General features: G+C 38.3%; 1 protein-coding gene and 1 long non-coding RNA gene across 3 annotated transcripts; one reads left to right on the top strand and one right to left on the bottom strand.

The window, feature by feature from the left end:
- Positions 1 to 1,642: 1,642 nt before the first annotated feature.
- ccnd3 (cyclin D3) lies at positions 1,643 to 37,793 on the bottom strand. The gene is made up of 5 exons (XM_043716554.1): positions 37,372 to 37,793; positions 36,042 to 36,257; positions 23,530 to 23,689; positions 21,926 to 22,068; positions 1,643 to 12,151 (listed from the first exon to the last, which is right to left on the bottom strand). Exons 1-5 carry the CDS (start codon positions 37,567 to 37,569, stop codon positions 11,996 to 11,998), a joined length of 873 nt encoding a protein of 290 aa, XP_043572489.1. The 5' UTR covers positions 37,570 to 37,793; the 3' UTR covers positions 1,643 to 11,995.
- On the top strand, positions 23,212 to 27,690 carry LOC122563113. 2 transcript variants are annotated; one of them, XR_006315484.1, is made up of 3 exons: positions 23,212 to 23,274; positions 25,910 to 26,050; positions 27,586 to 27,690. It is a non-coding gene; the product is annotated as an uncharacterized LOC122563113 (long non-coding RNA). The 2 variants fall into 2 exon arrangements; XR_006315485.1 differs by having other exon boundaries at positions 25,910 to 26,026.
- Positions 37,794 to 72,089: the final 34,296 nt, after the last annotated feature.

Raw genomic sequence — 72,089 nt, forward strand, 5'->3', positions numbered from 1 at the left:
TAGGACATTATAACTTAATGCACAGGAAATGCGATAGAAAAATAGGTATGAGGCTGCATCTGGAATTTAGATCTCCTTATTTTAAAACAGGCTTTTGCACTCATTTTGACAAATAGCAACACCACAATGCTTTAGTCAGTAAAATTTTAGCTTAATTGCATGGTTCCAGTGTAAAACTTAAAAATCTTGGATTGACATTGAACACATTACACTGTTTTGCAGTTAGGCAAAAGTGAGGACTGCAGATGCTGGAAACCAGAGTCTAGATTAGAGTGGTGCTGGAAATGCACAGCAGGTCAGGCAGCATCAGACGAGCAGGAAAATCAACGTTTCGGGCAAAAGCCCTTCATCAGGGAAATGTCGATTTTCCTGCTCCTGGGATGCTGCCTGACCTGCTGTACATTTCCAGCACCACTCTAATCTAGACACTGTTTTCCAGTTGCTGTCTCACTTTGGGGTTAAGAGGACTTTTGAAGTCTCATGAAACCCCTGAATGACAAAGTTGGTTCAGCACAAACTTCAATTACTCACTGGAGATACTAAAATCACTAATAGCTCAAGTAATAGCTGACCCAGAGTCAGTAGTGAATACATTTTGACATCAATGCATCAGGCCAGCTTAGAAATAGATATCATTTCAAATACACTGATCCGAGTTCACAGATCTTCATTGCCATGTCATTAGGAGGCAATTTCCCACACCAGAAGACAGTGGGTAAGATATTGGTATGAGTGTTGTGAACAATAGTTATGATGATCTGGAAGTGGCTTTCCAGCTTGATCTCAAAGGTACAGCAAGTATAGCTCCAGTGCAACACATACAAAGTGAAAAAGTAGAAAGGTTTTGGACACTTAAACAAAACTGCATGTTTTACTACAGCTCATGTTTCCAGGACAATCCATTATTGGCTTCACAGTTTAAATCTTCTGACATGCTTCTTATATAAAGACAGAATGATGCTTCAGTGACAGGACAGGACAACTAGTAAAGAATGACATTTGCACAATAGCAAAATACTTCTGCATATATATTGCATTGCACTGTGTAAACATGCCATGTGATTAAAAGGTAAAGAAGATCTCTTAAATTATCACCCAGAAATTTAAAACAAAACTTCAAAGTTAATTGTAATGTTCACTATTGATCTTCTTCAAATCTACACTTAATGAATGCATTGACCTCTTAACTGAGGTTACTTTATTCATGCTTAGGTTTGTTCCAAATTCACTATGCGTTTTATTGATTAAACTTCTCTTTTGTTCAATGCCATCAGTGTGTAAATCTAAGTTACCAGAAAAACACAGCACTTAGCTTCCTTCTAACCTTATTTTGACGTTCTATTGAACCAGTGGCTGCAATTGTTCATTCTCGGCGGGCTATTACTCATTGAAACCTTTTTGTAGTCTACTTTAAGCCACATTGCTAAAAAAAAGGCACATGTTGAGTACAAAAGTACACTAAATCTGATGTACTACGGATGTATGCATCCAGAGGTGCGTGGGAGGTGTAAGGCAGTGAAGAGACACCTTGACTGAAACCCAAGTCTCTAGAGCAAGAAACAATGAAGTGAGACTTCAGGTCACTCAGTTTCTAAAAAATTCACGATCTCAAAAATAAAACAAAATACCAGCACACGGTCAGTTTGGAAAAACTGCATTTATTGTTCAGCACCTCTGCCTATGTCTCACAATGATCATACATTGGAATCGTGCAGTCAACTAGGGACGTGACTACACATTCAACTCTTTTGCTTGAGCTTTGATTACATCTTTAGGTTTATCAATGTTAGATGAAAGCCAAATAAACTCTAAAATATACTCATTACCTTTGGTAACAGTAGAAAATTCTAATTGAAATTAACAGAATAGAGGATATTGTATGAACGTTACATTTAAAATAAAGTGATTTCTTCTTTAAAAGTAGCAGACAGTAATTTCACAGAAGTGCAATGCATTTTGGCAAAATCACTCTGTACTTTTACTTAGGTGTTAAGGTGGGATTGTTAGCTAGATTTACTCTTAGAAAAAAAAACTTAACATACTCAGTTGTGCATAAATACAAAATTTTATACACACATCCATATCAGCCACAAAACCTAGGATGACTACAGAAGAGAAAGAATTGTGAAACTGAAGGCTTAACACCCTTTATCTGTGATGCAGCCAAGGCAAACTATTCAAGGGCTGATGTAACCAAATTGGGGCACTGTAACACCAAAATAGCAACAGGCCTCTAAGTCAAAGATAATTTTTCTTTCTACAGATTTCATTTTGATATGCATACCCAATCAGCAACCAGATTTTTGGCTGTTTTTTAAAAAAAATTCTATTGCTAAGATAATGCTGTGAAGAGTACAAAGACAAATCTTAATTAAAGATGTGGTATTCATGACAAACCTAAAGCATTCAATAATGAACAAAAAATACATTTTTTCATTAAGTATAACTGACAAAATATGAATAATGGACTGAAGCATTATAATTATGACAGACAATGTCAAAAAAATTAAATCAAACATAAAACTGAATGAAACATTAAAAATATCTTCATTATGCGCCATTGTTATGAACACAAGTGAAAGAAATAGTAACTGGAGAGTTCAAGCCCAATGTGTTCTCTTTAGTCTGTTAAATTTGATAACCCTTCTCAAATCTGCTTTACCTCCTGAAAAGTTTCCATTGCTGAATTAGCAGCAACAGGAGGAAGCATTTCAAACCATTTGGCACTTCAATGACCTTCATCGAACTATTTAAGAATAAAGTTCTCACACTGCTCAATACTCAAGTTGGATAAGGCTACTACTTCAGATAGCGCGGTAACAAACATTTGAATAATGAACAATCGTGGAGCCCCAATTCACTGGGAAAATGTACTGAACAACACAATGAATGAGAAATATAAAATGCCACAAGACGAAGCACTCAAAAATAAATGTTGTTGTACTTGGAGTCAACAGGTGAAGACATAAAAAAAATCTTTCACAACAATGAAGGAAGTCTAAAAACATACACACACAAAGTTTGAGACAATAACGTTATGATCCGCCAAACCCCAGTGCACAATGTGTTTCTCATAGTGGATGGCTAATGGAAATTAGATTCAGCAACTTTTAATGGTGTCCCAAATATTTATTCTTTCCATTGCTTAATACTTATGCATAGAGCTGTGCTAAACCTCTAAGTTTAAATACGATATATCTAAGAGCCCCTTTTCAGAGCAGAGAACAACTTGACTGAAGGAGATTTTAATATAATTCTATACGTGACAGTCAGCCTGTCAAGTGTCTACATTTTCATGTTAAAAGCCCAGAGTGACTCTGGAGGAGTGATTTTTAACTGCTCCCTCCTCCACTCCTTGCCCAATAAGCAGCCAAACAAATTAAAACCTGAGGGTGGGCAACTTTCACTTGGGCCTAATAATGGGCTCCTTGCACTGGAAACCCCACAGCCAAAGTGTTGGTTAGCTGAGGCACCGGTTGACTTCCTGCCTCATCGACTACTGTCGCTGCATGGTCCACCTACTTCACAACTGAATGGAATGTATGATTAAAAATGCCCTCGTGTCAGGAGGCATTACGACCAACTCTCGTCTGATTTCACTTCATGCAACGGACCACCTCTTTTCTGCTGAATGCCAAGACTCTGATCATGCAGTTGGGTGGTGCTGTCAATGTAATATTAATGCTTCAGTCCTGCATAACGTTAGAGTATATTTTCCCATAGATAATCTTAAGTAATAATTAAACTATTTTAAAAGAAAAAAAAAATTCCAATATTCATCTGTTTCTGGTCTAGCTTGCCCTAGTCCTGCTACATACAGAAATCCTCCTTTAGTCAAGACGACATGGTGATTCGGTTAAGTTGCTTTATAATTGTTGCAGAAGTTACTCTATCATCTGCTAAAGGAGGTGCTCTGGTAGCAGGTTGATAGGGTCATATCTGTGGTCTGCCGTTCTTCCACACTGGTGGATTAAACACACTCATCTAAGCTCTTCCAGATAGATAGGACTGATGTATACATCCTCCTATCCCCTGAACTGGTTGGACAGCCATTGTCAGACTTTAATTGCAACTTACTTAAATTCATCATGTTTTTTGCTGTAGCTTTCTTAGATTTACATCTGATTGTAATAAGGGTTTAAGATTACAAAGGAGAAGAAGTTACTGCAGTGATTACAACATTTAAGGAATTTACATTAAAATGGTCAATATACTTGAGTATAAATCAACATAAAACAAAAGCATTACCCTATAAAAATCCAATTTTTTTCATGTCACAAAACTTCTCTGCACCTAATATCATACTTTGTCTGGTATCCACAAATATGTTTGTCCCCTCTCATAAGTTGTACATTCATGTTAGTTGTTGCTTCATTACTGTAGCTCTGAAATTTCAGTGGAAAGGCTCACCCTTTGTCTTTGTAAATTGTAAATTTGTCTTCTGCTTCATCTATAACATCTTTCGTTACCATCTTGGATCTAAGCAGTTAAGTCATTAGTAAAACATCCTAATGCTGGAAAAACCAGCCAAGCAACAGGTAGACAATGACTATGATTAGGGAGGCATTGATATGGTGCTGCATTTAGTCTTCAGAGACAGAGACATTCAGAGGGAAACCAACCACAAGCAAACGCTAAAATCAGATACAATCCACAGATAAGATGACCATCCCTATTGGTCACATCATAAAGAGAGAACTGAATTTCTAACTTTATATTCAAGTATATACAATAGACACAGATGAATTCCAGGCATAACTACTTTCAAGCACTCATTTGTCATAACTCGAAGCTATAACGATTATTGTCCTCCTGTTAATTATTGTACAATTTCTTTTTGTCACAACTTGTAAAGCAATTTCAACATACTTTTTCTTGTTGTGCATTCAAGTTTTGACAAGCAGTGGAAAAAAAAGCAATTCATTCTTGCATGCTATTTTGATAAAGAATTATTTAATAAAAAAAATTCAAAATATCCTGTTATGTATACCAAAACAGACGACTTAATGCTAGTCAGGTAATGCACTGATAAAAATGACGCAACATTATGACATGCAACGATGTTTGTACACTGAAATAATCTTAAAATATAGTAGATACTACTTAAACATTGAAGATGCAGTGTCGTCTTTTGGTAAAATAAAAGACTGGATGAGTATTCAAATTTCATTGCAGTTACACAGTTAATACTAAATTAAAGCAATTCAAATTTTACAGCTGGCTCACTATTACCACTTTTGTCATCCAAAAATGAGGGAATATTCTTTACTACTTAATCTAATTCCACCCTCAATTTTATGCCATTGACTCTCAAAGGACCAGGTTTCCATAAGTATCAACCACCCTCTCGTGCCTTATCCAAATAGCTATCCTTTTATGTACACATCTTGGCAACAAGTGTTAGCAGTGCATTTAATGAAGGGGAGGTCACCACAGCTGAGCCCAATTCTATTCTCACCTAACCCAACGCATGCAGCACTTCAGCAGGGGCAAGTGAGAACAAGTAGAATATAAGCACTAATCATCTTTCTCCACCGAGGGTAACAGGGCAGTAGCAGGCTACTAAAATAACCCTATTGCCACCAGTACCTTAACCATTATACCAGCAACGTTAGTCAGGGGTTCAGCTCCACAAATTTGTGAACCAGATGTTTTACCTACATCATGCATAACTAGTAAACGGCACATTAGGTACACATCTATGGAAGTATTATAGTGGACTTAAGTATTTTCAAAAACCAAAGTTCAAATCACTAACATTTGTTTTCTGAATGTTCGGAAACACAAGTTAGTTACAGAACAATTGCAATTTCAGAGCAATTGAAATCAAAGCTTTTGGTTTATCTAAGAGTCAGTGAAATGGTTGGAGAATATTACTTTTAAATACAATTCCTGTATTAAGAACAATCCAACCATTTGCTAAAAACTTTGGTCAAGGAGGTATCATTTTTGGACCAGTTATCTCAAACTGTTTTCATCGCCAAAGCACTGTGACCTTCCCTAACTTTACACAATGACGCTTTTACAAACAATACTGTTGCAGGAATTCATTCTACGATCTCAAAAGAAACCATTTGCAACACTCGCTGTAATACATTCAGGATATTTTTGATAGTTTACAAAATGTTAATACCCAAGTGTACGGTACATAATAAATCTGGTGGCACCAAATGAAGAAAAGTAAAGTACCCCATCAAAATGATACCAACAGATGCCCACAATGAATAAGACCAATGGTTTACCTGACCAAAACATTTGCACCAATGCCTATCCCCGAGAAAGGCCTTTCAAAAATGTTTAGCCTTAGGGCATTACAGAATTGTGATCTTTCAAAAGTTGCAAAAAGGATACTGTAAAAACTGTTTAGTTACCTGAGATATTGTAAGTGGAACATCTGCATATAGCAAAGTCTACTGAATTAAGTCAAATTTACATAGGTATTTGAATTAATTAATATTCTTACAATTCCATTTGACTTATGACTTTTAACATAAGCAGCAAAAATGTTGACTTTAAAAAAACATAAAACAATGATTCGTAACCAAATGGACTAGTTATAATTGACCCCAGACCTTGAAACACATGCAAAGAACAGCACATCAGAAATGTTCAATATAGACCATATGCCACCAATAATTAATAAATGTTGATTTAACTCCCACATTTACCATATTGATAATACCCAAGACAATTACAGATCTATCTCAAAGTCTTACTGTACAAACACTACTGATCTTCCTCTCCTTCTGAAAACTACTGCAGCATTCAATATCACTTTGAAAACACAACAGGTTTTCAAACAGATTTGATAATTTAAGTATGGCAATTTTAATAAACTATATCCTTGAGACACCAAGATAGACATTTCACTGTCTCTTGAACCAACAGATACTTTGTTGTACAATCCTGTATATAAAATAATCATAGCAGCAAGATTTATTAAATGACGACTAAAAAACGTAAGACATTGGCCCTTTTAGCAGCGCAAAAAAAGAAAATAATCTTGTTCTGTCAAACCTATTAACATGACAAGTTTCAGATTGTTCAAACTTAGCCTCCTGTAGGCGTGGTCACAGGTACCAATGTCATGAGCCAGAGATTGCTTTAGTTGCTGAATTTTGATACGATTCCTTAAGTTACCACTTCTTAAATCAGCTTCAAGTTTTTTTTAAAAATTGATGACAACCCAGTTCACAAACAGAACTATATACCATGTACGCATTGACTAGCAAAGATAATATATTAAAGGTGCTCCAAATTGAAAGGAGAAAGTGAAGAAATATACAACATTTTTTAAAAAAGAAATTGAAATTGCATGGGCCCCAGAAATTGTGAAACCATCAGTTTTGTCCTCTTTGCATTTCATCACATATATCTATGTTTGATATGGCACAAGTATTTGAGCATTCCTGGAAAAAGGTTTGTCGAAGCTTTTCATTTTGCATTGATCAGGGTAAAATAAATACTAAACATAAAGGGAAAATAGCATTTATGTTGTAGGAAAGTGCTGACTGGTTAGCAAGAGGACTCCTGATTGGTAAAGGTGTTGCCATGGAGAATGTACCAGTTAGATGATGACTGGCAATTAAGTGCCAAGTTATATTTAAAGTTTAAACTAGGAGGTTGGCTGACTGTTTAAGGCATTGCCGTGAGAAATTAACCAGATAACGGCTAAAACATCACAAAATTACTGAAGAGCTTCCACATAGCAAATTAGGCACCAATCTTTTTATTTTAAACTAGAAAATTTAAGATGTTACTAAACATATCAGAACTGTTGTTCAACAGGCTAGAATCTATAGCTTTGACTAGTGTCAGATGTTAATCAAAATAGGAGTAATTAACCCAGGAAGGTATGCACTTTTTAACAGGACACAGGACCTAAATGCATTACTGTTTCACAGGCAGCTTGCCAATGTTACATTTGCACTTAGTGTATATCAAGTCTTTGAAAGCGATGGTTGAGTACACCTTGAGCAGAGATGGGTGTCAGTGGGAAATGTTCCAGTGCCATAAGCACATATTCAAAAAATCACACACTGTACTACCCAAATACACAAACCAGGCAAGCCGTAGACAGCACTGGTTAAGAGTGGTGTCTTAATGGTGGCGTGCTGACACACCTGTAACATTTCCAATAATAGGTTATTTGAATATAGATCAACAATCTAAAAGGAGCTGCAAAGTAGGTGATGTATGGCTGCAGCTTAAAATCTCAGCCATAGAGAGAATGTAGCACATTTTCCATTCAACTTGGGTCCAAAACAATTGCTGAGGCAGCATGCAACAGTGTTAGAAGTGACGGGCTCACCATCTTGGCTGTCACTGCAGGTGCAAAAATCTATTAAAGAATCAATTATCTAACAACAGATAGCACCTACAGAGTTATTAGCCAACATTAACTTTTAGTTTGTCAGCATATAGTACTCCTAAAAGCGACTGCACCTTTTTCCAAAAGCAAAAGTTGCATGTAAAACAAAAGTATCGACAGAATAGAAATAAAATTCCATCCTTACATGCAGCTTGGAGCAGGAGGAAATGTTCTCAGGATATTATACAAATATAATTCAGAAGAGATAGAACATCCTGTTATTCAAAGAGCAGGCATAACAGACTTGATTTTTTGGAATGTGGAGACTGAAGGAGTTAAAGACATACAGTTAAGAATCGAAGTGGATTAAATTAACCATGTCATAGCTAGTATAAGCAATTTCACACAATCTAGTTTCTGCCGAAAGATAATTTTCCATGGTAACATAGGCCCTCAAACTCTCACTAAATATCTGGCTATATGAACTATAAAAACAAGAAGGTACTTCAGTTCTCCTGTTAATACCTCTGGTTCCTTTGGGATACTACTGATCACCTACATTATGAGCAAATATTGCAGCACTCAACACAATTAAAAATTGGCAAACAAGAACTTTTCACTAACTGAGGGAATACAGAATGCATAATTACAAAGCAGAGTTAGGAAAAGTAAGTGGCAGCAAATCACTAGATATAATCATTACTGTGATCAATGTCTAACAAACACTTACATGTTTCAGTTTTAGGACATTTTACCAAAGCATCATATGCTTCTTAAAGTTGAGTTCAGCATTATTAAATTATATCTCCAGAAAGATACTGCAGTAAGGGATGGCCAGAAACATCAAGGACATGGCTTAAAACTAGCCCAGAAAAGATCAGATGAAACTGAAAAAAAGTTTGCTCATCACTATTTCATATCATTGAAAAACACCAAAGCACACAAGTAATTTCCTTGGTTGAAATATTGTCTCTTCTGTACAACCTACAGTGAAAAGGATGTTGAGACCATAAAGAGAATGCAGAAGATATTTTCTGAAGAGGATATGAGAGATGATGAGCTTTAGCTATGAGGAAGGTGAAATCTGGAGGTTGCTCAATAAAATAAAGAAAAATTTCCACTAGTCAGTAAGGGGGCAGAAACTAAAAGCTTAGTTTGCAAAATAGAAAGGTTAGGATTTTTTTTTGTAGATGTTTGTTTAGAATCTACCAAAAACAAATATATAATGGAAACAGGTTCAATATGTGTTGAACAGCAATGAAGAAAAACTTAAAAGGAAATTGCAGTAAGTAGGCAGGTCTTCTAGAGGCTACACAAACCTAATTTTACCTTGCACTTATATGAATTGATTTGGGATGATTTTCTGTTCACAGGGTTATATATAAATGCAAATTGTTAGGCTGGATGGTTGCCTCCTTTAGCTGCCAAATTCTATGATGTTACCAACAGTTCCATAAATGTAACCAGTCATGAAAATCAATCCAAAGATTTTTGTATTGAGGGGACTCTGTTTTTAAGCAACTGACCCTGACCTATCACATTTGTTTTTTCATGCACCTACACAGATACATGTACACCTCTAAATTAATTTTATGTACTATACTTCTGATGATTGGAACTGTAAATGAACTTTAATCTACAAATTTAAATAATTATTTATAAATGTGTACTGGAACTGCACCACACTCCTGTTCACCAATAATCCCCTGCGAAATAATAGCCAAATTCTCAAAGCATACAACTGCCTTCAAAAGGAGGGGAATTTCATCAGGAATGACTTAGTACAACATGGGCTGCTCAATACTTTTCCTTTCACTTGATATATTTATACAAGGCAGAAGTCATTCATAAAGTTGAACTTCCTGTAATTAGCTACTGCAAACCCTTTGGCCACTATGCTGCAACTGTGCCTGTACTATTTAGTGCATTTATCTACTTGAATATTTGAGCATGTTATTAACTCCATGAGGTGACCAGTGTCTACTCATTAAGCAAGTGAGACTTTGTAGAGATTGTTCTTTTCATGATTCAGCATGGCTTACTTACAAAAATACAGGCAATGCTTATGGGTGCAGTTCAACAAGTTTCATTAATCTGTAATATAGAACCTGAAGCTCCTCATTCATCCTTAGCTCTCCTCTTTATAGAGGACTTGCCACAGGTTGATATTCTGGAAGCGAACAGCTTTAATTTTGATCTTTTCCAAAGGACTAAATAGACTCTGTGCCAACTAACATCCCCTATAACATCACTGTAGATGAAAAAATGCACTTTATTTTAGAGTAATTTTTGATCTACAGAAAAAAAATTGTAGCTCTGTGCACCCCACTGTCAAGCTGATGTTTTAACAGCTCAGCATAAGTGATGTTATCATAATAATGCTTCAAGAACAATATTGACAAGTCCACTGTAATCTTTACAATAATTAAGTTTTAAAATAGATATGAAGTTTAAAACTGTAAAGATTATAGTGGACTCTCTCAGCCCTCTGATGCTCTTTGTTTATATACCAACACTTCTGGTATCTGTAAAATTGTGTAAAAGTAACTAAATATATTTCATTAGATATAAACCAGTTGGTACATATTCTATTATCAAGAAACCAGCACTCCATTTATATGTATGTGTGCAAGTATATATAATATATATATTTTTAAATAAGGGCTGCATCAGTTTCAAAACTTCCAGCAGAAACATTTTGTATAAAGAATTTGGGTCAACATTGCCTCATTTCTTAATTTCTTGCCACTAGGAGAAACAAATCCAATTTCCTGTTACAGCCCCATTTTAAATATATTATATACAATTAGATCCTTGTACATCATTGTGCAAAGCAGAATTGAAGCCAGATGATTTAACTGGTACATCACAATGTCAATGTCCCAAATGAGAGATTCCCACAAAACAAATAAGGCGTGCTAATTTATACATTATAGAATTCTCTCCTACACTGTGCAAAACAGTCAAAGTCTGTTAAATGGGTCATTACGACATAAACCTGAAACGCCCCATTTATCAGATTGTCTCCATTAAACATTGAGCATGATATGATGCTCAATGATCTCCTCATTAAATGAAAGTCCGTGTTAGTTTTACTTTTTTTGAGGCAAGTGTAAAAATAGCATGTTTTTTTAAATCTTGGGATGAACTCCAGTTTAGAGGAGACAATCTTCATTTGTCCATAACTTTTTGATTTTTGTTTGAGTGAGACAGAGAGAAAGAGAAATGCTGGATGTTATCAAATATTGTGACTAGTACCAATAAGTTAAAGGTCAAATAATGGCTTTAAAACCAAGTACCTTGCACACTTTTTGAGCTATATCTTTTGGGAAGGCACTAAAAAATAAAATTTAGAAACCAGACCCTTCAATATTTATTATAATTTGACAACCATTCAATTTGGAGCTATATTCATGTTGGCTGGTCAACAAATCACAATCAAGGCTTCAGCTGTAGGGTGGAGGAATTTCACAAGATGATAATCACCATTATATTTCACGTGATCCCAAGTGTGCTTTTCAGCATTTTCACCCTACATGTTTGTACAGAGTTAGCGCTATTTTTTTGTATATACAATAAACGAATGTCTTTTCTTCTATCAAATAGCACTAAGTAGTACTAAAAGAGCATTAGATCTGCATCCAAGGAGTTGCAGTTTCTGTCTCCAAAACTGCACGTGGATGATCACAGGTTGACATCCCTTACGTCTGTAGGAGTGCTGATTTGGTCTGGTTCGTGTACAGTTTTAGAGGACATGTTTTGCTCTTGCTGTTGTTGGGACTGTTTTAAGCTCTCTGCCAGGGCAGCTTCAATCTGTTCTTGGCAAGCCTTCAGGCAGTCCTGGTATAAAAAAGTGACATTAAATGAATAGGTAAATGAGATCACGCATACATCAAAAGAAAATAAAGCTCCAAGTTGATTCAATCTCTCAGAGTTGGAGAGAACAAGATGACAGCCTAATAGACTAGTTCCTTCACTGTGCCTTGCTCAATATCTATCCCCTAACCAACACTGCTGGCCACATTATCTTGGTCATTATCACACTGCAGGGTGGGTGCTTTCCATACACAAACTGACTGTAAAGTTTGAAATGAAAACACATGGGCTGGAGAAACAGCAGTCTGACAGCATCTGTGGCAGAGAGTGTTAATGTTTCAAGTCCAGCATGACTTTTTTTAAGAAAGGTTCTGAAGGGTCATACTGGACTTGGAAAGCTAATTCTATTTCTCCCTCTCTACAGAGCCTTGTTGAGCTTGTCCGCCACTTTGTTTTTAATTCAGATTTCCAGCATCCACAGTATTTTGCTTTAACTTACCTGTAAAGTTTGCTACATTTCAACAGTAACAACATTTCAAGAGTGTCTCATTGGCTGTAAAAAGAGACTGTTGTCCCCCTCCTTGTGGAATATGCCTTTGCAAAGAAGGTATCGAGAGAGACGCAGTGGCTCTTGTCAAGGTTCATTCTGAGAAATTCTAAGTGTACTGTGGCTGTTCACATGGATGAACACAGAGCCAAAACAACTGTCCCTGGAGTACCATCAATTTGATGAAAGATATTCTTTGCTTTACCCAAAATGTGCTGGTCTTCTAATGTAAGGTGCTGTCCTCAAAAGAGTCGCAGACTGGCACATTCCAAAGTTCTGGGACTACATGCTAAGGGACACACTAACCCTTTGGGTAGCTTCTGCAAAGACATAACTGATACAAGGTCGCTACCTAAAACCTTTTGGCCATAGTGCAAGAAGGGACTAGAAATTATAGAACCCCTCTGGCAGTAAGCCTTCCACAAAGATTGTTCTAAATCCAAGTACTGAAAATAGGCACAACAGAGTGAAACAAGTTGTATGAAGAACTTTATATATTGCACCAAATTCCAATTTGAAGTGTTTTGCCCTCAGGTTGGATATCTGACATGGAATGCACTTTGCAAATATTAAGACAGTTACAATTTAATTGAGTGGAACATGCTGGATTTATTGCAATTACTGCAGTTTTTAAGTTGAAATCCTTTTGTAACATTTTTGTTTGTAAAAGACTGAAGGTTCTTTAGGATACCCTAAGGTTGGGAAAAGTGCTACTCAAATGCGAGACTTTCTCATTAAGATACTGCCGTGCTAGATACAGCAGCACTTAGGCTTTTGATGACTGATTGCAAGGGCAAGTAACTAAAACTAGTGCATTGCTCAGCCCCAATAGCGAATTAGAAATCCCAAAATCAAATTAAAATTTCACCATTGTAAAATTATTAAAAAATCAATTTATATTTTATCTTTGAAGTGAGTTAATATGAAGAAATGTATTTAGATTTGATTACCTTCACACAGTCCAAGGTGCTTAAAAACAGACTGTGCAAACAGAAAAATCCAGTACAGAACTGAACTCCAGCCGACAAATTCCTAACAACTTAGGCTTAGCTGCAATGTTAGTGTTTAAAATTAGGTAAAAACAATGACTGCAGATGCTGGAAACCAGATTCTGGATTAGTGGTGCTGGAAGAGCACAGCAGTTCAGGCAGCATGCAAGGAGCTTCGAAATCGATGTTTCGGGCAAAAGCCCTTCATCAGGAATAAAGGCAGTGAGCTTGAAGCGGGGAGAGATAAGCTAGAGGAGTGTTTAAAATTAGACAATGGAGAATACTTAAAGTGCAATGAAACTATTGCTAATATACACATTTAAAGCAGGTAATTCACGTGATCCTAATAATGATGTTGTGTTCTTCACTAGAAGCTGAGATGGAGGTATACAGGGCAGGCACTTTCATGGTGATACAACACAAGTTGAGATCGCAACAGAATAATATCTTAGTTAAGTTTAACTTACACTACCCCTTGTCCTCCAGTCAAGAGTGCTTTTTTCTTCAAACACTACATTTGACAAACAGGCAGAAAACTAGCCACCAGGATACATGAACATCAACTAGCCACAAAAACACATGACCCACTCTCACTAGTGTCTTTACATACAGATGAGGAAGGACACTTCAACCGGGTCAATATATCAATCCTAGGACAAGTCAGAGACACGCACGGGAATTTCTGAAAGCATGCCATTCCAACTGGAACTCTTTCCACAAACACATTAACTTGAATCCAGTTTACCACCCCTTGAGAAAAAGTACAGGAAATGACATCCACAATCCAAGGAAACCTAAACATAAATAAAAAGCGAGCCATACCACCAGCGCTTCACCAGAGGCTCACTGATGATGTTACCGTGTACGGTGACGAAACATCTGAAAACAAACCTTGCAGCTACATCCAGCAAAGCATGATGTCTCAACCCTGTAGTGGCACTGAAGCCTTTATTATGTTATCCTTGATTTCTTGATCCCATTTCTTCATTCTCCATTCTTTCTGACCTGAACCATACAATGAAGCATCCACCTTCGACAGGTCAGCTGGCACTGTAAGAGGCTTTTCTCTTTCTTCTCAGATCAGACACCTTCATCCCACAAAAGACCCTTCTGTCCTGGTAAACCTTGTTTTCCAATCTTCCATGGCCTCACCTGTCTAACCAGTAAGCTTAATAGACTTCCAAGAATTTAGAGTTCCTCCAAATCTTGTCTTTTGAGTGTACATCCATCCCTTTTCTCCATTATTATTGGCCTCATCTTCAGCACCTTCTGAGCCCCTGCTCAGGAATGTCTTTCTTTAATATCTCTAAGGAGGCATGAGAGAAATTAAAAAAAACTGCTCTTTTCACTCAAGCTTTTCATTACCCATACTGATCTCTCCTCCTCTCCAATAGCAGATTTATTCAACATGTTCCTGTGACGTTCCCTGGGACAATTTTCTACGATAAATTCACACTTAAAATTAGCTTTTGGTGTATCCCTCCCTGTCACACGTTCACCTACATAGATATGAATGGTATTCAACTAAGAGTTAAACAGAACAATCTAAAACCATATCACAGACAGAGTATCAGTTTTTGCTGATTCTAGAGTGAGGTGCCCAACCACGAATTTCCCCATTTGGTTCCCACACAAGCTGAACAGCAGCTTGCAAGAAAGTCACTCAATAATTTGGGGAGTGTTTTGATTTCTCAAAGGCAGTGCATTTACCAACTACAGAAACATATTCCCAGCAAAGGTTACTGAATTAGTCTGTGAGAACCACCAAATTTCCCCAGTTTCAGTACCCTACACAGTGTCATGAACCATATCATTTTGCAGGAACATGCATAACAAAAGTAGGTGACCTTTTAAGCTAGGAGTAGGTGGCTGCAGTGGTCACCGAACAAATTTAAATTCGAGTTAACTCAGCTAACATACAAACTCGGTGAAAAGTTTGTACATATAAATTCCATCACAACTGCTACTGTAGAGTTTTTGCACATTCCGCATGTCAAAGTTTACACAGCAACTAAATTGCACAATCACCACAAGAGGAAATCTACAGAGTGGATTTGTTGTATAGATTCTGCTCATATGCTTTAACAACTTATGATTTTATTCTTGGATATTTGTGTTTATTAAGGCGAGGTGGAGCCCAAGGGATAATATTCAAACTTTGCACTCCTCTTTATGGGAAGTTTATATTGGAAATTTAGATACACAATTTTACCCAAGACAAGTGGAACAGGAATGGAACAGCACAACCCCCAACCTCTGCTCTGAGCTTCGAAAGGTGAGCAAAGTCTATGTGAGGGCCAGCTTCAGTTAATGTGCCAAATTCATTAAGTGCAGAGGTCCAAGCTGAGGTCTGTCTTAATGCAAGGGAATACTTTACTTCCAATCACATGAAAATTCCCTTCCCTAGTTGAAGGTCAAGGAGTGAACAACGGAATACTTAAGAGAAAGTGTAAAGGGAAGTCTTTTATTAATAGGAGCAGCTGACATACTGCGTCACAAAGCTCATCTCTGTGAAAGATTGCCAAATTAAGTTTGTGGAAGGGACTCTTACGCCTCACTGCACTAAACAGTCTAGGTCCTCTTCTGACAATGAACATTCCCCTCTACCAGAGGAGCAACTCCTTTATCCAAACACAGTTGACCCAAGGGAGGAGTAATACTTACTTTACAATATAGCAGGCAACTTTCTTGCCAACAAGGGAACATTGTGTTCCAACCCTAACAGTGCTCCATACTTCATTATTGGTACAATGTACTGAAGTGCAAACAGATCATTATTAAAAGCTCAACATAAACTGAATACACCTTAATAAAACAAAGAACATTAACTGGGGCTTTAGTTCCACAAGAAATGATTGTCAAATCAGGAGTGCAGAGTTTCAAAATCATGAGTGGTCTGGACAGAGCAATCAGGAAAAAATGTGGAAGGATCAAGATCCAGAAGATGCCAATTTAAGTAGATTGTCAAATAAAACAACATCGACATGACATAATTGGCTCACACACAGTGGTATGGATCTGGAATGCACTGAGAGTGCACAGTGGAGGCAGATTCAAACATGGCTTTCAAAAATAAATTGCCAAATTACCTTGAGAGGAAAAATTTGCAAGACAACAGAGAAAAGGCAGACGAATGGGATTAGGTGGGTTGCTCATGCAGAGTCAAACTGGATACAATGCACTAAGTGATCTCTCCTCCTGTGCTGTGGTCATTCTAAAAGGTTTTAGAATGAGGCACTTCCATTTCATCCAAAGCTCATTCACTTGACCCTTTGATACTCTGCTCTATTGCCAGCTTCAGGTCATGCCAGAATTGCAGTTCCTTTTGAGTTTTAACCATTTGTGTGGTCTTCATTATTGGGATAACCAACACAGTGTTAATTTGTGGAACTGCACTTAAGGATCTGCCCTATCGGTCAGGCACTGGATGGCGACTGGTGAAGCTAATTTTCATGCTAGACCCGAACAGGCAATAGCAGTAATGAGATTTTCCTTAAAACAAAAAGACTGAATCGAAGCTCAGCTGTTCCTAGAGCAGTGAGCTAAATCCAGAAATGGGTGGCATCTCTGGTAAGTGGATGCAGAAGTGTTAATGTGGAATATATAATCTTTGGCACAGCACTGCTTTTATGCCACACAGACTAGCCATACACTACGTTCAGTTACTAACAAGGGACTCTTAACTTTCAGCTATTCCATTAAGCGTCAAACAGTGAAAATGGGGCATTTCAGAGTCGAGAATGAAATTTTTCCACTTTGTATAAACCAGGAGAAACTGGTGTATAAATAAAACATTCATTTGCAACTTAAATTATCCAGAGTGATTTACGAAAAGTAAAAATATAATCAGTTTTTCTTTAAAGCCAAGAAAACTTCTTAACGTCCACAAAAACATCAAATCTAGGGCTGCCCATTTTCCCGTCTTTGAGCTGCTATTGCCTTTTGTTGAGTTCTCGGTTTAGCCTTTAAAGGCAGCTTTAAATATAATTAACATATATACGTGGGTAAGGGAATGGTAAGATGCTGTTTCATCACCAACACAATTTTCCACAGTGTGATATCTTCATATGGTGACTGCCAAGAGCTCACTGGAGCCCAAGAATGGTCCCTCCTCCTGCCCTCCCCCAGGAAAGCAAGGGCATGGAAAGGTGAATCGTTCCAGAAGAAACATTCCAAGCCCAATCACCTGACTGTTGTTCTACGAAGGCAAAGGGAACAATGTGACAATACTATGGCTTTAAAGGACTGCGTTTGCTCTTGAGGGGGGTTTGACCTGGTCCACAACAATGCAGAAACTTGCACGGTCAGTCTTGGGGCTGTAGTTGAGCACTTGTGTTGCTGTAGCAACGGTTTAGAATGATAAAGTGGACTACACTTTTGTCTCACTGGTGCCACATTTTTGAAAAAAAAATTGAGGGCAGTCTATTCTCACTAGGAATTTAAAAGAACTGCTTCGAGGTTCAAATTGCAGAGGAAGTGGTGAACTAAAATAGTACCTCCACTACGTCATTACTAAGAATTCTCACCTTCTGCACCAATGGAAACATTGGTGATTATTGTATAACATTTAGGATTGACAAATGCAAAGTCAAGTGCTAAAAAGAGCTCACATCCTCACCGATTCTATCCATAGAATCAAAAAAACTCAGTTTTTGTTTTGAAGAAAAGCACCCACAAAAACCAAAACAGCTTATTTCTAAAAATGCATAGCAAGTATTCAATACAGAACTAATTCATATCCACCAGGTCTTTATTACTAGGGATTCAGGGATTGGACAACTGCATACGTGGAATTCTTATTACAGTAATATGTTTTAGTTTTCATAAGTCTTTTGTATTTGAAGGAAAGAAGAGCCACACTAGTTAATCGTCTTGATATTTTGTCAGATACTACACTCCACTAAAGAGATGAATGCAGCCTCCCATCTGTTCTCTTTCAACCAGAATGCCCCACAAGGCAGTGTACAAATACCTAAGCTATTGGTTTTGTCTGCATCTATGCGGTTGTCGTAACTTTAGAAGTAGCCAGATTCCTTTCACCTATTGCCATCTATTATGCACCACTCGCTCCAGCATTTCCAATCCACAATGCTGAGGCACATCCCTCAAAGAGCAGCTTTTTTTTTATCTTCAACAGCTGTCAAGGAGGAAAGCAGTTGAAAACCGAAGGGAACAACAACTCTTGGAAAAAAAATAAAGCCAGCTGGAGTGCAGGTAACACTGCTGCGGAGCAGTGGTATTGAGTGCTTGACAGAAAGCAAGATCAAAGAGCAAGAATAATACACTGTAGTAAACTCATCCCAGTCTTTCTGCTGCAGAATGAATAGCAGAACAAGGGCCTTTGGGGCCAGTCACACCATAATTGGTTCCAATTACCAGGATCAAAGGCAAGGCAGGAAACTAGACTCTGAACAGCCTATCCAGCTAACAGCTTGGCTATTTCTTATTCCTTCCCAATCGACACCCGCATTCCACCCCCCCCCCCCCCACCCCTTAGCTCACTTCTGTTATAAAAAAAAATCACAAAGGGAGATGCAATAAAAGCAACCAGTTTAAAGTACATGGAAAAAAACCAGCATCGGTACACTTCTGTGCAAAATATACTTATCCAGGATAGTGCAGCGAACATATCTTCACTGCTTCCTATACTGAAGGGAGTTACTTACTTGCACGTAAACAACCCCCAACCATGGAATTCGAGGACTGATACTCTTTATGCAACAAAGCAACGCATCATTCTTGACAGCGCAACAGTGACCTCTTCTTTATCCTAATTTGCATGAGGCATCACCCAGATTCTGCACTAAATAGGCAATTGTTGCTCAGGCAATCTGATTTCCAAAGCATGTCACAGAGGAGGGCACTGAATAGCTGGATATATCCGGTACATGCCTCCCCCAATGGCTTAGTGGGTAAATGCACTACTTGAGAATGATGCTGAAACACTGAGTTTAATGCAGACCAGGCAGCTTCCCAGATCAATCTGCAGCTTGCTGGGCTCTCGGAACTGGTCTCAAAGCCTCTGGGTTTCCGCAGAATGAAGGCAAGGGGGCAGTTTACGGTGAGGAATGGCTCGGAATCCAAAGGTCAGGATTGTTACCCAATGTCTAGTATTGAGAACATGCCTCAGGTAAGCATATTTATCAGTGACAACACCCTCTAATGTTAAATAAACAGTCTACAAGGGTCGTGGGAACACCTGTAAAAATGGACTGGCAACACTGATGGAATAGAGCTCAATGAAGATCAGCCAGCCCAGCCGAACAAAGAATAAAACACATCCGTTGATCCCATATGGTCTAGCGGTTAGGTTAGGATCCCTGGGTTTTCACCTCCCGGTATGGGAATTACACTTTTATGGCGGCACGGTGACACAGTGGTTAGCACTGCGGCCCCTCAGCGCCAGGGACTCAGGTTCAGCTCCAATCCTGGGCAACTGTCTGTGTGAAGTTTGCACTTTCTCCCTGTGTCCGTGTGGGTTTCCTCCAGGTGCTCGGGTTTCCTCCCACAATCAAAAGTCGTGCAGGTCAGGTGAATTGGCCATGCTAAATTGCCCAAAGTGTGCACAGATGTGTAGGTTAGGGGTAAATGTAGAATGGGCTTGGGTAGAATACTCTTCAGAGGGTCAGTGTGGACTTGAAGGGCTGAAGGGACTGCTTCCGTGCTGTAGGCATTCTATGAAACTTAGGCTGCCAAAACTGATGTTCCAATGGAGCTTTTGCCTCAATAACCTGTAATGCTGACCAGTTGCAATGCCCCAACATCATGGAATACATGAGGACTTACAGTATAAATTGCTCTGACGCAGAACTGGCAGGCATTTTAGGCAGAGAGACCTTGTGAACTGAATCATGATTCAAATCGGGTAATACCAAACCTTTTACCAGTACTCCAGTTGTCAAAGGGCTCTCCCTGTCAGAGGTATGGTTGAACTGTCTGCAACATACATCAGTGCAACATTCCAAGTCATATCGGAGTATTCTCAGAGACTGATCTATATAAACTTTAAAAGGCACTTGTCATAAAACAGAAGGACGCTGTAGTGCTAGTCAACTATTCTAACTGGCCAACTCAAAGTTTAAGTGTCAGCACAAAGTCTTGAGCACAATACAAATGGCTGATGTTCCAGTGCAATACTGAGGGATACTGCACTACTCGAAGTGCCGTCTTCTGGATGAGATGACAAACTAAAGCTACCATTTGGACATAAAAGAGTCCCACGAGCTTATTCAAGCAGCAATGACAAACATTATCCCTCAACTAATATCGTCAATTATTTGGTCAGCAACACTACGCTGTTTGTGTTACTTTGCTGATGAGAAGATTGCTGCTGTGACTGAATCCCAGGATCAGCAGTCACTGAGTTTACTCTCAACAGGAGGAAGTCGAGCACAAACTGTAACTTCAGAACTGACCCCACTGATATAAAAAAATTGAAATCCAACTGACAAGCGAAGTGCTTAAGTGGTTAGCTTCAACATAAAATATTCTCAAAGTGGCTCAGCCAGTTTTCCAGAAGCAAATCAAAACAGCTACGTATAGTGATTCAAAAAGTACCACCTGCAAGTGACTGCTCCAACCCAAAGACTTCCAAACACATCTCACGTACAGTAACAACTGGAAAACTATGTTCAATGTGGATTATGGAGGAATTTAACAAATTGACAAATAAGGTTTTTACTTAGCAGGAAAGGGAAATTACAAAGTATGATTAACTTAAGTATGGATATTAAATGACCATTATTACTCTCCTTAGATCATACCTCTTCAACCAAGTTATTAGTCACCTGTCCTAGTATCTTCATGTGGCTCAGGTCCAAATGTATTTCATAATGTGGATGGACCTGACCATGAGATGTTTTAATGTATTATGAAGATACTATATAAATGCAAGTTATTTTGAAAAGGCAATATTTCGACATCTGTTCTGCAACAGTTTATTTCCGGGAGCTGGGATTGGGGAAAAAGAACCTTGATTTGTCATCCTCAATACTTTAAATAAAGGCATAACATCCAGCAATGAGCAGGTTTGGAATTTTACCTATAACTTCCTTCACGTAATTGTAACAGAGTTTGATAAACTATTACCTGGATTATATTTGAACGTGAAGGCAGAAACCTTTCTATTTAAAATAAAAATTTCACATTTTGGAGACAAGTCACTCCTATTTTCTTCATTCAGCTCATGGGTCTCCGCAAAACTAGATGGGTCTACCAATTCATTAGTTCTGCATCTGTTACAATATTCTGCTGCAAACTCACCAGTTCTGTGCAGGTGACCTTGGCCAGCAGTTCTGTCAAAGACTCATCTGAAAGAGTACGGGATGGGATGCCAAGCCCACGGATTGCTGCTGAAATGCTTCCTGTTGCTATCATTGAAGGTGGATACATGGCAAAATTAAAATCTGAAATGGATACACAAAAGAATTAATTGCAGGACTTTCTAAAGTCTGACTTGCCTGATTAAAATAACTTAGTGACAAGCCGCTACCAATAATTATTCAATTTATCTATATTCAAATTACATTACACAGATAGCAAACCTCCAGAGACAAAAATGGCAGCAGTGCCCAGAACACGTTCAAACAGTGTCATAGGATCTAAGATCTACTGGATCTGGAAGACAAGCCCTGAGCTCAATACCTGTATGTCATCTTTCACAGTGACACAACCATGTCAGTCAAGACTGTGTTGAACTCTGACATAAGGGCTTAAAGTCAACCACCTAAGCTTAAAGTGAACTAAGTTGCAAAAACCCCCATTTCAGGGATTTAATACTGCTCAAGCAACTTCCTGAAACAAGTATTGCCATCATCCAAATGCAGGATTTGTGTTCCTCAGTCTGGTGTGTGTGGGACCCACCACATCCCTATATTACTTGGGCTTCACTCTCAAAAAAGTAATTCAGTCTGTTCCTTTCCCTTTACCGAAGGGGGACAATATCAAAATCGCAGGGGCAGGGTTGGGCAGACGCTGAGTTTGTGTCTGTATTTGGAATGTGCTAAATTATGTGTTGTACAGTCCACACTAGTAACAAAAGAGGATAAATTGCACTTCCTGTAAAATTAAGTTTGTAGTCAATGGCCTTTGATTGCTCCAACAAGCTTTGACTGGCTGAATCTCCATGTAGGTATGGTAGAGCATAGTAACAAGCCCCATCTGGTAAAATGTAGTTTCACTATTGAGGAGAACGAAACCAGGTTATTTACAGAGGACACGCCTTTGTTGCATGGAAGGGAAAGCAGAAAGTTACTTCAAGCCATTTTTACACATGGCTTTTGGTGAAACACACCACGGGCTGACTGTCAACTGTGAGTGATCTTCAAGAAGTTATAGAGTCATAGAGATGTACAGCACGGAAACAGACCCTTCAGTCCAACTCATCCATGCCGACCAGATATCCCAACCTAATCTAGTCCCACTAGTCAGCAGCCGGCCAGTCTGGTGTCTATCTGCTTTCTCATCCCCTATACACTAAACCCAACATCAACTTACGGAAAGTCTGGCGAGCATCTTTGTATTAAGCACTAATAAAGACTGGGAAGAGAATGGAAACAAATATATCATTGCCAGAGATGGTATGGTTACCACGATGGTGGATATCCTCCCAGGTTAGTAATGCAGCTGAAGGACAATAGAGAGTTAGCCCTTGATCTCCTGCTGGTAATACCATTAATTTATTATTACACATTCTAAGACAGAACAAAATAACTTGCAACTTTATTCTGCAATGCAAACATAGAAATAACTCCTCCCAACCCCAAACAATTAATTGCTTCTGCTCTTTAATCTCAAGCTTCTCAATCTGTATTTATAAAGTAAATTTCCTTTATTTTTGTTTTAAAAAGAAGTGAAACAGCAAATACCTGTTGCACACATGGCAATGAATGTTTGAGTGTGTTTCTTAACAAGCTCCAACTTGTCCACTGGAAAAGCCAGCTTCCCCAGGATATGTTCAATAAAATCGTTTGGAGTAATGGCTGAGAGATCCCACTTCAGTTTCCCAAGGACAATTATCTCCCAATTCTGAGGAAGAGAAAAGATAATCAAAAACCTTAGACAATTGCTGCATGTTCCGGACAGATTTTTATAAAGAAAAGTCTTGTAAATGCACTGATTTCATGCCAGAACATTTAATTATTTCCTGCTCCAGGATTTAGCGATGCCTCATATGACATCTTACATCCTCGATAAATGCCTCTCCCAGAGGGAATGCTCGAAAGACTATTGCTATAAGCTAAGCTAAGCTAAGCTAAGCTAAGCTATCTGTAGTTACTATGCATATAATGTATAGTCCCACAATATAAAAGTGAGGCAGTTGACCTTGTTAATTTCTCAAAGCGTCTTCACTATTAGCCTGTTTATTCCTTTCTGACAACTTTAGGGAGTTTTCTATGTAATGATGTGACTTGCTGCATTTTCCCCTGCCTCATAGAAATAAGAATGAGATTCCACTTCATTAGCCATGCTATTTTAAATTTTGTTTTACTGAAAGCCTTCCCAAACTTCTGGCCCAATTTGACCATGCAAAATATCTTAATTTGATCTTGCCCTGCAATATAACCACTCAACAGGCACTCTTCCACTTACTCTAACTCCCAGGCTGCTATCAGGTCATTCCCTGCTCTGCTAACTTTCCATTCAAAGACCAATGTATTTTGAAGAAGAAACAGCCATCGCATCTCCCATTGCAGTCCAATTAAAATACTTAAAAATAAACCCAGCTCTCCTATGTGTGGCCAATATGATCCATTTGTACATGCTCTGAATTGCTATACACACTGTAACTTCAAACTCACTGCTAAAATGTGCACAGATTTCAGCCATCATTAAAAAGAGATTAGATTAGATTACATTACAGTGTGGAAACAGGCCCTGCGGCCCAACAAGTCCACACTGACCCGCCGAAACCCCTACATTTACCCTTACCTAACACTACGGGCAATTTAGCATGGCCAATTCACCTGACCTGCACATCTTTGGACTGTGGGAGGAAACCAGAGTACCCGGAGGAAACCCACGCAGACATGGGGAGAACGTGCAAACTCCACACAGTCGGTCGCCTGAGGCGGGAATTGAACCCGGGTCTCTGGCGCTGTGAGGTAGCAGTGCTAACCACTGTGCCACCGTGCCGCCCACAATGAGAGATCTGTTTGAGTGATATAGAGACGTTAACATCATTGGAAGCCAAAGGAGGGAAAGAGACAGTGATGCAATGAAGTGGAGAGGGGGTTAGATGTCTAACAGAAGTTCAATAGCTGCATGAAAGTGTAAGACATCAGTAAGGTATGTAGATCAGTTAGCTGGATGACTGGCGTGCAATCAAGAATGATATGAACAGCAGGCGAGGTCACCATGCATGTCTGGCCTTCCCAACTTTTGCCCCTTGCCTGAGATGGGGTCACCCTCAGGTTAAGCCACAACAAACAGCCTCATGGAGGGAGAAGCCCTATGATTCTTTGGGGCTATGGTTACTTCATTTATTTTACATAGATCAATAATGTCAAAAATCAGAAGCCCACAAGGGAAAGAGAGGAGGTACTGCAAGACAGGGATGGGGATAAACATAGGATAACAGATTCAGATGGTAAAAAATTAAAGGAACAGAAGATCAGGGAGACTGACAAAAGACGAAGAGAGACCTCAAAGAGCAGCTTTTTCGGAAAGATATTGTGGAAAACAACTGTACAATGGATTAAAGACAAACAAGTAGAGAAAGTGAGGTCAGACAATGTTTTAAGATACACAAAGATCAGGGAGTGGCAGCAATAACTGCAAGTAGATCCACATTATTTATATGCAAATTAGTTCCTTGTTAAGGCAAAACATTGGCAGTTCACTCAATGGAACTGGGTGTGGTTCCCACATCGGTACTCCTTCCATCAGCTAAGATAGCACAGAAGAGAAGAAGTTGACAAAGACTTGGGCATAAACTCTGGAGGTGGAATCAGTTGTGAACTCTCTCCCAGCACACTTTCACTTTCATTGATATAGTTGCTTCAGGAAAAAGCAAAATTATGAACTATCCACGGCCACTCCTGCACAGCCCACAGTCGAAAGATTATTTTCTGGAGCATTTTAGGAATTGCAAAAGGAAATAGGCGCACTGAAAAATGGGGATTTAAACACTGCCCAATTCATGTGATGAAAGGAATGAAGTAGGGTTTATCAACAAATGACATAGCATTGTCTTCAGTGTGGTAATTCTCTCAGTGAATGAAGAGATGTATACTCTAAACTCAACAGGGTGAAGTTACCAAAACCAAATGGAGTTCACTGGACCTGAGCAGATCAACTGTTGAGAGAAGACCTCTCAAATGTTGCAACATCCATAGAAGAATCAGAGGGATGATCCATTCCAAGGTACATTGGAAGAACAGAGGAAAGGTTTGAGATTTCCCTTTATTGGGTTCATGTACACACAATACTGTGTGCAAATTTTAAATATGCTCTGATGCTTCAACCCTGTAATTCTTGCTTTGATCCTTTCCCATCACAAATCAGTCAACTTCTTCAAATCTGCTCTGTTTCGGAGCTGCATGTACAAGTTGTTTGTTCTTCTGCAACTTGTACTGCCTTTAATTCCCTGATATTAGGCAGTTTCCTTTAAATTAATTGATGGGGCCTTGCTGGTAATGACAGACAATTTGTTGCCCCTCTGTAACTGCCCTTGAGAAGGTGATGAGCCACCTGGTACAACAGTTTCACTTACAGAAAATACTTAAGGAAAACTGCTGCCTAGAATTGACCAATGCATATGAAACTGCAGCTACACCTTATGCATGTGAATCATAAATGTCCCTCAGTGCACCCAGGGATTCATTTACAGAGTTGCCATTCCATCAGAATGAACTGCCATACTAGATGCCTGTCAGTGAATTTAAAGTGATAATCCAATGTTAGTGACCATATAGGATACCCTACACCACAGTAGAGTCTATTTTCACCATTTGCATACCCAGACAAGATTACTGTTTTGTATGTCACTGACAGTCAGGAAGAAGCCTTGGCTTGTACTATGACCTTGCCTTTACTATCAGCACTATTTGATGTCTCATGGGGCCACTTGAGTCACAGCAGTGACTCGTGTAGAGCCACATTGCTGGATTGAGTCAGACCACACAGGAATCGAGCACCTGTACTAACAATTAATAGGCAAGAATTTTAATTAAGTCACACATGTGACGAGAACTGTGCTGACATTTCTCATCAATCTGTGGATACAAGACCATTATCCACAAGGACTGCTGGCATCTGCAGACATAACATTTCATGACTGGGATGTAAAAGCTGTATGGCTGTGAGGAAAGGCGGCAATGGAGAAAATAATTCACCTGTATTTCATGACTTGCTGTGCTCTGGTTGATACAGATGCCGATAGCCAAGAATTAGAAATGGCACCCATATCAATCATGCAACGAAACAAAAGCTATCGCTGTTGAAAATCCACAGAATTAGAATATATATGCTGCAAATCTGCAATTATTTTCTACACTAAAAGTCAATAGGATGCAGGTCTGCTGTTAATTATCAAGAAGAATCGCCACTGAAGTCAACAAATTATAGTTTGTTGTTATGGGAACCAGATGCACAAAAGAGCAGCAACAGTGATACAAAAAAGCCAAATGGGTTGGTTTCTTCTTGAAGTCAAATGGTGAAGAAACAAACAGTATATCAAGGTTCACTCCGATCAGCCAAGAGAATTGTAAAATGATTAAGATGCTAGTGATCATTTGTGTATCATTCATAAAAGAGTGAACACTTTCTACAAATTCTGCTCTATAGCAACGGGAAATTAACAATAGCTACATTAGTTTATATTACTGATATCCAAACTATTCAGACTCCAGAAGTAAAATTAGTCAAACCTTGGTAGCAAATGGACCCAAACTGGTTGTATTTACACTGCTCTCTTTACATAGAAAGACAACCCAAGATACTTCATTGGAGTGTACTCAGTGGGCTGAAGGAGAAACAAGGATCATTAAAGTGAAAGAATACCAGAACTTAAAAAGAGTTTATGAAGGGACCAGCTGACTAGCAATAAATCATTTACTGAACCAGCACTCGCATCTCTAAATACTTTGCACAGTCAGAATGCATTCTTCATGGTATACTTTCACTTAATTGGGCGGATGGACAAGTCAGGCTTCTGTCAGATCATCCCCACCAAGTGTCTCAAGAACAAATGCAACTTTAGAACATAGAAAACAAACTTCGGTTCAAGGAACTGAAATACCAGCATTATCCTCCCACTATTAGTCTGTACAGAGCGTGGTGGTTTTCCCAGGCACTAAATGCACACAAAGCAAGAGTCTGTTATTTGTACATTTACCAGAAAACAGATTTCAAATTGCTTGCAAATTGTTTACAATGCTCAACACTAACTGTTATGTCTATTTATATTTTTAAAAAGTGAGAATTCAGTCAGGAAACAAAACTAAGGAGGAAGGACATGCTCTGATATAGAACCTTATCTTGGAAAAAGTGTTGTGGAACTCAGCATGTATTGCAAAGCTCCTGCAGGCTGGATGCTAAAAACATTTTCACCAGCCCATGATGACACTCACCAAGTTAACTAAACCTTGCTTTACGATACAGTTTACACATTATTTGCATGTTCTATTCTTGACAAGCAATAAGTTATTACAAACACTCATTGAAGGTGAGACCATATCATGAGTACTACATCCTATTTAAATGACAGAAGCTGCACTTTTTCTAAAGATATTCCAGAGGTTTTTTTCATCCCCTCTAACCTAGTCTCATTATACTCCTGCTTTGTGAAGCTTCCAAACTGGACTATTAGCTTAATTAGCCTGTGAACAAGTTCAATAAATAATGACACTTTTGCAAAACATTCAAGGCTTTAAATTCCATTCATCCTAAAAATTCACAAATTAGTCTGCAGTTTGACACACAACTTGTATTTTTAATGGATATTATTTGCACAGTGCTGACATTTCCCAGCGCTTGTGCATCTATTTCACCTCATTCTCAAATCTATATGATCACCTCCCTTCAATATGCGCCTTCTTGCACAACTGTTTATGATCTGCTGTATCCATCTGTCCCTCCTATGATCTATGAGCACCATCTGTCAGTTTTTTGTGCATCTCACCCATACTGTTAATAGTGCTGTCTATGTCTTTTTTTCCTTCTGTGATCTCTCAGCTTCCACATGCTGAAGTTTCTGCCCTACAACTTGAACTCTCCACACACACTGCACTGTCAAGACCGGATTTTAGACAAGCAGTAATAGGTGGGGCATAACCTTCTACAGCTAACTTTGAAGCTTGAAGCCAGCTTCTTTAGCTCTTGCCACAATACATACACTCTCAATGACTATTCTTCTAACACCATAACAGACTGTACAGTTACTACTTTTTTTTTTTAAAAGCAGTTTCTGGGACTTGGTACTTATAAATTTCTTACAAAAGCGACAACACTTCAAAAGCACATTCTTGGCTATTAAGCACTGAGACATCATGAAGCGTGCTGAATGGAATTTGGTTTTTTCGCACTGCTGACTATTAGAGATTGAACAGGAATGTTTGAAATATCAATGTCTTGTTCGTCCTGGGGTGAGCTTCAATTTGCATAACTCTAGCCCACCCTTTACAAAAAATTGACTTTGGCCTCAAATCGTCACCTACCTCCAAGAGCTTACACAATAAAACCAATAGGTGCTTCTGTTAAACCAAACCAGGCTTAGATTCCTATCCTGGTAAAGCAGCAGTAAACATCAGCTCATCTAAAGATCTGCTAGCTGTACCCTATCACACACCAAGTCATCATTTGCCCTCACACTCTTCCCAAGACTCTCAATATTGTGTTGTCTCAAACTTAAAACCCTCTACAGTGTAACTCCACCTTCTCTAAACCCTTCTGGATATTTTCCAATCAAGTGATATGTTATGACACACCTCTGGATCAGGTGGGACTTGAACCTGGGCATCCTTGCTCACAGGTAGGGACACTAACACCACATAAGAGACCCTGTGACCTCTTCTGGACCCAAGACCTGTACATCCCCTCACATGTTTGTGATTCACCAATTGCCTTAGTCCCACTTCATGTGAATGCTTCCACCTCCATGTAAAGACCTACCAAACACAGAAGCTATTGGTCATTCCTTATAACGGCTGCTTCGTTGGCTCAGTGTTCTTAAAATTGCTGAATACCACAAAATCTTTCTGCTACATCAATGACACTAACTGACATCTTTCCCACGCCCCACAACGCCAATACAGATGTTGGGATCTGGAGGAGAGGTATGCCGCTGAGGTGCTGGCAGCTTGGGAGACGAAATTAACACAATTTACAGGCTACTAAGCAGATAGGTACAGTTAAAAAGTTCAGTCTAACCTGAAGAGGCTCAACAGTTTGCTGTTTGAATGGGGCAGGCTGGGCAAATCCCAAGCAGAGAGCAAACCATTACACTGGGAGTGGTTAAAAGTTTACATAGCAACACTGCCATTTTTAATTCAACATTTCTTTAGTCAAATAGCTGATAATTCAAATGTTTCCACTAAATTTGCTGATGCATTTAAGTTGCTTAATATAACTTAATTTTAAAAAGATTTCAAAATGAGAAACTAAATGCTTACATAGCCAGTTTCTATTGTAAAAGTTGATCTATAAAAATATTAAATCCTGAAATTAGACAAAACGTGCAGCATTTTAATATACTAATTGATTTCCCATGAAGAATGTGCAATTCTTATTTGTCTTTGAACTGCTGTTTCTCAGTTCTTTTTTTTAAAAGAAGAGCCCTCCTTCCACATATTTCATTTTTTCCTCATGATTCCTATTTCCATTCAGATGGGTGACATTGCAATGTGCAATACTACAGGAAGCCAACAACTAAAAGGCTGTCATTGGCCTAAAGGCTGCACGGACATGGGATCCTCAAGCAGCTCCCAATCCTACTTCACTTAAGCTGACACCGACCTTATTCAACATTATGTTTTGAAGCCCATCTTGATGATTGGGACTTGCTTTTTCTGAAAACAATGAAGCAAGAAACTGTTGGTCTGCCTTTCTCTGCACATCTATTACAACCTACACACTTTCTCTTACTTGTCCCCCTTCCTCAGCTTGTGCCCTTTAACTCATCTGTACACCTTTCCCAACATCTTCCTACCTGTTTCTTCCCATTTGAACGATCTACCTCACCCATTTACCTTAATATGAAGTCTTGTTCTCCTAGCGAGACTGAAAGATCAGATGCCCAAAACAGCTTATTTGCCTCCCATCTATCTACTTGCCTTCAAAGAGACTTGAAAGACTTTTCTCTTAAAAAGAAAAGGAACTAAATTGGAAAAGGCAAGAATCGTCTTTGCTCATACCTCAGTTTCACTCACCAAACCCACATGTAGGTGCTAGAGATCTGAATCAATCATCTGCCAAGGTCTCAATGAATGGTGAAAATGTTGAGCGATGAAATGGCTTCTTCCTGTTCCTACATTTCACAGTTTATACACACTAATAGCATTAAACTTTTCTAGTTGCCAACAAATTGCAGATGGCTGAATTAGCTGGCTTAAAATTCAACTGGTTGACTTTTCTCATCTTCCCCCACCATCAGTAAATTAAGTAACATCAAAAATTCTTTGTCTCCTCTCTCATAAACAGCTCTCATTAGAAAAAACAATTTTCACCACAATGATGGTTTTGAAATTTGTCCTCTAATCTCTCAAAAGAGTTTGAACAGGGAACTGGAGCATTCGAGATCAAGGTATAACTGAACATCCTTTGGCAACACATTCTGGACAAAACTATTAATTCAAGCCCTGGCTAGTGGGATACAAAAACAAAATAAAAGACACAAGACAATTCAATTGATGAGTTTAATCATTTTGTTCCAAAATGTGCATTGTTAAAAAAAAATTCATCTTTATTTGGGCATTAGAAATTTCAGTTACTGAGTAATGTCAGATGAAGCATTTTTGCAAAGTCTGAGAGAATTTGTGAACTCAAGTGAGCAACTTGCATGGTGACAGATTAACATGAGTATTTTTCATTATAAACATGGACACAGAACTGAAAGTGAAGAAACCTAACAAACAAAAAAGTGATTCGGTTGCAAGTGCTTCACACATTATGAAGCCATCATATACACTGACCCACCAGTTACTGTCCTAAGTAACCGAGTTTCAAAAAAGGTACACCAATAAAAGTTTGAATGGACGGTACTTGTGTTGGGTGAATCTGGAAAAGCATATTGGACGATAAGTCTAAGCTAAAAGCAGAGGAAACTAATTCAATTTCCATTCATGCTCACTTCTACAAACAAATCCCTCTGTTGAAAGTAAACTATTAATAAATTAGATCGAAAAATAAACAGATTTATAGGCTGCTTTAAAACTCAGGATGTACCAAATGCTTTGTCACTAATCAAGAACTTTTGAAGTATAGCTAATTTCCATACAACAATCATCAGAGAGTTAAATGAACAGATTATCTATTTTACAATACTGGAATTACTTGGGGCTCCATGCCTACAAGATTGGTAGACGCAGAAATGATCAACGTTTTCAAAAGGAGATTGGGTAAGTGGTTGAGATAAACACATATACAGGCAAGAGAGAAAGAGGAAGGACAGTATTGACCCGGTTGCAAAACAGAGATATGGCATGGATTCAACAGGTGAATGGCCTCCTTGTGTGTCACCGTGGCTTTATAGCTGAGGAATATTTGCTGATAAAAACACCAAGATAACACCTTGGTCTCAGATTGTGTCCATGGGGGCCATTATAGACACCTAAACGGCCTTGATCTGACCCAAAATAATTCCTCAGGACAATGATGAACTCAAGTCTCTGGAATGCACCTTGACCACAAGTGACACTATCATGAGAATGTTTTAACAAATTTGTCACAAGAATTTGATTCTTTACAATAAAATTTTGAGCAGATGTTCTGGTATTCATTAACTTTAAATTTAGATCAGGATTAACCCATAAAACCCATTCCAATCAGAGTTAATTTAAGATTATTCAACTCCACATTCAACACTCATAACCCTTTATGTAAATTCAAATTATTTCCTCAGACCTAAAAGGAAGAGATAGTACCCAATGATGACATAACTCTAGATGACAGACAGTACCTTTGCTTAACCACAAGATGTCTCTCTCATCATCCACAATCATCTCTGTTCTATATCAATCAACAGAGAACGTAACGCTTATAAAAAAGATCATTTGGATCGACTCGTCCCTGCTGGTGAAGGGCTTTTGCCCAAAATGTTGATTTTCTTGCTCCTCGGATGCTGCCTGACCTGCCGTGCTTTTCCAGCACCATACTCTTGACTCAAATCTCCAGCACCTGCAGCACTCATTTTCGTTTGGTCCCTCTGGTGCTTATACTCTGTACATACCTCTCATTACCCATCATCTAATCCAATCAGCACAACTTCATTTCTTTCATGTCAAGTTCCCTTAAACACATTTTTGCTATTCACTTCAACTACTCATGACAATCAGTTTGTCATTCTAAAAGCTCTCCCAGTCAAGACAATTTTTTTCCTGCACTTTCTAGTGGACTTACAAATGGCCTTTTAATTATGGAACGGAATCTTGGTTTCTCACAAGCGATAATATTATCTCCACATGTACCCGATCATACTCTTTCACATGCTTCAGACTTCTGGGAGGTCACCCTCCCCAGCCACTTCTCTTCTTCAGAAAAAGCCCCAACTCTGTAAATGCCTCGTCATAGGAGTAGTCCCTCACTTCTGATGACCCATTATATTTTTCTTTGCACTTTGACCAGTGCCTTGAACAGCCTTTACATATTATGGAGACAAGCACTTTAAAATTACCTAATATAGATTCAAAGGACTAGATAAACACTAAAGTGCAACCAAATGAGAGATTATACCTCCAGTTTATAACACACAGTTCTTCAGAATTTGCTCAGTCATTGAAGAAACTACTTCCTCAAAAAGGAAGAGAAAAAAATTCAGTTGTGAGTAAGGCAGTGGGTACTTGCACACCCTTCAGCAGCTGTTTGCAAAGCACTATTGGCAAGTGTCTAGGAAGATATACTGTTCTGTGTCCCAAGTGAACTGAAGAAAAGATACAAAGAGGAAACAAAATTGGATCATTCCCATTCATGCAGCCAGAGGTGAGAATGTGGACTTCAGATATCCCAAAGTGATACTATGATTGGAAACGATCCAAACCAGCATCGTGAGGAAAGCAAAGTTACTGATGAGTGGGAATGGAAATTGAGGCCACGATTCCCAACCAAGGTGCTGTGGACTAATGCTTCAGCCATTCTCTGTGGATGGGAAATGGGCAAGGTGAAGCAAATATTTCCACTCACCATGAAGAAACTGATGCTTCTTTCTCTAGCAGAGAAATGTCAAGAGAATAGCTTGTCCCGTGAATTTACCACTCCAAAGTTAACTCCTGTTATAAAGATCCTGGATATTATGAGCAGTAACATAGACACAGAACGGGCTGCTCTCGCAACCAAAACCCACTCCCAGTGGATGGTGATCAGAAATGGAAAAACTAAATGATTTTCTCCCACACATTAAAGGCAAGAAGTCAAATAAGCTCAACTTATTCCATGTCACTTAACATGCCATCTAGTGACAGTAACAGTCTGACCTATATTTTGGTTATTCTTACATACCAGAGACGCAGCATCTACACAGAATTAGAATTACAACGCAGAGGTGGAGGTCATTCAGCCCATCGAGGCAGTGTTGGTTCTTTTGAACAGCAATTCAGTTAATTCCACTTCCTCACTCTTTTCCTGTATCCCTTTAACATGTCTCCTTTAAGTATTATCTAATTACTTTCAAAGTCTACAAATGACTTGGTTTCCACCACCCTCAGCAGTGAATTCCATACCTTAGCTCCAGTCCTACTTGAAAACGTTTAGACTCATATCACCTTGGTTCCTTTTGCCAATTACTTCACATTTTATTTCGCTTTCACACAGTAGTTGGGTAAAATGGTTGCAGGATATTAGGAGCAGTGAATGGAAACAGATAAAAAGGACCACAGTTTGCAACCTCCATTCCAATTTGACAATGTGTAGACTTTTGATAGGAGGCAAGGAAAGAATCTGCCATGTAAATGGCCACATAATTATACAGCACTTATCTCTAACACAGGATCCAGCACCGTATCTTGGCCAAGTTCTGTATTAACACTTAAAGCTCTGCACGCGTGCAGCTAACTGCAATCATGAAATATTTGGCAATTGCAAGGGTCGAAGAAACAGAATTTTACATTTCACGGAATTAGGAGGTCCACCAGCTGACATCTGTTTTAGCATCCAACAGTGCACATTTCTTCCTGGTTTCTAATTCTAAGTTGATTGAACTGCTGGTGCGAGAAGCAATGGGGGTGAAAACTTATTGAAGCATTAAGATGAACTGTGCCAATGCAAGGTGACTGAGAATGACCTGTAGACTGTCAGAGGAATAGCTAAGGTGTGAAGGCAACACAAAAAAAGACTCTAAAGGGAAACAAAAAGAAAATTGGTAACAACCATCCACCACTGCAGGATGCAAGATGAGGAAACTTTATCTGTGTGGTCCTGCTGACCCAGTTACCATAGTAGTGCACTGTACACAGCCAGATGCAGCAGACAACCAACCACAACTATCCCTGAAGAATCACAGGTGTCCGGTGTAGCCTGGCGACTTAACAGTGTGCCACCCCATGAATTCTTTTCAAAATATAAAATTTGCAAGCCTCAGATGCCCCAGAAAAGAATTACAGCAGTTTGTACATCTGCCAGTAAGAATCTAAACTAAAACGGACTCTCTTCAAATGCAGATTTGTCGGCACATAAACTTTGATCAGCTCAAAGTTCACAACCCTGGACATATCTTAAACAATTTTCATCCTTATTACAATAAATTGTTACACATTATAAAATAGTTATAAAATACAGTCCAAACTCCAATGCAAATACTACAGCCTTTGCTGCTATGTTTGCATTGACAACATCTCACCAAAGGACAAACTGGAAAGAATTACTAATTGTAAAATTAGTATCACTGTACTTTATTTGATGGCACCTCGGTACAAGCAGGGTGGGCTTTGCAAATTTGCACCAGAGGGCGCCAGACGCCTAGTCATAAGTGTCAGTCTGGGTTGAATTCTGATCAATAACTGCCAGCACATAAGCTCAATTAATGGGAGGTCGGAAGCTTTCTACCTTGGATATAAAGTTTACTGCGCACCTGAATATAAAGTATTGTTTTTTTTTAAATTAAAATGTGAAACAGAATTACAAAATAATATTTCCATTGACCTTGTCGTTCTCAGAAAGGCTCTGTAATAGATTTGGGAAAAAAAAGTACAAAACAAAACGTGTCAAATTGCTGAAATATTGGTGAATTTACCAGGAGGTCTTCTGGAGTGATTGAATTGTCAGTGTAAATGCAGAGTTTCTCAGCTGTCAGGGGGATCGTCTCTTTCAGTTTTGATGCTAAGAACATGCAGACTGCCCCTAGCAGCTGGAGGTGACATTTTCGAGTGGGAACCGAAGATAAAAATCTATCCAGATAATTCATAGCCAACAGAAAGACTTCCTCTTCGCATTTTTGCTCTTCGCACACCTAGAATGGGGCAAAAACGGCGAAAAGTTGGGGAGATCAGCCCAAGTATCTATTCGATCACAAAAGACAAAATCATTACAATCGCACGCATTTTCTCCAACATTGCAAAATTTAGCCGACAGCCCCAGCAATTTGTAAAACAAGTCAAAAACACTACCCTTTCCCGACCTTTCCCACATGCCAAGCTATCTGCTCAAAATTCGCTTTTTACAAGATTTAACAATCCTGGGCGACAGCCTCCTTCTGCCCCCGACGACTGCGGATTTTCTAAAATATTAAAATTAAATTAAATAAAAAATATCGCGTGGCTGCCAGCAGAGTTACCTTTTGTTCGCAGTAAAGTTTCAAAAAATCGGGAAAATTAGACAGTTGCTCCGCCAGCGATAATTTTTACATGTAAATAAACAAGAAATCCTGAAGTTTAATTGGGGTCAGGAGCTGACAACAAACTCTTTTGCTGGACGGAGGAAATTTAAGGTACAATGCAAGAATTTTGGGTGGTCTAACTCGCTCTCTGCACCAACCATTAAGAGTCCAGGAGTTAAGATCCAGCGGACTCAGTGCAAAGGACAACTTGTGAGACGGAGAATAAAAAATGCAACATCTTAAAACACCCATTAATAACCCTGCAGTTACTGACTCTCTTATTAATAAAGCCAAAGCGACTTTTGATGAGCCCAACAGAGAAACGCAAGAAAAAGTTTTTTTTGAAGTCGAGTCAACATGGCGACACTATGTTGTTTATCAGCCATCATCAGTTCTTTATAAATTTTGCGAGAAAAAATATTTTAAAAAATATCAGCACAATTTTGCATTCGATTCCAAGAAGTTCTCTGCAATTGGGGGAGAGAAAGAAAGCTTGTTAAACTTGCACGCACTTCGTACAAAAGCGACGCCTTTTTTTTTCCAATATGCTTTTCAGAGGCAACATTATAAATAACTTATTTTGAAAAAAAATTATAAAAAGATTAAAATTAAGTAGATGACACCGACACATATTCCCAGCCCAAATACTTTTGCAAAAGCTCTTGAGACAGGCAGGCATGAATAATACTGCATCTTGAAGAGTGCTCGCCTTTTCTCTTTTCCTCTTAAAAAAATTTCTTTTTTTTACCTCTAGCATCCAAAATGCAACCATTTTTCTCATGTAGGGTTCGATTTCTTTCTGGACACATTTGAAATAAGAAGTCCTGGGGATGTATCTGTCCTCAGTATGCAGCAGGTTTTGCAGGACTCGATGGTCAGCGAGGAGGGTAGGGTCCGGGAAGGCTCGCTGGATTCTAGGGGCATTTTCCATGCAGAGGAGCTCCATGTCTGTCTATAAATGTGTGTATGTGTGTGTTGCTGATATGACTGTGCTGGCGAATAAGCTCCGTCTGCCTCTTGATGCACTGGGGCTCCCTCTGTATGCGACAAGAACCAGAGTCAGAGAGAGAGAGAGGAACCCAAGCGGCGCCTGCGCGGGACCCTGTCGACTTGATTGATACTCCGGCTGTGTATCCAGCGCGCAGCCGTCACCGGAGCAACCCCGACGTTCCATCGCGCGGCTCCCGCCCAGCATTCCCCACCCCCGCCCCGCCCCTCGTTGACATCACAATCGCCGTCCCGCCGCCGCCGGCCAATGAGCGCGACGTTGACGTCATCGCTATTCGATACCCCGCGCACGTGCCCTGGGAGGATTGGGGCGGGGGCGAGGAGAGGTGTGCTGGCATGTGGTCCATTCACACCGTCTTAGGCTCGATGAGAGTGGTCGCCCCTCACCCTCCCCCTTCTTGCTCCAGCCAGGTAGTTGTGTACTGGGACACAATGTTCATCATTTCGCCGGCATGTTTACCTCTGAAATACAACCTCCATTTATTTCCTGGGTATTGCTGGTGTTTGCTTTTCTTTGCAAATGAAATGGCTCTGAAGAACAACCAAGGAAAGGTGATAAATGCAGGCCCAGCCGGTGATGCTCACATACCATAAAAGCATTAAAAAAAGGAACACCCAATAAAACTGGCAAAAGACACATATTGGTCCAACTTATTAAGTTTGCTTTAGAATCGAAGTGCAGTACGACCCAAATGAAAGATCTTGTTCATTTCCAAGTATTACTTTTAATTTGGTAATTTATTTTTCCCTTTGTAAGGTTGTGATATTTTGAGGTCCAGTAGGACCTGAATGCTCATTTCCAAGTGATTCTGCTTTTTTAAAATCACACATTTTCCTCTCTAAATGTGTGATATCATCAATTGTTTCAATGGAGCACAAGAGTGGGTGATATGGGTTATTACTCAATCCATGCTGTTGCTTATGAAAAGTGCAAATTGCATTTTTTTTCTTGCAGTTGCTACTTTGGTAAAACTGAATACATTCATTTTGTATAGTTAGAGAAATGATGAACCCCGTTTGCTATTACTGTGCAGACTGAGAGTTAATTATTTTGGGGGGAATTCCTATATGCTTACAAATGTTCAAATATAGTTAAACAAACATCATGTGTAATTCTAAGAAAATGTATACTGAATAAAGTAAACCACATTCTTATAAAGTTTGACTGGTCTTGGTGAAAACAGCTCAGAAAAATTCTGCTTCTATTCATTTAGTGTCCGTACTTATGGGTTGAAGGTACAGAACATAAATTTCACACATTTGTAATGTATTTAAGTATTTGACACTGTTGCAAACATCAGGAGAAAGGTCCAGTCACCACCAATAATAAGCACAAAACATATTGATTTTAATAGATTGTATTGCAGTACAACAGTGCTGAAAGGTGTCATTTATTAGTGGGAAATGCAAGCATGTAAGTTTACTGAGAATTTTCTACAGTTTTATTGTAAAATAAATAACTCCTCTTCAAGAGGAGTTTGCGTTTTTGTTTCTACTAGAAGTTTATGGATGTTAAAATGCTCCTTTTAATACTTTCATATTTATAATGGAGAAGATATTCTTTGTATAAATCCTTAAATTATGCATTCAAATTATAATGTGCAGAAAACAAATATTTTTAAAATATGCATATTTGTTTTGTTTGATTTTGATATTTTTGATTTGTTTGATGTGAAATATCAAAATAAATGAGCCAATAAGAAATTAAATTGGAATTAACATAGTTGATTTCTAATATTAACCTGGTGTGTTTCTATTGTTCTCTGTCAAAGTTTTTTTGTATGTTATGATTCTAAAATAAAGTATTGCATTTTTGTGAAAACTTGGATTTATTTTAAAGCTGATTTTGATCAATCTTATCTTTCAACAATTAAACATTTGGTAAAATTTGAATTCTATATTGCTATCAGACAATATAAAATGAAGGATAATGAAGCCAAAATATTATTTCTTGCCTAAGCTATCAAAGAATGTGCCATGGTAGATGCTGAACATCTGATTTATCTTACTGATGTCAAAAAGTTGATGGAATTCTTTTTATGGGATTAAGGAAAATAGAAAGACTTAAATCTACGCGTCTATTTCAAAGATTCAACCATTATTAAAAACTTTAACAATTACTAATATATTTTTGTTATGTATGATTCTTAAATGTTTTTGTTGAAATAGAATGCGATAAATCGTCATTTTTTAATAAAGAACTTGAGAATTGCTGAAAAAAATACCATTTGTCAAAGTTTTTTATCTTGCACTCATCAGGACAATTCACAAGAAATTTCCCTTTACTTTGATATTTCTTACAAGTTGTATTATGAGTGCCACATGAAAAACGTTGACAAAATGCGTATTTTTTCAGTAAAACTCAAGAATGTGAGACCTTGAAGAGTACCTATTTGGATGAGTTACAGGGTGGCTAGCTATATTTCAATGTCAATTTAGTTCACTAGCAATCCACATAAATAGTTATTATTAAAAGAAATTAAAACAGAAGTGGTGAGAAAAATTATTACCCCAATCTTAAACATTTATGAATTAGAATTAAATAATCCCAAGTAATGTAACTCCTATTACAAGTCTGCCTCCTTCTTTAATAGGTGTAGTGATGTAACCATGGACAGGAAGTCATGATAGAAACAAGACTTGTATTGTCTGCAATATTAGCTTTGCTTTGATGGTAATCAAGCAAAATTGCCACCTGGAACATGAATACTGGAATAGTTTCATTTAAGATTGCCTTGTTAAAGTTTTTTTGATTAAATAAATTATTAAGGAAAAAATACTTCATGTGTAATGTACTGCCAACACGTATCTATTGGCCACAGCTGCATTATGAAAAGATGATGTTGTTAGATTAATTCCACAAAAATAAGTTTTCAATAGAAGAACAAACTCTATTGACGTAAACAGTTCTGATCAAAAATATGCCCTATCTTCATTTTGATTGTCTTTTGAATGGCACCATATAAATGGTTAAGGCACTGTTCTGCTACATAACCCCCAGTCGCTGTTATAGAAATATTAAATAGATCTAAATAGGTAATTGTTATGCATTTAAAAATCATTACAAATAATAGCAATGATAAAAGATAAAAGTGTACATTGAAGACTACGACAAATTTATTTATCTTTCTGTAGTTAAGATCTTCGTTAAAACAAAAACTAACAGGTTACAGTTCAAGTTTATGTTTCAATATTTTCTCTGGTGCTTACTGTAAGATGGCAGTTTCCATAAGATCCAATTACTACATCACTCTTCAAAAAATGTACCAAATAGAATGCTCAGGTTGAACAATAAACTATAAATCATGGCAAATCACTAACATTGAATGCTTACTGCCTTATACTACAACTTTCAAAGATAGAAACAGAAGATGACAGATCAAAATAAACTCTTAAATCTAATTTTCAGTTATATGTACAGTTTAATAATATGTACAAGAAAAACCGTATGGTAATGCATTAAAACAGCACATTGAGTAAAGAAGAACAATTAAAATAAGGGTGTTGAATTTTAGCTGAATCTTGAAAAACACAAGGTAAGTACCACATATCATAATAGATATTCATATTGGTTTCTTGTGGAGCTCTTATTTCCATGTTAGATGTAAACAGCAACTTGATACAACAAACTGGAAAAATCAAGGATGTCCCTGTAGTACATTGTCATTTCTTTTTTAATGATGAGAATTCAGAATGCTATACCTATACACATAAAACACCCATTAATGGTGCAGGACCTTCTCAAAATGCAAGGTTACTTGGTGAATGATGGAGTGGTGAATTAAGGGATTATTTCTTTGCCAGTGAGTGTAAATCAAGAAAGACTGATTGAGCTAATCGACCTGTTCCCCTGTTGTAATATCTGCATATTTCTGTATGTCAGAACATGCACTATTCACTCTCAATTGAACTTGAAACACCTTTCAAAGGATCAACTTTAATCAGTGTATGAACATCATACTCATCCTTAAACATAACATAAAGACTACAGAAATTTTCAGTTTGGAATAAATGCCAAATTTATTCCCAGAGTATGAGCAACATCAGTCAGGGTATTGCGACTGAAGATACTCAAAGAATAAGTACCACATTATTTGATCCAAATCTGTATATAACTCTGAAGTTATAAAACACAAATGCACCATAGGTCAGACTATTGACACAATTCACCCTCAATCATCATCTAAACATTATTTCCGCCCCATGTGTATACCAATGCTGTTCTCAGCATTACTCAGCCAGTAAATTCAATAGTTACCCACAGTCTATGAAAAAGAACCATATTTAACTTCAGAGTATAAAAATCAAAATCACATTCAATTAGAGTAATATCATATTCATCTTCAGTCAGTTTACAAGTACATTAACAATCAGCAGAGAGTGTATAAGCATTGTAACCATTTTCAGAACATATAGATCAAATTTACCTTGAACCAAAGTATAAATACTACAACCACCCCATAATATAAATGCCATATCCACCCACACAGCAATCTTAAGCAATACATTGAGACACCATCATTTTAAAGCACATTCAATCTCAGTCAGATTTTAAGCAGGATATCCACCCCAAATATAAACACCCATATCCACCATTAGTTAGAGAATAAATGGCATATATGTCATCAGTCACATTTTAGACATTATGTTTCCTGTTATTTCCACAACTGATTTAAATATTGAGATAAAAACAATGTCCAAACATAAACACCGTCAACTCGTAATTACTGTCAGAAGTGGCCATACAAACCACTTAGTTGTATTAAAACTGGTTGAAGTACAAGAGCTATAACTACACTCACAGGGCAACTAGGAATGGGTGGTCTTTGCACTGATGCCCACATTACTAGATAGAACAAAAAACACACAATAAACTGTATCATATTTACTGAATTTGAATTGCACCAAAGATTTATTGTTGCGTCATTATTGTTACTTATTATTAACGAAAAATTTGGCTATTTTACTCCAAATAAACCATGATTTTGAACAAGTGGACCTTGTGCTCAGTACAATGTAAAAGCACGTGTGCTTTCAGCACAGAAGCAGTATGTCCATCTTCAGAATATCATATACAGTCTTGGCAAATATATGTTTCCTTAGTCAGAATGTAAGCAACATATATAATGCTCTCAATTAATATATAAATTACAAAGTGTACCCCTCAAGCTGTGTATAACCAATATTTGCTCTTTCATGGATAGAAATGCCTGTGGTCCTTTTTTTAAACCTTACTGATAGTCATCTGATTCAAATATTAACTATATATTCATGCTTAAATAATATCTCAACTACATCAAGGTATTTAGAGTATAAACATTAGCCTTTGTATTGCCTTCTTAATAATACCTTCTGATTAGCATGATTTCAACAGTGTATTTAATCAGCATACATACCACACTGTAAAGAAACGAAATATCAAAACTGAAGTCATGAAAATGAGGTAATTGTAAATAAAGGAAAAGTTAAAGATTAAGGGATATATTTTGCTTCCACATTGTTCACATTTCAAGTCTGAGACTGAACAAATCTAAGCCAACCTACTAGGATCCATTAGAGATGAGCGCAACTCAACCAAGTCTCCAATTTACTACTCATGAGGAAAACTAACGAAAATTTCTTTAATCCTGACTCACATTACTCCCTTAACAAAGACCTCCAATATCAGATGACTCCACCATCCATTTATTTGTGCTATATAGGTGAAAGCTGACTCTTAAGTTTACCAATAATGGTTGCGCTTCAAATTCATTAATTGGTGCAAGACGTTTTGATATCCTGATATAAGGTGCTATATAAATTACAGTTGTTTTTCTAATTCAGATGTGAGAAGTGTTTAGTTAAAATAATCAAATGAAGATTTTATCTTGCACCAGGGAGTCATGGACTAAAAGTTAGAACCAATCTTTCAGAACTTCAGAAAAAAAAATAGGGTGGTAGAAATTTGGAGTTTGATTCCGCAATAGACAATTGATGTTCGATTAATTGATAATGCAGATTGTATGTTCTTTTTACACAGAAATGGTTGCTGTTATCCATCTACGCAGTCATGCCTATGATGTTACATCATCATAACATTAAAATTCTAAACTATTTGCAAGGTATAGCAAAACTTTTAATTAGCTTGCAAATTTCTTCGATTGGAGAGTCCCAGTTTTCAATGAAAATAAAATTGATTAATTGTCAGACAACATCTCACTATTCCTGCATGGAGACAAGTCCTAATTTTAAATGAAATGTGAGAAATTGTTGCAAACATGGATATTGTTTTCTGCTTGGAATGAATTTCAGTGCAACAACTATTGTTACTTTCGCTGATAGTTTCACTCAGGTGCAATTCTCTCAATTCTTGCACTCATTGACTGCAACTCTGCATTTTGCAGTTGACTTGCCCATAACTGTAGCCTTTTGCAACACATTACAATGACATAATACAATACAGCACAGCACAGGAACAGGCCCTTTGGTCCACCGAGCCTGTGCTGATTCCTAAGCCTTATTTAGATCTGCTACTTATTCGCTGTGCATGGTATCTATCTTTCTGTTGGCCTCATGTTTATGTGTCTATCAAGATATGCCCTAATGTTGCGAATGTGGTTGCTTCCACCATCTCCACTGGCAGTGTGTTCCAGGTACCTACCAGCATCTGTAAGAAACATTTTCCCCGCACTTCTCCCCTAAACTTTCCCCCTCTCACCTTGAACCTGTGCCCTCTTGTAGTTGATCTTTCCACCCTGGGACAAAGCCTTTGACTATCCATCCTATCTATGCCTCTCATAATTTTGTAGACCTCTATCAGGTCCCCCCTCAGCTTCTGTCTTTCCAGTGAAAACAATTTGAGCTTATTCAAACTCTGCTCACAACTAAACCCACTCCCCCAGACCAGGCAACATCTTGATAAACCTTCTCTTCACCCTCTCCAAAGTATCCATGACCTTCTGGTAATGTGACAACCAGAGTTATATGCAATATTCTAAATGTGGTCTTACTAAAGTTTTGTACAGCTGTAATATACCTTGAAAACTTTTATATTCGATGCCCCAGCCAATGAAGACAAGTGTGCTGCACGCCTTCTTGACCACCTTATCCATCTGTGTTGTCATTGTCAGTGACCTGTATGCCTAGATCCCTGTATTTCAATGCCCCTAATGATTCTACCATTTATTGTATAATTCATACTTGAATTTGATCTTCCAAAATGCATCGTCTCATATTTGGCTGGATTAAACTCCATCTGCTATGTCTCTGCCAAATCTACAAAATATCTAAAACCTGCTGCATCCTTTGACAATCCTGCTCACGATCTGCAATTCTGCAATCTTGATGTCATCCGCAAACTTACTCATCAGACCATCCACATTTTCCCTCAGAACATTTATATATATTACAAACAACAAAGGTCTCAGCACTGATCTCTGTGTTACTGATCTTCATTCTGAAAAAAAAAACATCTTTCCACCACTACTCTCTGTCTTCAATGAACAAGATGTGGAGGTGCTGGTGTTGGACAAGTTAAAAATCATATCACACTAGGTTATAGTCTAACAGGTATATTAAGAAGTACTAGCTTTTGAAGTGCTGCACCTTCATCAGGTAGCTGTGGAACAGGATCATAAGACACAGAATTTATAGCAAAAGGTCTATGGGTTGAATTTCAGTTGCAGAATTGTATTTGCAGATGTGTTCTATTTTGCTCAAAAAGCACACAATCTGCAGGCAGTCAATCCATGTAACATTTTATAAATTCCTACTTTAGAAATAGAACCAGCCTGACTCAAGATTGGGATACAGACAGACTCTAACCTCATACCTTTAATACATTGTCTGAGCTGAGATGTCACTTTTTAAAAAATAAAAACTTAAGTTATCTTAAGAATGTGACTTAGAAGAATTTCTGGGATTTACATATTAAAGAATTGAAACCTGCAACATATTCTAAAAGATGAAAGACTTAACAGCAATCTAGGTTTGTTCAATATATCATTTCAGTTGCATGATCCTGTCATCTTTTGATATAAATTCTGTGTCTTATGATTCTGCTCCACAGCAGCGCTCCAAAAACTAGTACATCCAAATAAACCTATTGGACTATAGATTTGGTGTTGCGTGATCTTTAACTTCTATGAACAAACCAGTTTTGTATCCATCTAGCCAGCTCAACCACACGCCACAAGACTTTACCTTCTGCCATGAGGTACCTTATTAAATGCCTTACTAAAGTCCATGTAAACAACATCCACTACCCTTCCCTCATCAATCATTCTTGTCACCTTCTCAAAAAAATCCAATCCAGTTGGTGAGATATGACCTTCATGCAGAAACCCATGTTGCGTGTTACTGACACATCCATTCATCTCCAAATGTGATTAAATCCTGTCTTTCAGTATCTTCTCCAAAAGCTTCCCCACACTGTTATCAGGCTCACCAGCCTGTAATTACATGGATTATCTTTATTTCCCTTCTTAAACAAAGTAAAAATACTGGCCATTCTCCAGTCCTCTGGAACCTGTCCTGAGGCCAAAGAGGATGCAAAGATATCTGTTAAGGCCTCAGTTATTTCCTCCCCTGCCCCCTACAGTATCCTGGGATAGATCCCGTCTTGCCCTGGGGATTTGTTTACCTTAATGTATTTCGACACTCAACACCCCTGGGTTCTATCTCAGGGTGGCACAGTGACTCAGTGATAAGCAATGCTGCCTCATAGCACCAGGGTCCCAGGTTTGGTTTCAGCCTTGGGTGACTTGCTGTATGAAGTTTGCATTTTCTCCCCATGTCTGTACGTGTTTTCTTTGGCTGCTCTGGTTTCCTCCCACAATCCAAAGATGAGCCGGTGAGGTGGATTGGTCATATAACCTTCCTCCTTTATTCTTGAGTGGGCTTACTCTTTCCCTTGCTGCCCTCTTGTTCTTAATATGTGTAGAAAATGCCTTTAAATTCTTCTTAACCCTGCCTTATTGATATTAACCCAAAAGTGACAGATTATTGTTAACCAAACATATTAAGAGAAATGGGGCAAAGCCAGGTATTGGAGTTAGGTCACAAATCAGCCATGATCTCATTGAAGGTAGATTGGTTTTGAGACGTTCAATAACCATCTCTTGTTCATATGTTCCTACATTTCAGAATCAAACTTACCTGACTCCAGATGTTCATGTGAACATGATTAGATAGTATTGCAAATGCTCAGGTTAACCTGCAAATAGTGAGTGTTAGCTCATATCTTGCTTTGAAGGAATTCATGACTGATGAGTTCATAATCTTAATTAGAGGAGTGCTGTATGTGGTTTGTAAAATTAGCAGTATCAGGACACTTAAGGTGCCAGCTAAACATTCACAGCAATAAATTATTTCAATCATGTTAGTATTTCATTTATTTTCTTTGAATCTTAAATCTCTGACACTTTATCTTCATAAATCACAATCTCCTTCATATTGAATGTGGTGCATGAGTGATTATCAGGGGATTCATTTGATGTTTACGCTAGGATTCAGTAGGCTTTTGGATGGTGCTTGCCAAAGTGAGACACATGTGACACCAAGTATGGTCACAAACTGAAATGTTGGAGTCCTGAGCCCAGAGGCAGCAATGATGGCCATGGTGTTCTGACTGATTTGTAAGAGCTGAACTCCCAGTGTAACACTCTGCTGCACTCGTTCCTTGCCCTTCTCTCGCAGTCCTCTCTCAGGGATCACAATAATATTCAAGCCTTGATATTGGGGACATAATGGGAAAACCTTTTGGAAGGGCTCCTTTGGAAGTTGAGACAGGTGAAACAACTTAAATCTAGTTCAGGAATTCAAATCTCACTGGTGGAATTTAAATATAATTAAGAAATCTAGGAACATAAAGCTAGTCTCAGTAATAATGACCATGATGATGATCAGCAAGAGTTGTACCCATTTTATTCACCGATCTATTTTCAGGAAATAAATCTGTGACTCTTACTCAGTCTGGCCTGCATGTCCATAGCAAGGGGATTGTTTCTTAACTGCCCTCTGAAATGGGAGAAAGTGAGGACTGCAGATGCTGGAGATCAGAGCTGAAAAATGTGTTGCTGGAAAAGTGCAGCAGGTCAGGCAGCATCCAAGGATCAGGAGAATCGACGTTTCGGGCATAAGCTTATGCCCGAAACGTCGATTCTCCTGCTCCTTGGATGCTGCCTGACCTGCTGCGTTTTTCCAGCAACACATTTTTCAGCTCTGCCCTCTGAAATGACCTGGCAAACCATTCTGTTCAAGGGTGAGTAGGAGTGGGTAACAAATGCTGGTCTTGCCAGTGACATCCATATCCCATGAAAGAATGTAGACAATAATGGTAGAGTTGCTTTTCACATTGCCCTTAAATCTGCTTTGGACTCTGGCTGTACATTGTTTAAAATTTGATACCTTGTCCAATTCTTGTGTAAGTGGGAATAATGAACATAGTTTTTGTGATCTCTTGGGTAAATCCGCAAGTGTATCTCTTGAATTTTCTGGAATAAATAACAACTGAGCACTTAAAAGAAAGACTTGTACTTACAGGACACTTTCCGCAAATATCCTGAAGTGTGTTTTTCTGCAGTTTAGTCACTGTTGTAATGTCGGAAATGTGGGACAATGTAAGCACACAGCAAAGTCCCATAGACAGCAAAGTGATAATGCCAGATAATATGTTTTTTGATTATATTGGCTCAGGTATAAATGTTGGCCAGGATTCCAAAGTCAATTTATTTCTTTGAAGTGTTGCGTCTTAACATTCCACTTTCACGTCCTCAGCTCTGCATTGAAATGTTAAACCAATTTTTATACTCAAGTTTGGAGAGAGGGAATTGAACCTACAGCTTTCTAAAGACAGAGGCATTAAGTTACAGTTAATACTTTGCATGCAAAGTCTTTTGCTCGTTTCAGGGTCACATATTAGCATATTAGCCAAATTCTGAACAGAGATAATAACAGACTTGCCCATCTTTGCATTTTATTTAATTAAGCTTTCACCATGTCAGTAAATATAGCATCAAAAGGGGTGAAGTTATAAGAAAATAGTGGGAGTAATGAAGGGAGTAATAAAATAGCAAGACAGAGAGGTTTATTAAATATATGATCTGAACCAATGACTTCAACTAGTTCTGTGCTTGTGACAGGAAAGAATTCTTACTTTTTGGTCATAATTAGAGTAACTCATCCACTGACTATTCTTTGAAGACTGGATTACATATTTGTTGTTTGCAGCAGTAAATGAAATTATGATACTAATAATAAATAGGCCATTGAGTTAAAGGTATTTTTCCCAATGTAACAGGAAGGAACGTGCATAATGTGGATAACTGTCAAAAACATGCTTGTTTGGGAAAGCAATCTGCATTTACCTTCATTAAAACTTAAAAAAGACAGCCAATTATTGTATGGAAATAATTGCTTTATTGTACAGAACTCAAACATTGCTAAATAAGAGATGAAGACTTAGCTCTTTATCTTGCATTCTTCAGGACTAAGATGTGACAAAATCAACTTAGAAAACAAACACTAATTTATAAAACATGAGAAGAGGATGCTGATTGATTGGGTCATCATTGGCAAGGAGTTGTAGTAAGAACAATTAATTATCAATCTTAGTTCACCGACCAGGCAGGTGGACTCTGATTGCTCAGGGTGTTGCTTTGGGGAATGTAGCAGTCACTAGACAATAGACAATAGACAATAGGTGTAGGAGTAGGCCATTCAGCCCTTCGAGCCTGCACCGCCATTCAATATAATCATGGCTGACCTGTTTCTACTGCATCTCCTTGCCAATTATATCCAGCACTTTCTTCTCATGTCATGTAAATTAGTGTTCCTTTTCCAAGTCTATTTCTTGCATCTTTGTCTTGTTGCATGCAAGAAAAAGTTGCAAATTCAAGTTTCCTTTTTGCTATGTTTATGAAAATTTTACTGCAATCATAATCATTCTGGATTTCATAGGTCTAGAGTGTTCATTAATAAAGTACTAAATAACTTTGGCTAGAATCACAATATGACATGGAGACTCTGAAACTATCCATATTTTCTTGGGCAGAAATTAAATAGAGATTGCCAAAAAGTAAATGAAGCTAAAATAATTGTCTTGCAAATAGGAGCATTCCAGTCCAATAAATTTGTAGAGCTCAAGCAAAACTTCAATACCTGGAATGAGCTTTACCATAAGAACTTGTAACTTTATGAATAAATTCAGCTGTGGATATTTGTAATTCATATAGGTAAGAATAATCAGAAAACTTAACGTTTACAGTTGAATTCTCATCGATCAACTAGTTTACCAAGGAATGTTCTGGATGAATCACAGTTTCTATAAGCTCTATATGCAAGTAAACAATTTGCAAACATCACAATTTATTCCTTGTGCTTAACGATAGTTGAATTAATGGAGTCAAATGGATGACCAGCATTGTGCCACAAAGCTAACATTACAAGCTGGAAGTGAAAAGCATGAATACTTTCTGATCCCAAGGTATTGGTTGTGCAGCATAACCTGAAGGCATGTTAACGTTTCAGGTAAAGAAAATTATGATTTAACAGCTTTCTTTAAATGTGAATTTTCCTATTTACACCTTGAACAATACTACCTTTGCAATAACAAAAGATGAAATTGATGCAATTATTAATGAAAATTATTATTAAACAAACCACAATTACCAAAAGATAATTAAAACTGCCATTTGCTAGCACAATAGCTGTAAAATCCTTAATTATGAAATAAGCTTAGTCCTTGAATTTTACTTTGGTATCTTCTTGTAAACAAGTTTGCTTTGTTAGGACTGCACATATCTGAGTTTTCTCTACAACTCTTACTGTAGTTAAATATTACCGAGCCCCAAAGTTACAACATTTAACAGGAAGAACACAATTTATTTTACATTATTCTGATAAACTTTTATTGGAAACTTTATTTGTGAAACTAAGAGAGAATTTTACTGCTAATAATATGCACTGACCAGTTTAGTAAGGTGTAAACGCTGATTTGCGCTGTGCAATTTGGTATCTTCCAAATAGTACAAATTCTGAAATGATGTGTGTAGACTAACTTTGTGCCATATACTTCAAAATAACTTACTAGTGCAAGACTTTTTTTTGTTCCAGTGTGGGTGGCAGGCAATAGATCCAGAGTAGTTTCAGTGTCAATAGGTAGGAGAAATCTAATGGAAAATACTTGAAATGGTGTAACACTTCTTTATTTCAGTTGTTTGATTAATATGAAACTTGCAGATAGCTCTATCACTCATTTGCCTGAATCCTTCCAGCTGGAAATATTTACAGAAAACTATCAAACTGTGTAACAAAGAAAATGGCAATAAAATGAAAGGAAAAGATGGTCTCATTTAAATAATGCAGCAATAACGTTTCTATTCAGCAACTAATTAATTTATTTTGGTAGCTTAACCAATGTTGGACTGACTTATCCAATTACATGAGAATGATTTATTCAATAATCTGCTCTGCAAAAATATTGACAAATTCTGAAAGGTTGAAATGAACCATTGTTTTGTTTTCCATTGACAAAAAAATCCCTTTTGAGTTTAAACTGAATTAATCTTACAAAATACAAATAGCCTTGTTGTTGCAAAGATAGCAGACAAAAGAATTTCATGTAGGTTATGTATCAATTTTATATACGGTCTTGCTAGCTATTAATGGTAACCATTCAAATTTCCAGCTATGTTTGCGCTATATTTGTTCCAGGTTGCTGGACTTTGTACACAGCTTGCTCCCCCTCAAAGGGTACTCTTACTTTGCTTTGCATTCTTGTGGTTTTTGGGTTCGAAATTTTAATGTGACTGAAACTGCTCAATAAGCTATTGTGCTTTAAGGTTTTTGGGACGCTGTTCTTTTGGGTACAGCCATGTACTTTGGGAAAGGAAGTGACACTCCCACCATCTGTCTCAACCTGTAGCAGCATGCCTCAATGTTAGTAATCATTTACAATCGCATACTCTCAGTACCTCTTTTCCCAGCAACAACTTTTATTCCAGAACCGTAGTCAATTTCAGCAGTCACAAGTTATTTTAGCTGATACAGCATACATTTAATGAGGTCTGTCGCATTTGAACTAATTTTCTTTTTCAAATGGCTGATGTGTTGAACAAGTCCTTCATTATTCATCGGTTGTTCCTTCTGAAAGAAGGAAGCTTGGGGGGTGGAGCAAGTGTTAAAATGGCAAAGGGAAACCAGTAGAAATAACAAAAGAAATTTGATGTGTTGGTTAACCTACTATTGGGAAGATATCAGAAGCAAAAACAACAACTGTTACCTTTTAATGGTATTTTTGAATGCTGAGCAGAGTTAATATGGAGTATTTCTCTAGTGGATGGCAAAGAATGTATAGATAAACTGACAAGAAGGCAAATGCTACGAATATAATACATTTTGTGAAAATATGTTTAATAGATCATAACCCTCAGTGTTTGGACCAAATAGTACTGGCCAAGTGCTGCTGAGAAACTCACACTATTGTGAAGGACTCTGGAGTTTCCAGCTCAATTACTCATCACTAGCCTGAGAACAAATGTGATATCTTCATTAAACCTTGTGGTTGGGGGCTGGACCAAGGTATCCTCATGTAAAGAAGCAGATGGTCCCCACCTACAATCTTTAACTTTACTGCATGAGTCAATTTGTGCTTGATTTATTTCATTTTCCTATTCTTTAAAAAAAAGTAGTGTTAGCACCATGTGATATCACTATATGTTGAAAAGTATACAAACTGAAAAGCAATACAGAGTGAGTAAACCAGACAGACAACTAGAAAGCAGTGACATGAAATTTAGGTGCTTTGGATGTTACACAGGGTGGCAGGGTTTGATAGTTCAGTTAGCTGGACAGCTGGCTCGTGACACCAACAGCATGCTTCATTTCCCACATTGGCTGAGGTTACATGAAGGACTCTACTTCTCAATCTCTTCCCTCATCTGAGGAATGGTGACCCTCAGATTAACCATGAAGAGTCATCTCTCTCTAATGACAGAGCAGCCCTATGGTCTCGTAAGACCATCTGTGACAATTCTGCTCACAAACGACCTTCTGGTAAAATGTTCTTATTTTAAGTAGACAATGAAGAATAAGGAGCGTTCCATGTGCTGGGTTTAAGGTTTTTGATTTCAATTCAGCAAAGCACTCATCAGAAGTTGTAAATTACAGTGTACAACTTATAATGTACAAAGGTATTTCTCCTTTCATTAAAAAAAAAGCACAATTATTTGCATCTGCAAAATACCCAAACTCCATAATCTATAAAGCAAATCATCACTCAAGAGTTATTTGTTCATTTTAATCTGTCACACTTTCATCTGTCCTTGAGTGCGCATTACATTCATAATTGTTAAAACTTTCTTCTAATGTTATGCGCGTAAGCTATTGTTGTTTGTTTGACTGGTGTCTGCTCATTCATGGAGTAATGGTCATTTTTTGGGGAATATCATTCAGTTTGTATTAACACCTCGAATGCAATGCAACTGTTTGACCTTGCTGTATAAGAATTGCTATTCACCCTGTCTCACTGGCCTCACACTGCAGGGTCACTCCATCACTCCACTGGAGCAGTAGAAATGCACAACTTCCCAAATGGCATCAAAAGTACTTGGAAAACTACTGCTTTTGTCCCACTTCACTTGCCAGTATTAAACCATTTCATCGAGGGCAATACAGGTCAATGCCTTGGCCAGTTGTGGTCAATGTTTAGCAAGGATAGTGAGATTTCTTCAAAGCCTTACTCAGATGCTTTGAGTACAGGCAACCTCTCAATTGTTCCAGAATTTCACTGTTACACTGGATGTTGTAAATCCAGTCTGTGAGTGTTGTCACTTTCATGATCACTCTCTTCTTTTCTAGTTCTTCTATCTTCTCTTTCAGGCTGGACTTGAGGGCAGCCAGAACTCTCCTTGAAGGATGCTGTGTTGGTCTCCACTCTCATTTACTTCAAGATTACATTCACCAGGAAGACACCTAAGACTAGCGATTTTTAGGATCTGTTCATCAATCAATTTCTTGATGTGCTGTGAAACATTGTAAATACATGTAGGGTTCTCAATCCAAACTTTCAGTTGTGATGAATGGATTTTGCATTGGGCCTTAGTTTGCCATTTTGGGTTTAGCATACTTCCATCATCTGACTTTAACTTTAAAGACTTAATTTTTAGGTCATCATCTTGAGCCACTTTACAAAGATCAGTGATGCTCATAATGTGGAATGCAGCCTGACCCTTCACCATTAACTAAATGCTGTTATTCTGCACTCATTATTCTAGCAACCACTTACCAACCTGAGATCAGATAATGCCAACATATCATGCTGTGAACAGCAATTGATCTGAATCATTATCTGAATGAAAGAAGACTTGAATTAGACCTCAGCTGCAGCACTGTGTACATTTCTGGGGGTAGACCTTTGGAAGAATGTTAACACATTGGAGAGAATGCATAAGAGATTTATGAGAGATAAAAAGCTTTTATTATGAAGATAGAGTGGAGAGGTTGGACAGGAGAAGGCCAAGAGGAAATTTGATTGAAGATTTTAAATTTAATTGAAATCCAAACGAAGTAGTCATGGACAAACTGTTTCTGCTCAATAAAGGATCAAGGACGAGGGACAGAAATTTAAAGGGATTTGCAAATTAATGCAACATGAGAAAATGATGTTTCACATGGTCAGTAGTTTAGGTCTGAAATATGTTGCCTGGAAGTGCAGTGGAAGCAGGTTAAATTGAGACATTCAAGAGGAAATAGAGAATTGTTTAAATAATGATTAGAAATAATGTGCATGGTTATGGGGAAGGACAGCAGAATGGCACTAAGTTGTCATGCTCATTTAGAGTGTTAGTGTGGATATAACAGACCAAATGACATCTCTCCAGCAGCCATCTTTATAGCTTCCTTTGATTCTTTCCAGCAAAATACTTGCATGATAATGGGTTCAGCACTTTTTCAGTAAGAACACGGCTTTCCCCATGCTGAACATGTTTCCTTAGCCTTCAAGTAATACCCTTTGAAATATTTACATCCTGAACTTGGGTCTTGAACTTTCTATTGGTTTTCTGGAAATACTTCCTTTTTATCTCCTTATTCTTGTTAGGCCAGAATAACACCAAGCCTCATCAGTTATCCAGTTAGTATGCTTAGTTGATCATTTACAAACTCAGAGCTTTTGTACATGTCAATTGTTTTCTTGAGAGTAAGTTTATCTTCTGTCAGCAGACATGCTCTCATGGCTGGATCTCTTATTCCTAAGGCAATCCTATCTCTGATTAGAGCATTGTCCATTTGCTCAAACATTTAGGAGTTAGCTTGAAAAACTTGAATGCAGACACATACTGGTCAATTTTCGCTGTCTTTTCATGAGCTTTGATATTTATATTCCTTTTTTATTTTATTATTCCTCTTTAAATTTGAAAGTTCCATTTGCAGTAAATTGTAAAGTTTTGAAGCAGAGCACATTTAAACTGATTTAAATTACAAGCTCCCAATAGTTCTGGGATGGTGAAATGTAGGTTGCAGAGAATTGAGATTAAACAGTGTCAATGTTGGATTTGGAGTGCACGTGTGAAATTGCATGAAGTGTGGTTAACAAGTTTAGTGAGATGCAGCTGCAAATAACTATGTGGCAGTGTAATGTATTGGCAATAGCTTAGACCTGTCTGAAGAAGAGTCATAGAGTCACAGAGACATGTAGCATGGAAACAGACCCTTTGGTCCAACTCGTCCATGCCAACCATTTGTCCTAAATTAATCTAGTCCCATTTGCCAGCACTTGGCCCACATTCTTCTAAACCCTTCCTATTCGTGTACCCAACCAAATGTCTTTTAAATGTTGAAAATGTACCAGCCTCCATCACTTTCTCTGGCAGCTCATTCTATACACACACCACCTTTTGCATGAAAAAGTTGCCCCTCAGGTTCCTTTTAAATCTTTCCCCTCTCACGTTAAACCGATGTCCTCTAGTTCTGAGGCAGGATTAGAAGCTGAATTTTCCTGGGTACTTGGTATTCAGGAAGGAAAGGGTGCAGGATAAGGAGGACAAATAGCAGTATTGACTTGTGAAACAGTACAGTGCTAGAATGGCAGAATGTCCTTGGGAGATCAAAGAGAGAATCTCTTTAGTTTGGGTTCAGAAATAATAATGATTTCTTGTTGCCAATCTAATAGTGAGAAAGTGGCTCTTACCTGCACTGGACTTGTTCAATAAGAACTGCTGTTTGATAAGAATAGATCGATGGCTAACATCAGAATGAACTCAAAGGTCCTCCATAGGCATACTGGCAGTTTAGGAATTGTCAGATGGGATAGTATCGGCACTAAAATGGAGATCTATTTGCAGTGGTAAAAGGCATAGCTTCAGTACTAAATGTGTACTTTGCATCAGTGTTTAATACAGATGAGGACTTTACCAAGGCTACATTAAATGAGGATGCTGTGAAGATACAGGATAAGAAAGAAGTAAATAATGAGTTGGTAGATAAAAGAACAGTTGCACTCAAAGTGACTATGCCAGCTGGTCCGAATGGGATGCATTTCATGGTGCTGAGGAATGTGAGGCAACAATTGCAAAGGTCCAGATATCAAACCTAAAGCTTCCTTGGGTTCAGGCTGATGTCACAGGACTGGAAGATTAGAAATGCTACACTTGTAGTCAGAAAATGAGAGAAGAACAAGCCTGGCAATTAGGGGTAAGGTCAATCAGTTTAATGTTGTTGATGGGGAGACTTTTAGAAACAATAACCTAGGAGAAAATGAACAGTTAGAAGGAGAAGCATGGACTGATAAAGGAAAGACAGATTAATGAAGAGCATGTTTAATGATGCTGATTAAGTCTTTGATGAGACAAAAAGAGGGTGCACGTAGGTAATGCAGTTGATAGGGCATGTATGAACTTGCAAAAGTGATTTTTTAAAATGTCTACACATTAAGCTCGTGAGCAGAATGGAAAGCCCTTTGATAAAAAAAAATGGTAAAGTGATACAAAATTAAGTCCTGCAGAATGTTTGTTTTCCAGACTTGTGTGAGTGTATATTGTGGTGTGCCCAAAGTTGCAGAGCTTGGAGTACTGTTTGAAACATATATTAATGAGCTGGACTTTGCAGTACAGCAATCTTTGTTATTTATTTACATCTTGTCCAGGACATCTCTATAGCCTGCCGCACTCAGATCCCAGCTCCATGTATTCTGATATTATCTGAAACCACTAACGATGCAGCCAAGCTATTAGCATATAGTTATTGATCCCATGTAGTTCAAAGAGCACATTTACAAAACTTGCCAATGTAGTAAACAGTGAGGAAAACAATAATATATTTCAGGCAGATGTGGACAGGCTGGTGGATTAGGTAGAAGCAGGACAGATGAATTTCAATGCAGAAGATGTGAGGTGACACCTTTTGTAGGAAGACAAACAAAATGATTCAATTTTAAAGGGGTGCAAGATGCGACGTGCGTGTGTGTATGCACAAATCTTTGAAGGTAAATGGAAAACAAGCCGTTAAAACATATGGGCTTCTGAGCTATATAAATACATGTATTGAGTTTAAAAGATACAAATGGATGTCCAACTTACATAAAAAGACTGGTTCAACTTCAACTGGAATATTGTATGCAATTCTGTACACCACATTTTAGATAGGACATGAAAACTCTGGAGAGATTAAGGATTTCAGTTTTGTGGATAGATTGGGGAAACTGAGATTGTTCTTTTTGGAACAGAGAATGTGAAAGGAGAATTGACAGTGGTGTTTAAAATCATAGAATTTCGATCGAATAATAAAGCAATGACTGTTGCCAATAGGCCGAAGTTTGATAACCAGTTTTAGATTAAAATGCAAAAAAACCAGAGGTGAGATGAAAAAATCCTTTTGGTGAAATGAGTGGTTAAGATTTACAATGCACTGCCTGACAGTAAATTAGGTATAGAGTGAACAGTGGAAAATGAGGACTGCAGATGTTGGAGAGTCAGTCAAAATGTGCAGCACTGGAAAAAACACAGCAGGTCAGGCAGCATCCAAGGAGCAGGAGAGTCAACGTTTTGGGCATAAACTGAAGGGTTTATGCCCAAAACATCGACTCTCCTGCTCCTTGGATGCTGCCTGACCTGCTGTGCTCATGGTCTCAACATTAAAATAAATCATTTCCACTCAATGTTATTCACTTTTGACATTTAAAGAAAGAAGCAGGGTTGAAGTGTGCCATAGCTGCTAATTATTCTCACATAGGCAACAATGATCTTTAAGGAGGAAAAGTGAAGAACGCAGGTGCTGGAGATCAGAGTTGAGAGGGTGGCGCTGGAAAAGCACAGCAGGTCTGGCAGCATCTGAGGAGCAAGAGAATCGACGTTTCGGGCATAAGCCCCTGATTTGCCTGCTCCTCGGATGCTGCCTGACCTGCAGTGCTTTTCCAGCACCACACTCTCAACAATGATCTTTAAGTTTGGAATACGTTTCTAGATGCAATGTCAAAATCGTAGGACAGATATTCTAAAGCAGTTGCAACTGGGGCAGAAGACAATGGACAACTGCATAATCACCATTATTTCACTCGTTAAGATGCCCAGAGAGTCCAATAAATTTTAAAAATTGATTTGACCTTTCAGTTATTAGCAAAAAGAATAATCTGACAAGGTTTTATGTTTTACAACTTGTATAAATGACTAGACACTACTTTGATTTTGTAGGCAGCATATACTTTAACTACAAAAGGAAATATATACATTCCCTTTGTATACTTGTCACCCACTGTCGCCTCCATGAAATTACAGTCCTTTTAACAAAGAGTCTGTAGTTATTCCTAGCTTCCTGTTTGTTCCCATGTCCTTGTTTGCCAAATTGTAATCCTGAGAGATTGCTTGAAGGTGTTTTCCTTAGTTTTTGGAGAGTTCTTTAAATCGATCAGCAGCAGTGAGCCCTGTTCCAATGTTTCTTCTTATCTCAGCCATGCCAGGGCAAATCTCTCAGAATCTTCCAGGCTGCAGACCGAATTTCATACAAGAATCTCAGGGAGTCCCTCTCCCACTGCAACTCCCAGGTCATTTCCTCTGCCCTGAAGCTCTTCAACCGCATAAACTAAATCATCCGCCGACATTTTTGCCACCTCCAAAAAGACCCCACCACCAGGGATATATTTCCCTCCCCACCCCTTTCCGCCTTCCGCAAAGACCATTCCCTCTGTGACTACCTGGTCAGGTCCACGCTCCCCTACGACCCACCCTCCCATCCTGGCACTTTCCTCTGCCACCGCAGGAACTGTAAAACCTGTGCCCACACCTCCTCCCTCACCTCTATCCAAGGCCGTTAAGGAGCCTTCCACATCCACTGTTTTACCTGCACATCCACTAATATCATTTATTGTATCCGTTGCTCCCGATGCGGTCTCCTCTACATTGGGCGCCTCCTAACAGAGCGCTTTAGGGAACATCTCTGAGACACCCGCACCTGCCTAGCTCCTTTTCCACCTATCCACTCCACCCTCTCCTCCCTGACCTATCACCTTCATCTCCTCCCCCACTCACCCATTGTACTTTATGCTACTCTCTCCCCACCCCCACCCTCCTCTAGCTTATCTCTCCATGCTTCAGGCTCACTGCCTTTATTCCTGATGAAGAGCTTTCGCCCGAAACGTCGATTTCGCTGCTCGTTGGATGCTGCCTGAACGGCTGTGCTCTTCCAGCACCACTGATCCAGTATCTGGTTTCCAGCATCTGCAGTCATTGTTTTTACCTCCTTGAATCTCTTTAACTTGAATCCATGCCCCTCCCACATTTGGCAGTGGTAACTTGCAAAACCAAACAGCCTTTTCTCAAGTACAATTATAATGTTTAGAAGACATTTGGATATGTTCATGAATAGAAAAGGTTTGAAGGGATATGGGCCAAGCAGTGAGACTAATTTAATTTGGAAGCAAGGTCGACATGGACTGGTTGGACAAAAGAGTCTGTTTCCATATAACTCTCTGACTCTGCTGGTCACATAGAATTCTTGTATACTTGTTTCATTGATTTATAGGAAGCCTGCAATTTGACGTGAAAAGTGCATCCTCTTGCCCTTTTCTCCATGGCAATGGGATACACATTACTCATGGTATATAGATGAAATACTAAATATCTATCTTTACTCTCAACATCATTTGTTTTTAAATAAATGAATTCTTCACAGCACAAATTCTTACAACCCCAAACTATCTTTCTCGTACTTTGGAGGCTTAGAATCTATTCACTGCAAGCACAGACTGCTGCCTTTTTGTTTACAAGTGCAAATATTTTGTATCTTCTTCTCAGTAAAACAATCTAAACATTTCTTTGATCACCAACAATCAAACCTACCAGGTCACATGATTATCTTTTTTACTTAACGTAGATTTAAAGCTACAGCCCCAAAATATAACAATCTTATAAAGATAATTAGATTACTTACAGTGTGGAAACAGGCCCTTCGGCCCAACAAGTCCACACCGCCCCGCCAAGCGCAACCCACCCATACCCTACATTTACCCCTTACCTAACACTACGGGAAATTTAGCATGGCCAATTCACCTACCCTGCACATCTTTGGACTGTGGGAGGAAACCGGAGCACCCGGAGGAAACCCACGCAGACACGGGGAGAATGTGCAAACTCCACACAGTCAGTCGCCTGAGGCGGGAATTGAACCCGGGTCTCTGGCGCTGTGAGGCAGCAGTGCTAACCACTGTGCCACCCATAGCAAAATTGTAGCAAACAGATGTAAATCTTCACTTTTCATTACTACAATGAAAATTAACCTTTGGCAATAACAGAATTCTTTGTCTCCCATAGTTTAAGTTATTTCTGAAAAGAACACCTTTTCCAATTAAGCGAGAAAATGTATTGTAACCCATCAGAAGTATTAAGCTAAGCACATAGAATTTGACTGATACTTCAGGAAAACCTATCAACAGTGATTACTTCTCACATAGTTTCCTGTAGTATCAACCCAGATTTAAAAACTCAACTCCGAACAAAAAATGTTTTAGTCACAATGTTGAATGAATGACTAGTTTACCTGCATTAGATTTTTTTTGGATTGTGACACAAGTCCTGTTCTGGAGAAGGTTCACTGAGCCTGAAATGTTAACTCTGCTTTCTCTCCACAGATGCTGCCAGACGTGCTGAGGTTTCCATCAATATTTGTTTTTGTTTTAGTCCTGGAGAATGCTATTCAACTCTTCACCTTTGCTCTGCATTTTGCTATGTCACATCGTGGTCTCAATACGACTTTCCTGTCTGCTCTCCGTAATCCTTGACTTCCCTGTCTATCAAAAATCTACTTAACTCAGTTTTGAATAAATTCAATGACCCAGCCTCCACTGTTTTCTAAGTAAGAGAATTCCACAGCCTAACAATCCAATGAGAGAAAAAAAATTGTAATCACCATCTTAAAAAATATATTTTTAAACTGTTTCCCCTGGTTGTTGCCATCTCTCCCTGTCCAAACAAGATAAAACATATTCTCAGTGCTCACATGAACTAGTCCCTCACATGATTATCTTATATGTTTCAATAAGATGCATGTTTTCAAGTTTCAATTTGATATCGCCCAAACTTCTTGACCTTTCTTCATAAAATATGTCCTTCATCCCGGGAAATAGTTAAGCATGTTACAGGATGAGGATTTCCAAATACGTAATCTGCACCATTTTCTGCCCTTGCATCCGAGATACAGCGAAACAATTGCAGGGCACACGGTAATACCATCAAAAACGCATTTATTTCGAATATAGAGGCAGTCATTTTAGTGTTGGGGAAAAGCTCAAAAAGTAAAGGTAATTGGCAAAAGGAAAACATTTTATAAATGTTTTTTTCATAATATGAAATGAACTGCCTGGAAGAGTGGCAGAATTTTTGAAGAAGGTATTGGTTGAATACTTAAAGAGGACCAATTGCAGAGCTGTGGAGCAAGAATAGGGATGTGGAATGGGTTGACCAGTTTTTTTTAATTGAAGAGCGTGTGCAGTCACAATAGGCTAAAAAGGTCTCTTTCAATTTTGTATTAAGCTATGATTCTGTTTCATTTTATTATGCTTGCTGTGGCAATTGAGTGGGGAGAGGATAGAAGATAGTTTAGTCATTTACAGCAAGGAAGAATAGCTTTGAATAAAAGGAGAACTGAAAACCTTTGAGACAAAGTTATATCAAAATATGAACTGGATTTATATAAAAGGAATCAAGCAGTATAGCTCCCTGGAATAAATATTGAAAGTCATGTGTGAACATTTTTAATTATGACTGCTTTTCAGTTTGCAGCAAGTCCCATTCTGCTGTGACTGCTGGAAATTGTGATGCATAAGCCCAAGCTCTTGTTCATGTTTCACAGTCTAGTGTTCTGTTGGAGGTACTCAATACACAAATCAAAATGACATATTGAGAAAAAAAATGACAGTACAAGACTGTCACAAGTTGTCAAGATCATGCTGTGGGGCGGGGTGGGGGTGCTGGGTGCTAGTGCGGAGGTGGTAGGGATGCATATTAATGGATATTGGACTTTTAAACCTTTCATATTAAGGTCAGGGGGACATAGTGCAAAATGGAATGTGAGCCAGCAGTCAATACAGCAAACAAAAGGAAACGGAACAAGATATTAAATCTTGCCCAATTAGGATCATCTGTCCTTTTCTAGACCTAATAGCAATCAGAGAGTATTTCTTACCCAGGGACAGTAAAAATGTTTGTAACTGGGTACTTATAGTTTTGTGCATTTTTCTGTTTGCATGAAACTGGGAAACAACTCATTTAGTTTAACCAGAAAAATTGTGGGTAATATTTTGCAAAGGCAAAATAGAATTATGTGTAATATATCATTTAAGACTACCGGGTATTGTATAGCATTTATTCCTTCCCCTTTTTGTATTTCCCAATAGCATGCTCCACCCAAGCTGTCAGAACAGGAAGGTGAGCTGCTCCCAAGCTTCATCAATGATACTGTGCAATGGATATTAAAGCTGATTACATTGAATGTATTGAGCTGATTGTGGCCTCTATTCTCTTGATGACCTCTAAGTCCCCTGAGTCACTTGTCAATCAGGAATCTATCTAACTCAGCCCTTAAAAATATTCAAACGCCCTGCCTCCATTGCTCTCTGGGAAAAACAATTCCAGAGATTAATAGACCACTTGGAGGTAATTTTTTTCTACATCTCCATGTTCAATAGGAGGCTTCTTATTTTTAAACCACCATTCTCTCAGGAGGATGCAAGAGACTGGAATTTTATTAGTGCCAACTTCACTAAAACAGACAGTTTGATAATTTTTCTCATTGCACCTCAGGCCTTGAGTTGTAAATCCATTGGTGCTTCTCCCTAAACTATAATAGTGGCAACATTTCGAAAGGACTAAATAGGTTCCTTCAACAACACCTACCAAACCCATGACCTTCACTATTTAGAAGGCAGCAAGTGCGTGGAAACACCATTATCGTGAAAATTCCTCTCCAAGCTGCACAGCATCCTGAAATGGAACCATATTTCTACTCTTTCACTGTCGCTGAAGTCAATATGCTGGAGCTCCTTTCCTAACAGCACTGTGGGTGTACCTACACCCTGTGGACTGCAGCAGTTTAAGAAGGCTGCTCACCGCTACCTCTTATGGCAATTTGTTTGTTAATAAATACTGGCTTAGTCAATCATGCCCACACGTCCTGAAATAAAAACAAAAACGTGGTTTGGAATGTTCACATCATAAATGCACTATATAAATGCAAAAGCGTTCTTCTTTTCACTGATTAATTGCTGTTTTTAAAGTAAAATGCAGTTTTAATGTAAAGAACTGTTTAATGAGAATCCAATAAATCTTTGCAACTTACTATGGTGGATGCTGAGCTTGTGTTGGTTTATCACCACCAACCTCCAGCATCTTCTCTACCTGTGCCCTGCCTTATTTCAGTTCAAACTCCGTGCACAAAAGCGTCTAGCACACTGCCATTCTGACAGCATTCCTTGGAACATATAGCACTGCACCTTGTGTTGATCCAGACATTGGAATCAAGGTTTCAGCACAACAAGTTTCTGCTTGATTAAAGCCCAACCTCTTGAGTATGCCTCACTCTACATTCCTGACTGAGGAGGCTGTACCAGGAACAGGTAATCAATATAATTCCAGAGAATTCCATGCAACTTATCTGAACCTGAATAAGTAGTTAGGCTATAATTCCCTGGAAATAGAATTAATCCTGGAAATTGATCATCACATAGATACGTATTTATTGGTCTTTGCAATCCATTTGGATACTAATTTAGTGACATCCTTGAATACGGAAGCCTGCAATTGGTGCTTGAGTGACCAATCAGTGAAGCTAATAGTATCCAGTACCAAGAGAATAAAATATATTTCAACAGATCTACTCAATGCTGCTACTTTTTTGACATTTATTTTAACTTGATCACCAAGCGTGTCGAAACAAGGCATCTAAGACATTGGCAATGAAGTGGTGAATCACAAACTGACTGATTCTTGCCAAGTCTCCTGTCATTTTCTATACAAAGCCTGTGGCAAAATTGTTGGATGTTACTTGCACATTTTTCACTGTTAGCAACCTCGTGCCAATCTTGCTCCTTGGCTGCTGATTGGCTTGCAAGAAACCGGTTTATTTCACCTATCATTAGGTTTCCTTGATGTGTATAGCTTCCTTATGCAGTTACCTTCGGTGAAGCTGGTATAATGCAGTCACCAGCCATAATAGCAAGATTGGATCACAGAGTAGGAGTTTTATTTTCTGGTCTCAATTCCTTTCATCTACTTCTGGTATTCATACATCCCTTCTGGTAACAAGCCAGGGAAAATTGAGTTTTTGATGTACCAATGGTGCTGTGTGGACTGAAATGGCTGATCACTCGACCTGGCGTTAATGCTACAGATTTATTTGGCCTTTTGGTACACTAATACCAGTTTAATGGATGGTATCTTTAATGAAATGTGGGCTGAAATGAAAGAGTAGCAGGTTTGCATGCCTACCTTTAACTGATGCTGAACAAGTCAAAAATGTTTACCTTAAGCCTGTATGCAAGGATGTATTGTGGGAGCATGGGCAAAAATACATCAACACCAGCCAGGACAAAGGAGCCCACAGAGTTACAGCCCATCCACCACTTTCAAACTTCACACTCTCCATCACCTCTGTACAATGCCATCCACAAGATGCACTGCTGCAATTCACCAAGGCTCCTTCGACAGCACCCTCCAATCCCACAATCTCTAACATCTAGAAGGATAAGGGAAACAGATGCTTGGGAATGCTGCCACTACAGGCTCTCCTCCAAGCCACTCACTTTCCTGATTTGCAAATATATTGCTGTTCCTTCACTGTCGCTCGATCGAAATTCTGGAATTCCCTCCCTAACAGCACTGTGGCTGTATTTAATCCACAGGGCCCCAAGGGTTCAAGAAGGCAGCTCACCACCACCTTTTCAAGGCAATTAGGAATGGGCAGTAAATGCTGTCTTTACATAGAATACCCACATCCAATGAATGAATTAAGAAAAACACAGCAAATTACTACAATTATAGCCCAGCATGTGTTTGAGGTCTACAAAGATTCTTGAGGTTATAGGAGACATTCAGATAAAAGAAAGCCATTCAGTTTGTTGGATTACTCATTGTGCAATGCTGCAGGGCACCAATGGCCCATCCTGCCTCAATTCCCTGTTTATAAGTTTCATTCTGGGTACATGAATTATATTAATGAATTATATTAATAAGCCCGATGACTTAGCAAGTTTATTGGGTGGGTAGTTGAGCCTTAAAACCAGCAAAGTCCAAAATTTGAAAGAGAAAAATAGCAAAAGATTCAACAGAAAATGTGCAAATATTGAGGGCATATTTATATAATTGCTGAACAGCATTTTTGTGGCTGTGTAGTGACATCGAGTTGCATATTTTACCATTCAGTGAGCACCAAGAAATCTCAGGCAATCCGGAATGATTCCCTATATAAGGAGAATGTCATCTCTTGTGCATTTTATGTCAGCTGTTAAGAGCCGGGAAATGCAAAGGCTTGGAGAACATATTGCCCATGTGCTCTGTGTAAATAGTATGTGGTGCAAAGTGTACTAGCGTTCATAAATTGATCAGAAAATAGAAGGATAATAATAGTAATTTTGGAATTGCTAAATTTTCTCATGCTGTTCCTGCACTTAAACCAACTTTTCCAGACAAGAAATTAAACATTTTCTTGTACGGAAAGTGAAATAGTTTCTGAATAAAGCAAAAATATTTTAAATTGACTTAGAATAGTGAGACTACTTCGGGCATACATGAGCCGTGGTTATAAATGAATTCCATTATAATTATGGGATTAGAAATAGAAAATCTATGGCATAAATTGAGGCCATTAGTCCCTTGTGTCTATGATGGTATCTTGATTATAATTGTTGTGATACATTTAAGTTGTGCAAAAAATATGATTATGATCACAGATTTTAATTTTAAGTATTATTTTAACATCCAATATTTCTGGTCCTCTGATTCCTGTACAAACAGTGTATATTTCAAATGATATCAATTATTTTTGGATGTTTAACTTTTTAAATAACTGTAACAGAAAAGTTAGTAAGGTAGAAGAGTTGGAATGAAAGATTCTGGTTTTGAATGATTTCTCATGAGGAAATTTCAATTTGCAGAGGAATTGTAGGGTATTTATATCATGAGCTTGTTGTGAGCAAATGGCATGAATTTTTTTTAGAGTCAGTGAGTCATAGAGGCAATAGCGTAGAAACAGACCATTTTGGTCCAACTAATCCACGCTGACCATGTTCTCAAATAAACTAGTCCCATCTGCCTGCATTTGGCTTGTATCCCTCCAAACCCTTTCCATTAATGTACTTACCTAAATGTCTTTTAAATGTTGTAACTCTACCTGCATCCATCACTTCTTCTGGCAGTTCATTCCACAGATGAACCACTCCCTTTGTTAAAAAAATTGCCCCTCATGTCCTTTTCAAATCTTTCTCCTCTCACCTTAAAAATATGCTCCCTAATTTTGAAGTCCCCCACTCTAGGGAAAAGACTCTTGCTATTCACCTTATCTATGCCCGTTATGCACCTGTGTAAAGTCACTCCTCAACATCCAATGCTCCAATGATAAAAGTTCCAGCCCATCCAGTCTGTTTTTATAACCCAAACACTCCATTCCCAGCAACATCTTGGTTAAGAATTTCTGAACTCTAGACATATTAATAATATCTTTCCTATAGCAGGATGACCAGAACTGCATACTACTCTCCGATAGGCCTCATTAACATCCTGTACAACCTCAACATGCTGTCCCAACTCATACTCAATGATCTAAGCAACGAAGGCAGGTATGCTAAGTGCCTTCTTAACCACCCTGGCGAAAGTGAAGACTGCAGATGCTGGAGATTAGAGATGAGAGTGTGGTGGTGGAAAAGCATAGCAGGTCAGGCAGCATCCAAGGAGCAGGAGAATTGATGTTTGGCTTTTGCCCGAAACGTCGATTCTCCTGCTCCTCGGATGCTGCCTGGCCTGCTGTGTTTTTCCAGCACTACACTCTTGATTCTTAACCACCCTGTCTACCTGTGATGCAAATCTCAAAGAATTAGGTACCTGAACCCCTCGGTCTCTCTTTTCTAAGATATTACCCAGGGCCCTATCATTAATGGAATAAATTCTATCTTTGTTTGTTTTATCAAAATTCAGCCAAATTAAACTCCATCTGCCACTCCTCAGTGCATTGACCCAATTAATCAAGATCTCTTTGTAATCTTAGATAACATATTTCACTGTCCTCTATAACACCAATGTTGGTGTTATCTGCAAATTTACTAACCATACCTCCTATATTCTCATCCAAATCATTTATATAAATGACAAAAAAAGTGGAACCAGTACCAATCCCTGTGGAATACTGTTGGTCACAAGCCTGCATTCTGAAAAACAACTCTCCACTACCTCATACCATCAAGCCGATTTGATTAAATTTGTGCTCTGCACCATGTATAAATCAAGTAAATACAAAACATCACTGGACAGCTTGTAACAAACACATTTTTAAAGTGTTGAAATAACCAATTTGTTGGATTAATCATACATACACAAATTGTCTTAAGGTATCACATCATTGTTATATATTTTCACAATTACAAACTAAAAACAGAATGAATTATGGCATTCCAATTGTCAGGTAGATAATATCAATCAACCAAAGAACAAAAGAAGAAAAACCAGAATTCAGGTTTGAACTTCATTCCTTGTTCCAGCTGATCTTACAGTCGGCAATTTTCCAAAGCTCAAAATAAACATACCCACATCATTTTTAACACACCTTCTCTCTTTTGTTCTCCATAAGATGGGATAAATAGCTTCAGTAAGAACATAACTTTATTGATTCCTTTTTTGAAGTTCAGAGAAAAAGGTCTAAGAGAGGAAGATTACATGTCCTTAAAGATTGCAAGCTAGTGACTCTTAAAAAATAACTTTATTCCATTGAATTCATAGCCCAGAAAATGGTGACTTTAACTCTCATAAAAAATGGCTCAGATGTTCAATGTAGATATTAATTCCTTTTTTGCTTTATCTATAGAATAGAAACCAATGAATTGCAAACTAGTAACCCAACCCCTGGAAACCCCCTAAGTGAATGATATCTCAAATAGATTCAAGTGCCATTTCTAGACCTGTTATGCAAATATGCTTCATACAAGATGTAATGTCTGGCTTGTCAATGATTTCTAAAACATCTTATTAGTTTCATCAAATATTCAAATTTGTTAATATCAAAGGGAGAGACAAATTGAGCTGCTTCAGCCTTGACCATTGAGATAGTAGTGTCAGATTTTGGGTACAGGTACCTTTGGCCCAATCTTCCCTAGAAGTTTGAAAGTTGCCATATTGGTTTTTTAGAATAAATGAATCGATAGGCTAATCAAAGCGCTGGAGAAATTGAAAATGCAATGAAACTCAATTGTGGGAAATATTGGATTGGGGGTTTGTCAGCCTACTCAGTGATTCTTAGAACCATAGGCAGTCTGCAACAGTGTCAACAGTACTCAGGTAAATCGCTGGCAAGTTTTCTTTTAGGTTTCTAGTGGGGTGGAGGCAATTTATAAGGCTTCCGTGGCTATGTTTTTTTCATTGAGTTCTAGAAAATGACTTTGTGCAAGGGCTTCAGCTATTTAATGTGGTAAAATGGGTGTGTTGCTGGGTCTGCCTTTGGGGCTTCAAACAGTGGAGGAGGAGGGGGTGGAAGAGGGGGTGGAGCAGTAGCAAACAAGATATCAGAGAGCTGCAGTTGCTAGCACAAGAGGGCGAAAGCTGGCTTTCAAGCAGTTGGGTATTCTGCAGTATAATCTCACAGAGGAGAGATGTGTCCAGTATCTCTATTTCGATAGTGACTAAACTGTGCCAATTGTTGCACCAATAACTGGCACCCAACAGCACAGTACTACATGTTGATTGTAATGTAACTGTCACTGGAATCCTATGCTTGAGGATCATTAAGGGCTGCTATAGAATAGATCAGCAATTTCAGTCAATTTGTAGCTAGTGCACATCTGCATAAGGCAGGTGACAGAGTATACTGTTTTATAAGACAAACAGTTTCATCATCTTCCCTAGGGAGGCGGCCAAGCAACTGCACAAAGTTTTGCGATTTACCTGAATTGTTGGCTTCTAGGAATAACTGACAGGCCACGTAAGCTGGTGTCATCTATTTGAAGGCTTCTTAGTATTCTTGAAGATGAAGAGATCATGCTCAATGCATGTGTACCTTTAATGAATTGAACAATGGCTGATAGATCTTTGCCTGAATTCTATACAGTTCTTCCAATGCCTTTGATCTATCCCAGTTTTCAATCCTCCTTCTGTGTCCACACCAGGTCAGAGATTGGATTGTATGAGGAAGGAAGATTTAGTTTTATTACTCCCAGCCAGAACCTGTACACAGAAACTGAGTAATGTGAAGCCAAAGCCACTTCACACGGGCTTCCATATTATTCCAGACTTCATGGATTTCAGCTTTTTATGATTGAATCATATGCATATATAGTTTACTCTTTCAACAATAGAGTTAGAAATCTGGCGAGCTTCTTGAAGTATTCAGCTCCTTCAAGCTGTGCATTAGTGAGCTTTGGTCTTACTTCCTCCTGGTCACATGAATGGAGTATCTTGCTTGGCAGGGTCATCTTATACTTCCATCTATTCAACAGTCTAGCAGGTGATTTCAAATCAGCTTTGAGAGGTGCCAGTCAGATTGTCAGTAAGGCAATGGTTTGGGTCTCCTTTACCTCTCGTCATTTTGTGAGACCTGTCTTGACCATCTGGACCTAGTATTTAATAAACCCCTGTTTGTTTAGGTAATATCATGATGTGGTGATGATACTATTTAGCGAACAACTTACATTCTCTGGTGAAAAATGGGTTCCAATGTCATGTATTATTCTTTTCGGAATTCCTTGATCAGTAAACAGAACTCTTACTGATGAGATGATTGTTATAGCTCTCAAATATTTCACCTTACAGATAAAAGGGAATATTAAGTGGTAGACTGCAACTTTGAGCTACCATTCTTATTTGTCTATGAATAAATCAGCTCCCACAATAACCCACAGTATGGCCAGGGTAGTACTCCAGAAGCCATGATCCCCTCTTTCTGGCATACATTTTATATTGGACACAAATCGTTTAATGTCTTTGTAGATGTCTACCTGATGCACAGCAGATTTGAGTTTATCCTTTTCCATTCCCATGTAGACTTACATCTTTTGGAGAAATTCTTCCTGCCTCATTTTGACTATTGTTATTCTGAGACAAGTTAGAAGTACACAAACCATCCTTTAACGAGATGTTATATTCAAAGTCATGCACTATCCTGATTTGTAACTATATGACCAAATCTTCACTGTTGTTGGGTTATCCACATGGAACTTGCCACCTATGAGCACTGTGAGTGTACCCCCACTGAATTGCCCCAGTTCAATAACAGAATCATAATGAACTAGAGGAAGCCATCCACCCCATTGTGTCTGAACTAACCCTCCAATGAGCATTATGACTTAGTGTAATTCTCCTGCCTTTTCCTCCATACCCTTGTTTCTGTTCAAATAATCATCCAATACCCTCTTGAATGACTCAGTTGAAAGTGCCTCTCCCACACTTCCATATCTGAAACACTTGTGTGAAAATTTTTTTCTGACATCACATTTACTATGTTTGCAAATCACTTTAAATCTGTGCCAACTCATACATAATCCATTTATGAGTGGTAACAGTTTCTCCCTATCTACTCAATCCGGAGACCTCATGGTTTTGAAAAGTTCTACCAGATCTCTCCTCTAAGCCATCTATTGATGAAGGAGAATAATTTCAATCTCTCAAATCTATTTTCATAATAGAAGTTTCTCATCCCGAGAACCACTTGTGTAAATCACTTGTGCGTCTTCTTCAATGTGTTCATATCTCTTTGCTAGTTCCTAGAACTGTACAAAATACTGTAGGTGAGGTTGGGAAAGAATCTTGTGTAAATTCTGCAAAATCTCCTTGCTTTGTACTCTATGGCCCCATTAACAAAGCTCAGGATTCTGTATGTTTTACAAACAGCTCTCTCCACCCGTCCTGCCACCTGCAATGATCATTGTATAAAAACACTCAGTTTCCTCTCCTCCCGTGCCCCATTAAGGCTCTCTATATTGTATTATCTATCCAAGTTCCTCCTCCCAAAATGTATCATGTCACACTTCTCCATATTGAACTTCATCTGCCATCTATCTCCCCACTACATCATGTGTCTATATCCTTTGGAGTTCTACACTGTCCTCTCACAGTATATAGTTCCAAGCATTATTCCTAAACCTTAAAATTTTCCTATGCACACGAAGATCTAGATCATTAACATAAATATCAGGAAAACCAGAGGTCCCAATACTGACTGTAGGGGAACTCCATTCCAAAATATCCTCCAGCCTAAAAACTATCCCCTGACCATCACTCTCCATTTCTTATTATGTAGCTATTTATTTCTACTTTGCTATTGTATCCTTTATTCACTGACATGTAACTTTTCTCACAAGTCTGTTGTATGACATTGTGATGGATGCTCTTTGAAAGAGCGTGCTGCTGGAAAAGCAAAGCAGGTCAGGCAGCATCCAAGGAGCAGGAGAATCGATGTTTTGGGTATAAGCCCTTCATCAGGAAGGGCTTCCTGACGAAGGGCTTATGCTCGAAACATTGATTTTACTACTCCATGGATGCTGCTTGACCTGCTGTGCTTTTCCAGCACCACACTCTCGACTCTGATCTTTAGCATCTTCACTTTCTTCTGCTCTTTGAAAGTCCACGTACACTACATCAACAGTATTAGCCTTATCAATCCTTTCTGTTACCTCTTCAGAAAAATCCAACAAGGGATTTCTCCTTTATTAAGACATGATGGCTCATCCTGAACAGTCCACATTTTTCCTATGACTACTAATTATTTTCCCAAATAGTTGCTTCCAGAAGTTTTCTCACTGCT

Source organism: Chiloscyllium plagiosum, chromosome 26 (genome assembly GCF_004010195.1).
Source record: "Chiloscyllium plagiosum isolate BGI_BamShark_2017 chromosome 26, ASM401019v2, whole genome shotgun sequence".
NCBI classification, from domain to species: domain Eukaryota; kingdom Metazoa; phylum Chordata; class Chondrichthyes; order Orectolobiformes; family Hemiscylliidae; genus Chiloscyllium; species Chiloscyllium plagiosum.

Coding starts and splice junctions, on each gene's coding strand:
- ccnd3 (XM_043716554.1), bottom strand. CDS start 37,569: ATGGAGCTCCTCTGCATGGAAAATGCCCCTAGAATCCAGCGAGCCTTC. Junction 36,258..37,371: donor TTGCATTTTGGATGCTAGAG/GTAAAAAAAAGA, acceptor GCCCCATTCTAG/GTGTGCGAAGAGCAAAAATG. Junction 12,152..21,925: donor AGGTCACCTGCACAGAACTG/GTGAGTTTGCAG, acceptor TTTTTATACCAG/GACTGCCTGAAGGCTTGCCA.